This window comes from Pinus tabuliformis, chromosome 2_1, assembly GCF_031772625.1.
Source record: "Pinus tabuliformis cultivar Carrire ecotype Pingquan chromosome 2_1, CPIR1, whole genome shotgun sequence".
In the NCBI taxonomy this organism is placed as follows: Eukaryota; Viridiplantae; Streptophyta; class Pinopsida; order Pinales; family Pinaceae; genus Pinus; species Pinus tabuliformis.
In genome coordinates this window covers 398,897,203-398,969,291 of record NC_142299.1, presented here as the reverse complement: position 1 = coordinate 398,969,291, position 72,089 = coordinate 398,897,203, and the positions used below count along the sequence as shown (strand labels likewise).

Genomic DNA, 72,089 nt, shown 5'->3' with positions numbered 1-72,089 from the left:
AGAATAGTGTGTTTAAGATAGGAATGTAAACCCCCAATATATTTCAGCAATGTATCTTAAAAATTAAAATTCACTCCTAATAACAATGCTTTTTTTCTAAACTCCTATGTATAATCTTGGGCTATTTGGCCTTTAAGCCTCCTACAATTCTACCAACTCATAATGGATTTTTGCATATAGGCTAAAGGATAAAACTTCCTTTTAGTTGCAGAAACAAACTCAACCCAAGAAATGGATATCTTACGATGTATTCTCATTTCCTCTTGAGTATTTTCTTCCCACCAAACTAGTGCAACACCTTCTAGCCTCAGTGAAGCCAACTAGATCTTTATGTCGTCTTCTTGAAGGTTCTGAATTCTGTAGTATACCTCCAACTGTCAAATCCAATTGTCTAACTTTTCTGAATTCACTTCTCCATTGTACATGGGAAGTTCTAATTTTATGTCTAATTTCAGTAATGGAGTTTTTCATTTTGGGGTTTTGGAATGAGTATGGGTAGTGGTGGTAGTGGAAGATGATGTTGTGTGAGAGGGTGAAGATAATGAGGAAGATGATGAGGATGTTGGATATGGAGGTGGATTTCCACCATTCCCTTTGGAATCCTTCTTCTCATCTTTTTTGTCCTCTGAGCTTCCTTCTCCATGTGGAGGTTTAAAACTCTCCATTCTAGTGTTTCACTCTTCATAGAGGACTTTAACCATCTCAGTTAAACTGTAGAAATATTTCTTGAATTATTCCTCTTCTGAAGAGGGACCTTCATGCTCTCTTTTTCCAGACATAATGGCTATGGATTCAGGCTCAGAAATTTGTAATGATTGTACCTCTTCAATATCAATTGACAACAAAACTTGAGGAGTTTCAATTGCAGCTGGAACTGGAACTTTGGGTGGTGGAGATTGTGGCCTTGTGGCTCTCCTTCTTCTCAGGAGTTGCAACCAATAGCTTCCCTTTTCCTTCTACAACTTTAACCTTGTAAGCATCACAATTTTGCAACCAATAAAATCCTAATTGCATAAACTCAACCAAGCAAGAAATTCAACCTTGGCTCTGATACCAACGTGATATGTTTTTGTATGATTAGCTTTGTTGTGCTAATAACAATTATAGATTTATAAACATGTTCTTGCTTCTTGCTTTTGGTGTTGAGGTTTCCTTAGTTGTTGGTGCTTAAAAATAGGTAAATTTCCTTAAGTTAAACAAGACATTCATGAGAAAAATAGCTTAAAAAATGAATAATGAATAAAATACATCTACAGTATAGAAAACCATCAAAGAGACACATTAACACATTGTTTTGATGAAGGAGTTCACCCCTCCTAGGCTACATCTCCTTGGTCCAACTTCCATGGCTTAGGCCTCTATATTAGCTCAATGTGGAAAAAATGTTGTTTAAAAAGACCTATGACTCCTGATACGTACACGAATATTTTCAAAAGGTATAAATGATCTAATAACACTTCTTTCTAATCTCAATTTGGTTGAAAATTGAGTAAGCTATGGCTCAAACAATTTTTCCTAGAAAGCCTCCGCTAAAGTTGGAGAAACTTCAGTTAAGTCTGCCAAGTTTGGTGGTGGTTCCAGATTTAGTGGCTCCACCATAAAGGCTGCGAACTAAATTATGGATTAATTAAATTCTAATCATGATTAATTAATGGTTTAAGCAAGATTAGGGGCACGCTTAGCATTGGCCCCAGCCCTTGGTTCTGGTGTGTGGTTGCATGGGGTGACAGTTGGCTCCCACCACCCCCGCCGTCAATTCTACATGCAATTTAGATATAATTTTGTGGCATTCATTTCAAGTTCCGCACCAGTGGTTTAATGGCAAAGGCTTGGTAGTTAGGCGGGGGAGGTCCCCTCCCTCTGCTCCTCATATACTTTTTCCGCCAATTAATACATTGTCATTTAAATTAAATATATGCAACATATATAGTTTGACTTTGGTTAATTGGAATTTAATTTAATTTAACATATTATATATATATATATATATATATATATATATATAGTTAAAAACTATATAATATAAAATTAAAATTATAGATATAATATTTAAATAATTAAAAAAAATCAAATTCCACCTTGGAGCCAACTAGGAAATTTCCTTTTCACACAACCACACTGGTGAATTTGGAGGTGACACTTGTCACAACCCCATTGGGCGAAAACTGAAGAAGACTCCCCTTGCTGAATGGATTGTTGACTGGACTCCCATGTCATCATTTTGTCCCATTCTACAATTTTTTTAACTATTTAGGAAAAAGAACAACATGCCTTTTCTCCTTCATCAGGACTCCGTTTTCAATGAAATGAATTGTGTTGTGATAGCCTTGATGAGACAGACACAACCATATAGAGACAATCTGAGAAATTTGAATTTTGAGCTAAATACTAAGCACCTGATCAGATAGTGTCAACACCGCGATGATAAATATCATCACTGATGATGACATAGTAGGGGGCTTGATGTCGAATACGACGTTGATCATCATGAGTAAGATGGGGGGAATTTTTGGGTTCGCATATAGGTAAGGATGTTTCCACACTAAGGATCATCCGAGGTAATAGAAAACAAGTGTTCATCTATAAGGTCATCATTTACCAATGAATTAAGCACACTAGTAGGAAATTCATAAATGAATTCAAATAGGGATAACCCTTTATTACTCTTGGGTGTGACAAATTCGAGATTGAATTCTTGAAGTATAATGATCCAATGGGCGTACTTAGCGTTAATGATCTGTTGACTCGACAGGAAGTCCATGGGGTTGGAATTGGTCACAACTTTGGTAGTATGTGTAAGGATATCATGACGAAGCTTTTGAACATATAACACCACAACGAATGCCAACTTATGTTCATGTGAATAGGATATAGGGGGACCGTTAAGGTTCTTACTGACATAATAGATGAAATGATCATTCCTGGAAACATCTTATTGGATTAGGACCCTAGTGAATGAATAGGTGAACATAGAGATATACAATATGAAATCCCTCTCAAAGGTAGGTGGACTGGTCAAGGGAGCGGAATTGAGAGCACATTTGAGGGCACTAAAAGACTGTTCAACTTGGTCATCCAAAAAAAATGGAATGTTAGATTGAAGGAGTCCTAGAAACCCATGCATAGTGGCGGCATAGTTAGGGACAAACCTATGAAGAAAGTTACCTTTACCTTGGAGGCTTTGCAATGAAGCCAAAACTTTGGCTGGTAGGAACACGAAAGACACACTTAAAGGGGTTGAGGTGAATGTTATGGTTGCGACATCGAAGGAAGATAGTATGCAAATAATGAAGGTGTTGCGACTGAAGCTTGGAACGAGCGGTGATATTTTATATATATACAAGGATAATATGAGTGAAGTCATGGAAACAGTAAGACATGGAATGGTGAAAATTGGCCCCAACATTATTTAAACCGAAAGGCATGACCGTATAAGAAAAATTTCCACACGGACTAGTGAAGGCGGTTTTAAGCGGATTAGCATAACATATACGTATCTAGTTATACCTAGAGAATCCATCCATAAAGGAAATAACCGCATGCCCCACACACTAATCAATGATTTGGTCTACGAAAGGTGTGGGAAAGTTTCCTTTCGGAAAAGCTTTGTTTAGATCACGAAAGTCTGTGTATACATGGATGGTGCCTTGTTTCTTTAGAAAGGGAGTAGGATTGGACACCCATGTGGTGTGTTTGACAGGATAGATGAAACCAACCTACTTGAGCTTATCGATTTCAGGTTTGATATATTCATTTTTGGAAGGATGTATAGGCCTTTGATTTTGGCGAACAAGGATGGCATCGAGCCAAGTGTCGATGTGATGTTCAACAATGGTGGGATCAAGTCTGGGAATTTCGAAATAAGACCAGGAAAAAACATCATGTAATTCTTTGAATAACTTAGTGTAAGCATTAATTTCATCCAGGCTACATTGTGCCCCTAAGATGATATTTTATTCAAACCCTGGTTTATTCGAAATGTTGATTTTCATGGTAGGGGAGATGTTAGACATATTTCCTTCTTCGAAATCATCAAGTGCAAGAATGGGATTTTTAAACCAAATGAATTCACTGTGAATGGAGTATTTAGACTCCATAGCATATTGGTCATGGTTTTGTTGTAGAAGGAAGTATGCATGATGATGCATATCATCCCAAGGATAATAAGGGGTGGTCACGACATCCATGATTTCTTCATCAGAATGAAATATGGGAGGACTAGAGGAAGAGATACCACATGATGAAGAAGAGCTACTTGAGGCATCTTCATGAGAGACAAGGTTCACATGTGCATCATTAATGCTGGGAGATAGATAACAAGTAGAGGGATGACTAGTAGATGGGACATCTACCGATGTTGAGATCAAAGTGTTCATTAAATAAGGTTCAACAAAATCACAATAGGATATGTGAAGAGAGTCCCAATATATCGATCCCATGGATGATGATAGGTAGAGAATAGGAGTAGTACTATCTGTCATCTTGACATTAGGAGGAGGGATCATGATGGGTGGTTGAGAGACCTCTTACTTTGGCATAGGAGTGGGACCAAAACCCACAGGTAGAGGAGAGGTGGAATCACTATGAGCAACCTCTAATTCACGAAGCATTTGAAGTGTATGATGAAATTCTTCGAGATGGGTACAATGATTAGAATAATGGCCATAATTATCACATGAAGCACAAGGGTGATTCGTGCATAAGGATCTGTTCTTCTTATCTGACTCGGGTAAGGTGACATGGACCTCCGAAATGTTAGAATCAGGAAAAGTATCAGAGACCACATTCTTTATATGAGGGAGTTCAAGAAAATTATTTGTGGCATGTCCAAAAACATCACACAAAGCGTGTGGAGGAGTAGGCTTTTGTGGCTTAGGAGGAGCTGGAGTTGGTTTGGGTGCCTTGTCTTTGGTTCCATTTTTATGGGATTTCCCCCCCTCACCAGATGCTTTTATAATAAGAATAGGTTCATTTTGAGGTTGTTGAGGAACTAAAGTAAAGGAAGTGGTAGGAATAATAGGTTGAACCAGGGTCAAAGGAGTGTGAGGTTTTAGTTGATTATGGGGAGTGTTTGCAGGAGGACCAATGTACCAGAATGGGATCCCCAAGGTAATGTTAGGTAAAATCAACATGGCCATGAAAAGTGTACAATAAAATCTAGTTGGAGGGAATAAGGATGATATCTGACCATAAGGGTAATGACCTAGGGGAACTGCTCTAAGATGGCTAAGACCTGGGAGAATGGTTATGCGTTGGAAAGGACTAGGATAGATGCCAACATAAGGAAATGAAACTTGATGAGGAATACCTAAAGGGTGGGTTGAGTTGATAACAACAGGTTATGGAGGTGTTGGTTGTTATGAAGGCGTATTGATCCAGGTGGATATTGGTGGCCACCTGCCAAGTCCACCTGGACCCCCACCATTGTCTTTCTCAGCATTTTCAGTTTCCTTAATTGTAGCACAACTTACTATTTTTAGCAGTTTTTCGGGTCTTGAACTTCCGGAGCCGTTTTGATGCCCTAAACGACGTTTTTTGGGGAATCTGGGGGCAACATGGGTCCATGGAATGGACTGATGTTGCCCGTTCCAACAATGATAGTGCTCAGATAGATCTTTCTAATGAGCTATTGTACGCGTCAAACGGAGAGCATATGCCAAAGTTACGACCTCGGGAAGTTGATGTACCAATTTACCCCAAATGGGGCCCACAGTTTGGCGTTTCATCTCCTAGGGTTAGGTTTTGGAATGTTAAGGGTTTTCCATTATTTCTCAACAATAAATAGGCCTTCGAGCCTCATTGTAACACAGTTCAGAGGCATGTAGTCATCACATCTCTTCTCAGAGATAAGCTACCATCGCCCTAGCTGGTTTATTTCCATTTCTGATTGTAAGCATATTTCAGTATTTTCCATTAATGAAATGAAGTATTATTTCCGCTGCATCTTTGTGTATATGGTTATCTCTGTAATTTGTTGCGTTCCTGTTTAAATCCGGATCAGTGGTATCAGAGCGGTCTGCTTTTTCTCTGTTTTTCTTTGCATGTCCCCAGCAAGGTCGGGATATAAGGAGTTAGGGTTTGAACTGGTTGAACCTTTGCAAGACCAGCCTCGCAAATCCCGACAGCCTCCCATGGCGGACGAGAAGAAAGACGAGGGGGCAGGAGATCCCATCAAAATATTGCTCGAAGAAGCCCTCGAGCGACAACGGAACGCGATGATGGACAGCTTTGCCCAGATCCTTCAGCGGCTACCCAGAAGCGGCGCATCGGCTTCCAGCAGCTACTCTGGAAACGCCACACCCTTTAAGGTACAAGTTAATTTTGAAATCCCCATATTCGAGGGTCAGATAGACGCAAATGCCGTAGATAAATGGTTAAATCTGCTAGAGGGTTATTTTTCTGTTCATGAATTTTCGAGTCGGGAAAAGATTGTTTTTGCTCTTCTCAAAGTAGCCCCCCACATCAAGGACTAGTGGGAAACCTACTGCGAGCAGAAGGATGAAAGTACTGGCTCACTATTTTCAGCCGCACCCACCTAGGATTCATTTCGGGATGCCATCAAGGAGCAATACTACCCTGTCGGAAGCTATGAGGATGAATACATAAAGTGGACCACGCTGTGGCAGGGAAGGGACCAAGATGTGTCAGAGTTCACCAATCTTTTCCATACCCTTCGCACAAAGTTGGGTATCAAGGATTCGGAGCAACATTTGATACTCAAATACCGTGGCTGCCTGCACAAGTACATCCAGGAAGAAATACAATTCCTAAACATCCCCTCACTCGGTGCAGCATACCGATATGCCATCAAGGTCGAGCAGAAGTTTAAACAAAAGAAGCGAGACTTTGGATCTGCGAATCCAAAGCAGGGGAAAGGTGCCCCTAAACCACAGAACAAAGGACAAAGCCAAGGCGGGATAGCCCAAGACAACCCGCCGAAGCTACAAGTAAAGAACAGCGCCGCGAAGCCGAGAAAGGACACTGGAAAATGGTGCGAGTTCCATAAGAGCTCCACTCACAACACAAGTGAGTGTCGGGCCAAGCAGTCACTGGTGGCTGAGCTAAAGGTTTCAGAATCAGATGCATGTTCCGACTTTGAGTCAGAACCCGATAAGGGGTATGAAAAAGGGAAGTAGATCATTGATGCGGATCCTAGCGCCATTGTTGCTACCGCAAAGATCCAGAAAAATGAACCCGAAGATCCAGAGGAGGAGGAGCGTCTCTTCCACTCCCAGATGTGGGTAAAGGGCTCCTCGATACAGTTCATTGTTGATAGTGGGAGTCAAAAGAACCTCATTTCGGCAGCGGTCGTGAAGCGGTTGGGCTTACCGACCACAACACATCCACAACCATACACCATTGGGTGGCTTCACCAAGGACGAGATCTTCGCGTGAGCCAGCAGTGTCGCCTTCCATACAACATCAAGCCCTTCACGGATGAGGTATTGTGTGACATTGCTCCCCTTGAAGTTTGTGATGTATTACTAGGACAACCATACTTGTGGAAGCGACATGTTGTGTATGAATCAAGGTCCCGTGTTGTTATTATTACATTGGGAAATAAGTTGTTCAGGATATTAGAGGTAGCACCACCTGCCGCCATCTCTTTGATTACTGCAAAATAATGCAGTAAGATCATTTCCAAAACCAGGATATTTGTTTTCCTGATGATACGCCCTCAAGGAAAGAAGAAGACAGTGGTCGCGGCCTCCAAACGGGGTCCCTCTGCACGACAACTACAGATGGACAAGGTTGTGGAGGAGTACGAGGACATCTTCACCTCCCCGGAAGGGGTTCCTCTGCACTGTCAAGTCAAGCACTCCATTGATCTGACCCCAGGTGCGCCGCTACCCAATGGACCAATTTATCGGCACTCCGTTCTGGAGAACAATGAAATCAAGAGGCAGATTCAGGAGCTCCTGCAGAAAGGTCACATCCGTCTGAGTTCATCGCCCTGTGGGAGCCCGATCTTGTTGGTACAGAAGAAGGATGGGATGTGGAGACTCTGTATTGACTATCGGGCGCTGAACAAGATCACTGTCCATAATAGGTACCCGATCTCGTGGATTGATGACCTCCTAGACCAACTAAAGGGGGCGAAATATTTCAGCAAGATCGATCTGAAGTCAGGATATCACCAGGTACCAATCGAACCCTCCGATGTGTGGAAGACTGCCTTCAAATCCAAGGAGGGCCTCTTCGAATGGTTGGTCATGCCTTTCGGATTGACGAATGCCCCTGCAACCTTTATGAGGCTAATGGATGACATCTTGCGGCCATTCACCAATTCCTTTGTAGTAGTATACTTGGATGACATTCTGATCTTCAGCCAGATTTGGGAAGAGCACCTCCACCACATCCGACAGGTTCTCCAAACACTGCGGCAACACAAGCTATGTGCCAATTTGGAGAAATGCACTTTTGGCATGACCCAGGTTCAGTATCTGGGATACATCATTGATGAACAGGGGGTGCATGTCGATCCAGCCAAGATCCAAGTCATTCGGGATTGGCCCTCTCCAACCACTCTAACAGAGCTCCGCAGCTTTCTAGGTCTTGCCAACTTCTACCGCAGGTTTGTGTTGGGGTTTTCTCATATTTCTTGGCCCTTGAGTCAAGTCACCAAGGGCGGGGCGAAAGCAAAATTCTTTTGGTCTGAATCTCAACAGAAGGCATTCAGGGAGTTGAAGGATCGCCTCTGCACGGCACCAGTGCTCGCGTACCAGATTTACAACAACCATTTGAGGTCGAGACAAATGCCTCTGACTATGCTATTGGGGTAGTCCTTACTCGACATGGACATCCAGTGGCATATCACAGTGAAACACTTTCAGACACAGTCCGAAAGTACCCCACTTATGATAAAGAGATATATTCCATTGTACAGGCCTGCCGACAATGGAAGCATTACTTTTTGGGGAAGGAAACGGTCATCCACACAAACCATCGACCTCTGCAGTTCATACAGACCCAAGGGAAATTGCAAAATGATCGCCATCAGAAGAGGTCTACATACCTGCAACAGTTTCACTTGAATATCAAGTATAAAAAGGGCAGCACCAATAATGTTGCAGATTGCCTCAGTCGACCACCGATCATGGCGCTAACCATCGTGCTCAACTCTTGTGGGCACGAGACTTCTGATTGGCCACTTCTCTACAAAAGCGACCCAGAATTCGGCCACACATACCAGACACCCTTGAAGGGTCGGCAGGTTGCAGATTTTCACCTCCAGGATGCCTTATTATGCCACCTCGGTCACCTTTGTGTTCCTTCAAGTGAGCGTGCCAAGATGATTTGGGAAGCACACTACAGTTGGGCTGCTGGGCATTTCGGGGTCGAGAAAACAGTGGCAGTACTGCAAAATTATTTCTATTGGCCGAATCTTCGAGAGGATGTTGGGAAGTACATCCGATCATGTACTGCCTATGCCATTGCCAAACCAACCATTAAGAAGCACGGCCTCTATACCCCGTTTCCTACCCCTAGTCGACTGTCGGAATCCATCTCCATGGATTACATGTCAGGCCTTCCTTCCACTAAGCATGGAAATGACTGTGTCTTTGTGGTCGTCGACAGGTTCTCGAAGATGGCCATTATGGTGGCCTGCAAGAAGAATATCACAGCAGAAGCCACCGCTAAACTCTTCTTTGAACAAGTGTGGGTGCACTTTGGGATCCCACAGTCTATCATCTCAGATCGGGACAGTCGGTTTCTCAGCACATTTTGGTCCAGTCTCTGGTCAATGCTGGACACCAAACTCACGAAGTCCACAGCCTTCCATCCTCAAACTGATGGCCAGACAGAGGTTGTCAATAGGACGATTGTGCACATTCTGCGCATGTATAACTCAAAGCATCCACGCACATGGGACGAGAGCCTCCCCTATGTTCAGCACAGCTAGAACCGGGCTCTTCACAGCTCCACTGGCCATAGCCCTTTTCAGGTGGGTTTGGGATTCCAGCCACTATGCCCCATTGATGTGGCCATGCCACTTGCAGCTACTCACATGAATTCAGCTCATGTCCAGTCCGAAACAGATAAGGCCACCAGCTTCATTGAGCGCATCCAACATATTCGCCAGTAGGTCCATGACATTCTTGAGAAATCAAATGCCAAGTACAAGCAGCGACATGATCAACATCGGGTGCCACACAAGTTTCAGGTGGGCGACAAAGTCTGGTTGCATTTGCAAAAGGAACGCCTTACTGGAGCCTATCGGAAATTGAGACCACTCCGATATGGTCCTTACACCATTACTAAGGCTATGGGAGACAATGCATTTGAGCTCAACATTCCCCCATTCCTTAGCTTGCACCCAGTGTTCAATGTGGACCGCCTTCGGCCATACTTTCCACCATTGCTAGACACATCCGACATTGCAGAACAGCTCAAACCCACTGAATTAAATCCAGATTGCATGGAACAAGCTGCAACTGATCTGATCATGGACACAGAGATCAAGAACACTCGCCAACAGAATATCCAACTGTATCGAGTTGTCAAAGCAGGCCAACTCCTTCAGCAGGGCAAGTGGCTCACCAGGGAACAAGTTCAGCAGAAGTTTCCTCATCTCATGGAGGAGCTCAACACAATGGGGACCATTGCTTCCTAAGGGGGGAGGAATGATCCAGGTGGATATTGGTGGCCACCTGCCAAGTCCACCTGGACCCCCACCATTGTCTTTCTCAGCATTTTCAGTTTCCTTAATTGTAGCACAACTTACTATTTTTAGCAGATTTTCGGGTCCTGAACTTCCAGAGCCGTTTTGAGGCCCTAAACGACGTTTTTTGGGGAATCCGGGGGCAACAGTGATAGTGCTCAGATAGATCTTTCTAATGAGCTATTGTACGCGTCAAACGAAGATCATATGCCAAAGTTACGACCCTGGGAAGTTGATGTACCAATTTACCCCAAACGGGGCCCACAGTTTGGCGTTTCATCTCCTAGGGTTAGGTTTTGGAATGTTAAGGGTTTTCCATTGTTTCTCAACAATAAATAGGCCTTCAAGCCTCATTGTAACACAGTTTAGAGGCATGTAGCCATCACATCTCTTCTCAGAGATAAGATACCATCGCCCTAGCTGGTTTATTTCCATTTCTGATTGTAAGCATATTTCAGTATTTTCCATTAATGAAATGAAGTATTATTTCCGCTGCATCTTTGTGTATATGGTTATCTCTGTAATTTGTTGCATTCCTGTTTAAATCCGGATCACGTATCAAATCGCTTATGAGTAGCCCGTGATGCTTGAAGCATGCAAACATTAGACAATATAGGCTCAAAATAGGAAGGTGGTGGACCATAATAAGCATCAAGCAAGGTGGAATCTTTGTAGAGTCTACGTGATACACTGATGAAGGATTAGATAGTATTATTTCTAGTCATCAATGCGATTTTGGACTGAGGTTAAGTCTAAGACTTAGGATCATAGTGCATTAACTGATTGATAGTACTGATCTTTCCATTATGAGGGAAGCAAATCTTACGAAAAACCACAGATGTGACAACTGACATAGCATATGTGTAACTATGACCCAAGAGGATGTTATAATCTAATGGGGAATCAATGACCTCAATGTCAATAGAGACAGTCTTGTTGGCAATAGTGACTGGACAGTTGCAATATAACCCAAGGGGATGCAAGGGATGACAGCCCTAAGCACGGAGCGTGATGGTGGATTGGGACTGGTCAAGTGAACTGAGTTGCTTCCAAACAATATCATCCATCACATAGGTGGAGGTGCCTTCATCTATGATACACCACTAAACAATGGTGTTTCTTATGGAGACTAGTATTTGAAATGCAATGGATGAAGGAAGGGGGGGATGTTCTGATTTTTCAACGTCAAAGACAATCATATGATCATCAAAGGGATCCACAACACCCAAAGAAGAGAGTATATATTTCCATTTGGATGGGCACGTCTAGAGGACTTCCAATGTTGACATGGTGGCAGGATACTGTGCCAAGTCATCTACTATGCTATAAGTATGGGTGGCTTTAGCAGAAACAAATTTTCTACGTAATGGACCTTTGGGACCTTGGGAATCACCTATACCTTAGGTGGAGGGATATCTAGGCACCATTTGATGGCAACAAAGGCTCAATGGAAACTTGAGGTTAGGACTCAGTCATTGACTTAGGAGGTGGCTTGCCATATTGGCACGATCAACTCTAAAGGTTGACTTGTTCAATTTTGAGTTTGTTGGAATTCATCATAAGGGTCTGATAATCGTTGTAAATAGATGGTGGGGGTTTGAAAGTTGCATGACCTTGTGTAGGTTGAGCAGCTAGATATCCTTGGTGGGGAAAAGGATTGGTAAGAACAACGAGTTGAGATGAAGCAGGAGGAGGAGGAGGTGGAGCTATGGGTTATTGTCCTTTAGAAGCAGTTGCTTGAGCTTCCCATACTTGACGCATCGAAGGTTAAAGGGGACACTCATGATAATAATGGCCATATACACCACAATAGGAACAAGTTTTGTTCATACAAAGAACCTTTTTTTGTTTGGGTTGGGTGCCCTATTGTTTGGTTATTGGATTAGGCTAGTTTCCCTGGGGGGCATTAGGTGGTCGACCCTAGTTACCCAGATTAACATGAGATTTTTGGTTTTGATTACATTTCCCTTGTTTTATTTCTTAGGATTGGTTGTGCTTTGCTGAGTATAAAATTGACCATGTGGATGAGATTGTTATCATGGAAAAGGTGGAGGAGGCATGGGGGGTTGGGGCACTGGTGCTGTGCGGGGATGGAGCGTTAGGTGGTCCATACAGATAGTAAGGAGATGGGGAAAAGTTAGGATAGATAGGCGGAGGAATAATTGAACCTAGATTCTTCTAATGTAGATGGGGATATGCATATGATGTGTTGGGACTGGGATAAAATTTTCCATGTGAAAGATTGGGAGGGGTATAGGTATAAGAGGAATTGGTCCCCCCCTGGGGTTGACCATAACCCATCAGAGGTGGAGCATATGGTTGAGTTTGAGGGTGTGAAAGAAATCCAAAGGTACCATCAGCAACATGAGATTCCCTAGGTGCATTAGCAGCACCAGGCCGAGGCAGACCGGGAATGACAATATAAGCATATCCTGATTGGGCATAGATCAAGTCATATTTCAAAGCTACTTGGAGTGCATGTTCATAGTACTAGGGGAAGTGAGAAGCGGCATATTTAGCAATGGGGGCCAAAATCAATCTAAGGAACCAATCCACATAGACATAGTCTTTGAATTCAATATATTTACATATTCTCCTCCTTCTACGCTATTCTTGGAAATGGTTGGATAGGCTAGTGGAAAAAGTTTGATGGAAAGAAGTCAAGATTTTGGTATCAGTGTTGTAATGGAGAGGTAATTGGAAATAGGATAGAAATACTTTGGCAAGAGTCACGAAAGTGGAATGCGTGGCCCTAGGTTGATTGACATGCCACTTAGCACCAACTCCAATAAGAGTGTGTTGGAAAAGGCGAAGACTGATGGAGTCTTCAACGATAGAACTAGACGAACATCACATATGGAATGAGGCAACATGATTTGTGGGATCTTCTCGAGGATTATCTTCGAACTTGGGGATGTCAGAAGGAAGCTTGGTAGGCATACATGGCTAATTAGGTCATGGAGAAGAGGGTCATTGATGAACTGGATAAAACCAGGGAGGATCAAACCAGCCATAAAAGGAAGCAATGGAGTAGCGGTGACCATATGGGTGGAGGTTCCACTCATGGGGTTACCCTCGTTAGTACCTGGGTTACCACCTTGGTTTCCCACACCCACGTTGGTGCCTGATATGGTGATGGTACGGGGTTGAGAAGACACAAAATCAAAAGAAGAACTGGAAAAATCACTAGAACGAGAGTCAGAGAGCGGACTCGATGGAGGACTAGGAGGATGAACTCTAACTCAACGGGAAGGAGTAATATTTCCTAATGGAAACCAAGGATGAAGGCCTTAAATTCACTACAAAAAATGCCTAGGGGGTGCAATTATTTCAAGGCAATGATGAGTCTAAGGAATAAAGGGTGATAGGAGAAAAAGAGTACCAAGCGAAAAGAAAACACCTAGTGTAGTTGTGCCAAGTGTAAACTAACTATATTAAGATACTACTCTAATACAAGCAAGCACGTCCTATCAAACAAAAAGACCTCTAGCCTATAGGTGATCTAAATCCTAAAACAACCCTAAATCTACTATTTGAAATCATCTTCCAAAGAACTACTTACTTGGAAGAAACTAATCCCCACAATCAGAGTTGTCAAAAGAAAGGTGTGGTAGAGAACCAACTGCTGCCCATAGCCAATCCTACAGGTTGGTTTCCTAATATTGGTCACTACGGTTACCTTTGTCCCATGGGGATGGTCAAGTCTCGAGCTTCTTGGTGATCATCTACCGCATGGGATTCCCTGCCACGGGTTGGGTAGCCCCGAGGAAAACCACTTGCACGATGACCTAGCCTAACCCCATCTGAATCGGGTTTCTGATACATTCTAACTTTAGACCATGGGATGGTGAAGGAATTTAAGCTCCCTAATATGTAAAATTCTATGTCTCAATGTACTAAATCGATGGGTGTTATTGAAAGCCTATCCCAAAAATCCTACACCTAAACTACACAGATTGTTTGGCCTTGGTGCCAGAGTGGACATAATGTATGTGCGTTGAATTATTAAGTTGTAGTGTTTCAAGTCTAGGCTTGGTGGAACCAAGCTCACGTTCTCTTAGGGCGTGAGTTGGTGAAAATGATGTGTCGAGTGGATGATTTAATTGAGCATGTTTTATGAGGCCATGTGCTGCTGAAAATAAAGTGTTGAAATACTATAAATAATGCTGAAAATAACAGAAAAATAAACAACGAATCAAGTACATGAAACCCCACCCAAAAATGCTATCAAGTAGCTAAGTAAGAGAAGGACAACAAGCTACTAAAAGACACATAAAAGGCCTAAAATATCTAATGTCAAAGGGATTGAGATCAAGAGGCACTAAACTACTCTAAATGGTGTAGACACACAACAAAAATTAGAGGTGTAAAATGTTATAAAGGATAGGTATGAAGCTCCTAAAACTAGGATAATCAAGGGGATCCTAAGGGGGAAAGGAAAAACCAAAACTTTAGAGGGAGAAAACGTGAAATAAACCTATCCAAAAGTGTTCTAAAATAATGGATCAGACCCTGAAAAGTTGTGGCTCACAATGCTGAAACCTTAGACTCGTCACCCAACCAATCTCTTCCTAAAAAGGTGGAGGTTTACTCTAATCATTGGGGGATGTTTTCCTACCTCAAAGAGAAAAAATAAAAGAATCTAGGCCTAAGGGAGACAAAAATAGATATAAGAAACCCTTCCTAGTACACACACAACACTCTTGGCAAATGTAGAAAATTTCTCAGGAAAAATCTGAAACACAGGTACTAACCTAGAAACAGTGGAAAACACACATATCTGGCCAAAAAGTGCGCTCTAGAACACAAATTAAAGGTTGGAAAGTGCGTTTTTCTTCTAGGAATCTTGATCGGTAGATCTCACACAGATTTTATCGTCTCCTGCTCGATTGGTACCTGTGACATGTGGAAAGAACTAGAAAACAACTAGAATCTAAAAATTTGGCAGAAAAAGAAAAGAAAGCTATAAATATAAATTGAGAATCTATAAATAGTTGTAGAAAACCCTGAAATTCACTAAAACTATAGTCACCCAGGAATTGAATTACTACACTAGTGGAGTCTCCATTTGTTGACAACAAATGTACTTGAAACCCTAGTGGAGTCACCATTTGTTAACAAAAAATGTACCTAAAACCCTAGTGGAGTCACCATTTGTTAATATGAAATTTCTTGGAAGATGTACCAAAAACACTTCACTTAAATCACTGGTGACAAGTGACCCTAACATCAATTTGTGTCTATCTGCGCTTCAAATCTGTAATAATAGAATGAGAAAAACCTACAATAAAAACATAAATGCGATCCAAAATAGAAAAAAACAATAGAAATCCAATGTAATAACCCAATATGGAATGAATTTTAAATGAATAATAATCTTTATTAATAGAACCTAGTGAAGGAGATCTACAAAAGGGTCTACAAATCCCCCTCTGTGGGATGGGTCCTTTGATGTCCTTGATGCTTCAGTGATCAATTCTTTCTCTCAATATGTGAAAAACCCAAAATAGTATGTCGAACTCTAGTGGGAGCTCAAATGCAAGAAGACGATAGTGGTGATGACAATTATGATCATGGTGAGGAATGAATGAAAATCCTCTTGTTTATAACAAAGCATTGGGTTAATATCGAAAATTGAAAACAATAAAATAGTATTGACCAAATCAAGATCTAACCCTTAAGAATACTTTATTATATTTTTTGGAGAGGGAAAATATATTCAAAACGGTCAAATATCTTTATTTAGAAATAATTAATAAATAAAATGATTTATTAATTACTTTTTGAGGATTAAGAATTGTGTGAAATTGAAACAATTATTAAATAGTGATTAACAATTATTCTGATAATAGAATTAAGGAACAATAAATAAATAACTATTTATTTAAATATTCCTAGGTGATTTAGTAAAATGTGACAAGGAATAATTATTAAATAATGATTTAATAATATTTCCTAAAGAAAATTAAATAAATAATGATTTATTTAATGTAGGTCTCATATATACAATGCTCAGGAGGCGAAGAAAGTTAGGGATGTTGGACAGAGCATTCCTAAGATTTATGTAGTATGGATAACAGGTAGGTAGATCTATTATTGACATGGACAATAAGCTTTGTGATCAAGTTGTTTCTATTTTGATTGACCCTGGATATAATTATAGTTATGTTAACCCTGACCTGGTGGATAAGTGTGGTTTGAGAAAATAAGTGAATGCAGAGTCTTGGTTAGTGTAGTTGGATACAAATACTAATAAAAGAGTTCATCATTGGGTAAGATCTTGTGCATTTGAGCTGAATGATATGTATACATCAACAAATTTGAATGTACTTCCATAGGGATCATAAATAATGCTTCTGGGAATGGATTGGTTGTATCTTCACAAGACTAAGGAGGATTGTTATGAAAACACTATTGAGTTCTTGGATGAAAATGGAGAACAAATAATCTTACAGGGTAAGAAGAAGGCATCATCATTTAGAATGCTTATAGCTATGGAGGAAAAGCGTAGTTGTAGGAAAGGGTGTATGTTATTTGTAGTGCATATTTCCAGTGATAATGGTAATGATGTTGATGATGCAGAAGTCTTGAAAAAGTATTTAGTCTTACAATAATTTTAGGATGTATTTCCCGCATATATTTTAGAGTTTCCACCTCACAAGTAAGTGGACCTTTCTATTGAGTTAGTACTAGGAGGAACACCAACATCAAAGGAACCTTAAGGATGAGCACGTCAGAGTTAGTGGAATGGAAGTTGTAGTTGAAGGAAATGCTTGACAAGGGATACATCAGGCCAAGTATATCATTGTGGGGTGCATCAATATTTTTTTGTCAAGAATGAGTATGGTACTCTCAGGTTGTGTATTGATTCCAGGCAGCTGAACAAGGTAACAATCAAGAATAGTTATCCATTGCCAAGGATGGATGACTTGTTTGATTAGTTGAAGGGAGTAACAATGTTCTCGAAGATTGACTTGAGATCATGATATCATCATATGCACATCAAAGAAGAGGACATCTACAAGATTAATTTTCGGACCAGGTATGGGCATTATGAGTTTGTTGTGGTTCCTTTTGGTTTGACTAATGCTCTAGCTACTTTCATGTGTTTGATGAATAGTGTGTTGTGTCCTTATCTCGACAAGTTTGTGATTGATCCATTGATGATATATTAATATATTTTAAGAATGATGAAGAGAATGTCAAACACGTAGTAGAAGTATTGAGATTTCTAAGATAGCATCAATTGTTTCCAAGCTTAGTAATTGCAGTGTCTTTCAGACAAAGGTACATTACATGGGACATATTGTTTATGAGGAAGACATAGTAGTGGATCCAGAAAATATAAGAGCTATCATGGAATGGGAAGCTCCTAGGAATGCGGATGAGGCCATATCATTCATGGGGTTAGTATGTTATTACAAGTGGTTCATTAGGAACTTCTCGAGGATTTCCTATCCTATTACATCATTGTACAGGAAAGGAAAGGAATTTGAATGGATAGAAGAATGTGCAACTAGTTTTGAGCAGTTGAAGCAGTTGTTGACAAATGATCTAGTTCTCAAGATTTCATATCCATATAAAGAGTTTGTAGTGTGTACAAATTATTGTAAGAGAGGAGTTGGTGGATTCCTAATGCAATAGGGACAAGTGGTGTTCTATGAATCAAGTAAATTGAATGAGAAAGAGCAAAACTATGTGACACATGATATTTAGTTGGAAGCGATCATTCATGAATTGAAAATTTGGAGGCACTATATTCTTGGTAGGAGGTTTATTCTAATGAGTGATCATAGTGGGATGAGATATTTTTTTAACTAACCTAATCTGAAAATTCGGTAAGCTATATGGTTGGCCATGCTCAGTGAGTTCGACTTCGAGATCAAGTACATTAATGGTAAAGAGAATAAGGTTGCAGATGCTCTTAGCAGACGAGTGTAGGTAAATCATATATCAACTATGAGATCATATGGGATAGATTTATAAGATCATACCTTATAGGCAAGACAGTAGGACAAAAAGTATAGGGAGATTAGGAATGGGTTATAACAGTAGGGTACAGGTGAACAGGATGTGGATTATCATCTCATGAAAGATGGTTTGGTCAGGTTTAGGGACAGGATATATGTGTCGGAAAAAAATGAAATCAAGAAGCTTATCATGAGGGAATTTCATGTTAAGTCATATTCAAGTCATCTGAGATACCAAAGGACTCTAAAAATTGGGAATAAGTTCTACTATTGGTCGAATTTGACGAAATAGGTAGTTGAGTTCGTCATAAGGTGTTTGGATTGTCAATAAGTAAAAATGGAATGTAAGCGTCCAGGTGGTCTATTGCAGCCGATTCTTATTCCAGAGTGGAAATGGGAGGCCATTTCTATGGATTTCATTTCAGGTTTACAAAGAACATCTAGACAACATGATTCCATGATGGTTGTGGTTGACAGGTTGACTAAGGTAGCTCACTTCATAACAGTTAAGTCTACTTACTCAGCTAGTGAGGCAACATAGATCTTCATCAGGAATATAGTGAGGTTGCATGGTATTTTGAAGAAGATTGTATTTGACAAAGACACTAAGTTCATTTCCAGGTTTTGGTAGGAGTTATTTGAAGGTTTGGGTATAGAGTTGGCCTTCAATATAGCTTATCATCTGCCAAAAAATGGACATATAAAGAGGGTCAATATGATTTTGGAGGACATGTTGAGAATGTATGTTATGCACTAGTAGAGGATATGGGAGGAATGCCTTCCACTAGTATAGTTTTTGCTGGCTTGTTGGGGCCTGACCCAAGTTCGGAGTTAATTAGCCCAACAAATCCCTGTACTACTGGCCCTTTTAGCAACAGCCCGTAGAGCGCAGACTGAGGTCTCACCCGAAGTAGTATGGGGGGGTGTTGGAACCAGGTTTTTGCACCCTTGAGATGACTAAGGGTTTGATTTGGTCCAACTACTCATCGCACTTTCCTGGCTTCCGCGCCCTGATATACTTGCCTTCACGCAGCCCTAGGGGTTGTAAGGCTTCCGCGCTGCTTGGAGCAGCTCTCTGCACTATTTCCCTAAGTCACTCGAGATCTTACCTATCTTCCTACACCCATTAGTTATCTTTGTGTAAATGGAAACCTTGTGTTATACTTATTTATGCAGCACACATATATCAGTTAATGCGGTAAATAAACAATACACTTGCAATTTATACCCAATAATACACTAAACAGGAAAAGGTACATAGAAATATGGTAAAATTCTCTTTATTAATTCTTCTAATGGCTACAGACTTGACCTGCCCTGCGCACTCAGCTGTAGGGGTCTGCGCACTCAGCTGTAGACTATTAGGCCTCTATGCACTAAGATGCAGGGCCTTCCCCTACTCTACGACCCAAGGACACACTTTACACTTCGAATCAATTTCTTAGACTCATCATACTTCTATTCTTGACATCCCTATATGTTATCTTCTACACTTAGAGCCTCACTCTATTTATACAATCCCATGGTCCGCGGACCATGGGTAGGTCTAGCAAGCCGACATTACATTGCAAAAAACAAGGGTGGACAACCCTGTGACTCTATTATGACTTCATGCTCTATGCCCACAAATCGTAGAGCCTTTACAAAGGACTTGGTCAAAGCTTGGGCTTTAAGCCCCAAAACATGCCTTGGGGGGATTCCCTGCCTAACAGGCCCCCAACACAAACATCGTGACTCGCCCTCAAGTCACTTTATTGGTGTGGAGATCTTCGTGTGAAGTCCCTCAAACTCTGTCTGAACCACTGCAAGGTTGGCAACACACTAAGCGACAGCCTACTAGATTTCCTGTAAGCATTGTTCCAAGACCGCAGTGTCGGAACTGCTTCCCTGCATCTGTTCCTGTGTCCCCTGCATTTGGGCGAGCTTGCCTTCAATTTTTCTATGATGGTGAAGGCCTCATCGATCCAAAGTTGAATGCGCGCTTTCAGGAATGCTTCCTTGTGTCGTGCTACGTCCACCTATTCTTTCAGTGCTTTGGCTTGTTGCATCCCCGTGAGCGTTTGGGTGAGGGCCACCATCTATGCAGTTCCTTTGACGCTATCATACTGCTACTAGAGTTTATGCACCTATGTCTCTAAGCATTGGATGTTGGGGTCCTCCTGTAGATTTGTGAGGACCTTAAATGACTCCTTCAACATTTGGGTGCAGTCCCTTACTGCACTGCGGATCTCATCCAGTCCTATTGTAATAGCGTTGGTGCATTGTTCTCTTACTTCTAGAGGGGTGGATGGTTGTGCCTTCAATCGCAGCTCTATGATCTGAAGGTTCAACTCCCACTGAACCTTAGTCATTTATTCTCGTGCCTTGCGCACCCCTGCTGCTAGCTCGTGGATGCGCACCTCTGCCTGTGTGTCTACTGGGATGGCCAGCTCAGGGACGCTTTGATAAACTTCGTCTAGTACCTATACCAGCTGCTGATTTTGTGACACCACTTCGTCGCGCTGCAAGCTCAACTGTTCCATGTTGATCTTTTTCTCACTTAGGACTTGCAACACACGACTCTCCCTAGCTTGTAGTTTTGCAGTAATCCCATCCTGCAGAACGTATAATGTCTCCCACGTGAGTGCAACCATGTTGATCCTGATACCCTTTAATGTGCTAATCGTAGGCCTATCGGCCTCATTTGTTGTCACCAGTGCCCCTTCCAGCAGCACTATTGTATTTTTCGTCTGAGCGCACAGCATATGCTCTGCTATAGTTGTCCCTACTGTGAGGCTGGTCGAAAGGGTACCAGCCTGAGGAGTGCGCACCTGCAACTCCTGTAACTGCGCTCTGAGGGCCCCTAACACAATCTGGTGCTCTTGCGCAAAATTCTGAAGGGCCTTGTAGGTGACATCAGGCACCGTCTCGCTGATGTCGTGGAGATCACCTTCAGTAAGGGTGATCGGGTCAATAGACAACTTTGATGACTTGACCTTCTTACGCAGCCCTATTTGCTCGCTCAGGCACTGGCACTTCAGCTGTGTTGACGTGGTTTATGGGTCCACACCTCCCTCCTATTCCTTTGCTTCCTGCCCATGAGAAGGTGACTTTTGGCCCTCGTGCGCCTTCTCGGCTACCTCCTACACTGCTGCTACTGGTACAACCTTTTCATGTTCTGCTGCTATCTGTGCAACGTCCCATGCCTCTTGCGCTTCTTCTACCACTACTTCCTTCCTTCTCTTCTCTGTCATCTGCACCATGCGCAGTTTGGCCTCCTATTTATTCTTTTGTGCCACAAACTTCTCCATTGCTGCGATGTCTAGGGCGTGCCACTCCAGTGGCCATGTCTCCAGTACATAAAAAATTACATCATCCATGGCTACAAAGGGTAGCTCGCTCCATTTCTTAGCCAGGTCCTTGCACACTCTGTTGTATATGTTGTGGAGGTCTGCTTTAAACTCTGCAAAACTTTACAGGCTGTTGTAGACAGTGGATGATAACCGCGGCTTGCGGTTAATGCCCATCCTAAGGTTCATTTCCATGAACACCCAGAATATCTTACTATTGCGGACCTAGTTTGCATCCTTTGTGGCCCAGAGCAAAGCGTACTTCACGGCCTTCGGTAGATCCCTGTCAATTGTGGGGAACTGACTATCCTCCGACAATTCCCCTGCCATGAGCACTATGGAAAACAGAAGCCATGCATAGTGGAATGTTTTTCCTTTTTCCTAAGCCTTGCAACAATTCTCCAAGAATTCCTTGCAGAGGAACTTGGACCAGTTAAACTGGACCCCCTCCATGCACTGCTCAGTAAGTGTTACCATCGATGCGGGTACCTCGTCCGTGCGACACTTGCGCATAACCTTACTTGCAAGTATTTGGGTTGCCACTCTTACTGCTTTGTTTTTTATGTTGGATATGGTGTAGCCCCTTTTCTTCTTCTCAAGTTTATATTTTTTCTTCATGGCCTCTGCGATGGCCAAGTCATTGCTTTTTTCCTCTTAGATATCTGTGGGGTCCTCTCCTTTGCATGGAAGCCTGGTAATGCGGTGAATCAAGTGTTCCATGATGGGGATGGGTTCCTCCATCCACAAACACCCACCTTGCACCAGGCAGAGTAGCTGCCTGATGATGAAAATTGTTATTGGGATGTGGTGGAAATGTGGCATCCAAAGTAGGTTTAGTAACTTCGCCTTTTCCACTCCACGCAACCACTTTTTTGGCTATAATTCGGTGACCCCTGCCACGACATTTTGCTTAGGTTTCATGAGTTGCACGTTTGCTAGGTGAGGGAACTTATCGTGGTTAGCAAGGTCCCAATCTTCAAATTTTAAGCCAAGCACCCGCCCCAGGTGCGTGCCCTCAAAAAGGAGGTCATCTGGGAGGAGCGAGGTCTGGAGAGAGCTCTTCCTCTCATCAAGATCCTTGCGCATTTTAGCCTTCCCCTTCTGCAAGGGGATATAAGCGAAAACTTTGTTGGAAGGTGCGCAGACTCAGTTTCTTCCTCCATGTCTTCGTCCTTGTCTTCTTCGATGATAATTTCCTCCAGGTCTTCCTCCTCGTCATCGGTTCCTATGTTAACATCTTTCCCTTTCTCCTCCATTATTAGCCTGGTGCGCAGCGAGTTTCGTGGGGACACATGTACAAGAACCATCGCCTGTTTATCTTTCTTCGACCTCGGTGTGTGCGGTGATTTAGGGACTTCTGCCACAATCTCGATGCCTTCAAGGGCATCCCCCACAGTGAGGGCCTGCGCGGCCTCTTCGGCAGTCATCTCTATAATTTCCATAACTTCCTCAGATGTTGCCATCATGTCCGACCATAAATATATCACTCGTGTACTTAGGGGCTCAATCAACATTCTGCACAGGTCAAACAGGGTTCTTCTTAGGCTACATGGGGTATACAACAACTCAATTCAAAAATGACCAAGTGTTGTTTGCTGGGCAGCCCTTTGTAATTTATAATGTCTTTTCAATTTGAATTCGACTGCTCCCCCCAAATCTAGTTCATTATTGCTCTCTTGGCAGCAGATTTTCCCAAATCTTGCCATAAATCACATCTTAAATGCATGTTGCCCACTCCATTTGGTCTCAATTCGAGCATCACATCGTGAATACTAACTCCAAAGGTCACTTTCTGGCCAACCTGCATGGCAGTGCAACCCCCTTTGTGCAGTCGTAGACCTTGTGACTCTTTGCTTCTACGCATAGCTCCAACATCATGCAGCTCCTGGGTAGAGTATTTTATAGTCCCGCGCCTCCTTTCAACTGCCAGGAGTGCTAAGACTATACTTCCCATGGCTAGGCAGGTGGTTGTGCTGCCTGTATAGGGTTTCATCCAGTCATCCATCACTTTTCTTGGAAAATACCCACCTTTTATTGTTACTGGTAGCGTCGCACACTTTATCATCTACAGCGCACCATCATGGTTGATTCACTTAGTAATATGCGGTCCAAGCCAAGGCATCAGACTGATCAATTCATGGCGATAGTCCCCAAACTTGTTAGCATGATCATGCGCACCCTGTTTTATCACCTTGGTCTTCTTATCGAGAAAATCTTCCTTTATCTCGTCCTCTAGCTTCTTGACTTTCACTTCCACCAGAGCGACTTTTTTCCTTAATCACACCCTTTCTTTCTCAAGTTCTTGGAGCCTAGAATTACCCTGTTGGATTTCTTCCTCAGGTCCCAAGCATTCTGCTTCATTTGGTTGTGCGATCCCTGCTTCCAAGGTTTAGCGAGTCATTGTATAGACCTATGCTTCCATGCATGGACTAGGCATTTCATGATCTATGGGGATTATAGTGTTTGCTTCATACTCCAACCTTGGAGGTGCTTGCACCATCAATTTCTTGCACGTGGTCCTATAAACCCATAGAACTATTGGTATGTGTAGGTCCCAGTCAGTCTGCTACACATTGTGGACCTTGTTCAGTGCTTTACATACTTCGTTAAAGGACCCTGCATGGATAACCTTCTTTGAACTTGGTGTTTCCATGCTTTGTGGTTCTAATCAGAGGGGTTGTTCGTGCCATTGCCTTTCCTACACTTGCTTACTGACTGTGTCTCATAATGCAAAGACTGAGTGCATCTGCATAGGTGTCGTACCATATGCATGCATCCATCTGGATACGTGGGCACACAGACCGTATCATTTGGCAATCTTTTCTGTTAATCACATATGAGGCTTCCCAAAATGTACGCGCATCATCCTCCTACATTTGCGCTAGTTCTCAAAACTTCTTTGGTGTGTACCCCACCACCTCATAGGCATTGCGTGCAGTACCCATTTCAAAGCTTTGAAACGTTGTTGTTCCGACACCTCACTTTCAAATCTGTTCAGGAAGTCACCAACCTCACTTAATCCATCATACATAAGCAAATCCCTTACCTCCGTTGATAAATAGTGCAACGATCTCGTCATCATGTTTCAGTTCTGTGTGGTTACCTCATGTAACCGGTTCTGCGGTCGCTCTATCTCTTCGTTAGAATCCAATGTGCAGGAGTTTTCACGCTCCCATGAGATTCGTCTATCTGCAGTTGGATTCACCCAGTCTTGCTCTCGCGTGGTTATCTTGTAGATGCAATCCAAATCGTCATCACTGTCATAATCACACACTAGCTCTGTGTAGCGCCATCCTTCTATAGGGTCCAAAGGTACAATTACGCGCAGAGACTTCTTCTCAAAAATCATCTTGTGCTTCTTTAGATTGATCACCCCATTCATGTCAGTGGCCTAATCTATTCCTAATAGCGCGGGGTAGGGATTGTTGTCATCAACAATCTCTATCACTTCGAAATCTGCTAGCGCGCTTGCTCCTTGGATATCTACTGTGATTCCTTGCAATCTCCCCATAGGTAGGATTCTTTGTTGGTTCGCCATTCATAGTTGGATAGGAGACCATTGCAGCCTAGGCCTTCACATGCGCTCCTAGGTCTTCTTCGAAAATATGTTTGCGTCCAACCCTAGATCCAGAATCACTTTATCCATCTCATATTCTCCAATCTGTGCGGTCAATCTCATCTCCCTTCCTGTTTGCATTGTGTTCTTTCTGAGCTTCTGGACTACACGCGGTTCTCCTACCGTGGTCCCAAGGCATCTATTTATGAGTTCCTGCAGCCCCTTTACAGCCTTATTGTCGTGCAACAACTTCATACATGTTTCTAGGAATGTTGTGAGCATCAATGGGTCCATTTCTGGCTCCAGTCTGTCTTTAATTCCTGAAGTGGAGGCATCAATGAAGCTCTTCTTGGCTTCCATGAAGGTTTCCATAGCACACTCCAAATCAAACTCTCGTTCCTTCGTTGGAGCCTTGCGAATCCAAGTACTTTCTTCAGGCTACTTGCCTTTGTCATCCCCTGTTGTAACTCCACTTCGAAGCACACTATTTACATTAGGGTCTTCCTCGCGTGGCTCAGACCTCATCATTTGCAGGCTCTGGGTCGGGGGAGGTTGGAGTGCTCCTTTATCACGCAACCTGGCTATCAGTGTGGGACAATCCTTTGTCTCATGATCAAACAATGTACAATACAAGCATGATGGCTACATTCGATTTGTACAATCATGGTCATAATGTCCTGGCCCTCCGCAATCGTAACATATTAGCTATCCGCGACCTCTTCCTAGTCCTCCTCCACCTCGGCCTCGTCCACACCCCTGAAATCTGGTTCGTGCCATGCCTGTGTTCTGGTCAAGGGCTCGCATTTCACCCTGAACTTTGTAGGTAGGAGTCTGATCCATCATCAGCTCATAACTTCTACAGGTGTGCTCATCATGTCCCACTGATCTACATAAATTATAGAACAACTGCTGTGAATTTTGCATGTACTTCTACAATAAATTGAAATTATTTGTAGCATGCTTTCCTCCTATCTGACAAATCGCACACCATAATGCAGGCACCACACTGGGTCCTACTTATGCCTCCGATTTCAATGGCATTAGTCCTCCTCCCGCAAGGTAATTCGAGAACACCGGGTAGTGGTCCTTGTCATGTCGTTGACCCTTTAACTTTACGCACCATACCTCATCGCACACTTTTGGGCAAGCTGTCCTGTCTTGTTTCAAACTCTGCATCTCAATGCACAAGTTTTTCAACTACGTGTGAATTTGTTGAACTCCCATGTTGGAGTCCTATATAGGGGTCTTGTGAAATCTCATTGCGACCTCCAAGGCCTCAGCCTGAGTTGTTAGCCTCTGTTGTGACAACGTGTTCCTTAGATGTGGCATTAACGATGCTACAAACTATTCACGGTGTTGTCCATCTATCAACATCATGTTAGCTTCGCAAATTGTGCACTTCAGTCTTTGATCCAACTCCCAAGGGATTTTACCTAGTAGCATTGTGATTTTCTTAAACCCAATGATCGACTGCGCCTCTGACTTCAGCTTGCTAAATTATTTCTTTAGCGCAATCTAAATATCTACGATCCCTGCATTCAGATTGTCATTGGAATGCTTAATGTACTAGGTCAGTGCACGATCCTGCAGAGGACTAACCAATGTTGCTTTCTTTATATTGTCATCCATGACTCCCTATGATTCCCATACAACTTTTATCACGAACCAAAACTAGTCTTGATCTTCATTCCCTACTCCCTTAAACACTGGAAACTTTATCGCTCTTCCCATGTTGATTCGCGGTGGTGGTGGAGGTGGTATGGGCGAATATGGGGGTGAATACGGTGAAACTGGTGGTGGTGTGGGTGGGGGTGGTATGCACGGAATCCTTTGCCTTATCAAATTGGTCGCACTTCTCGGTGAGACCTTCGTGAGCTCTTCAACGCCCCCTCCCAAAGGTGAAATGAAGGGGCTAGTTTCTAGTTCTGTACTACCTTTGTTTCTGTAGATTCTCCCACCTCGCATAGCCCCAAACATCAATTTATTCACATAACCCATTTTTCACACAGTGGAAATTTAATCCAAGTGTTAAAATATTTAACGTACTTACCTCGCGGCCCTTTAAGGAAGCATCGTTCTGCCTCGCTATAGCTGACTGAAGTATCTACCATGAACTCGGTGATGAATCCTCCTGTAATTAGATCGAGCTAGTGATTAATAGTGTACGTGATCTTATCCTTCGATGCTTCCAATCTGCACACCAATTCTGGAGTCCACACAATAGGTCTGTCGAGCTTACACCTTCCTTGGCTATCTTTTAGCTTCGTGATCCACTCATATAGCTCAGTAGGGAATGATACGAAGAAAATTTTGTGGATCTCTGTGTATAAGTAGCAATCTAACCACTCTTCCTTTGATAGTCACGGGTTCCTATTTTCTTGCACCACAAACTCGTGAATCTTTATATCCAACCAATCTTCAATTCCTTTCTTTGTTGGATTCCAATGATATGACATCAGACATCTCTATGCAAATCCTGGTCCTGGCAACAGAACCATTTGTTGGCTTGTTGGCGCTTGTCCCAGGTTCGGAGTTAATTAGCCAAACAAATCCCTGTACTATTGGCCCTTTCGGTAAAATTCCACGGAGCGTGGACTAAGGTCTCACTCAAAGTAGTATGGGGGGTTCTAGAACTAGGTTTCTGCACCCTTGAGATGTTTTAGGGTTTGATTCGGTCCAGCTGCTCATCCCTACTCGTAGGTTGCTTCGTCCACTTTCTTGGCTTCCATGCCCTAATATACTTGCCTTCGCACAACCCTAGGGGTTGTGGGGCTTCCACGTTGCTTGGAGCTACGCTCTACACTATTTACCTAAGTCACCTAAGATCTTACCTATCTTCCTACACTCGTTAGTTATCTTCGCGTAAATGTAAGCCTTGTGTTATACTTATTTATACAACACACATATATAAGTTCGCAAATAAACAGTACACTTGCAATTTATACCCAATAATATATTAAACAAGAAAATATACACAGAAATATAGTAAACTTCTCTTTATTAATTCTTCCAACATTTACAGACTCGACCTGCCTTGTGCACTAAGCTACAGGGGTCCGCACACTCAAATGCGAACTACTAGGCCTGTGCACACTCAGCTACAGAGCCTTCCCCTACTCTACAACCCAAAGACGCACTTTACACTTCGACTTAGTTTCTTAGAATCATCATACTTCTATTCTTGACTTCCCTATATGCTATCTTCTACACTTAGAGCCTTGCTCTATTTATACAATCCCATGGTCCATGGACCATGGGTAGGTCTATCAAGCTGACATTACATTACAAAAAACAAGGGCAAACAACCCTCTAACTCTATTATGACTTTGCTCTCCACGCCCACAAATCGCAGAGCCTTTACAAATGACTTGGTCAAAACTTGGGTTTTAAGCCCCAAAACATGCATTGGGGAGATTCCATGCCCAAAAGTTTTCTTACAACAATGGGTATAATGAGGCCATTTGAGGAAAATTATGGGTGGAGTTGTAATACTCCCATCAACTAGAGTGATCCAGTGAACATGGTGTTGAGATTTGCATAACTCTTCTTTCTATCATGTGCTTCCTTTATATTCTTGTTGATAATATGCATTTCATGTTCCATCTCTACCATAGGGCATTTAAGGAGTTTCATGTTGGGGAACATGTGTACTTGTTGTAACACCCTCCTCACACATCTACCCAAGTAATCAGCCAACTGGGGTAAACATGTGATGAGAGGCTACTGTGATTGGATTCAACCTCCCACGTGACCTCAAGGAAGTGGAATCGATGGAAACACAACATACAAACCTTCCACATTAGCTATAGGACTCCTAGGAACCATTCAAATCACTCAAGTAACTAGCCCCTAGGTCCCACTGAGGTTTTTGACCACTTTACGTCTGGATGCTCCCATGTTATGGGCCTGACAGCATCCAGGAGGCTCTGGATGCTCTCATGACAAGGCCCGCCAGCATCCAGGGACTATTTTTCTTAGTGTTGTGCCATCATCCCAGGGATTTTAGCCACTTTTTCAGGCCCAAAGACTAAGCCACTGCCCAGAATTGAATGAAACCTTTAAAATAAAAAGTTAACAAAGGAAACAATGATGTAAATGCAAATAATTGAACAAACCCTTAACAGACCGCTACGAGCCATGACAGGAATTTCATCAAACATATCACGAATATGTAATCTACAGGTGTAAACAATAGTAAGCATAGGGTTCTCATACTTATTTGAGAATCTCTGTGAAGAATTATTCCCTTATATCATCTATCGCATTATCACTATTTGGGCATAGATACATTGTTCATACATTTACAAGTAAAAACATGATGAGATCCATAGATAGCCACTATCACAAAACATACACATAACCACCATAATAGCAATAGAAATACAAAGGAAATCATAGCCATATGATCCACATATAAACCAATATAATACTCATAGAAATACAGGGAGAAATAACCTCATATTGATTATGCAAAATCCAAACCTGGGATGGGACTACCACGTTCCACCCCACCATAGAATGGTTGAGATAAATATCTCTTCAACCATTCACCCTTGTGCCATATTCCAAGCATGAATGTTGGACTCAAACTAAAAGAACCAACCAGGGCATCCCGAGGCTAAACCACCTCACCCTCATCAATAGAAACTAGGCTTTACCGTAATCCATCATGGATCACTAGGCCAACATAATAAACATGTAATAACAGGCTTTACCATGATATCCACCTGATCACTAGGCCAAAAAAACATGGATGCCACCACATTTCTCTACCTACACTGTGAGGAATTTTCCTGTCTCCTATTCTTTGAGGATTTATTGCAATCCACACTCCGATCCAAGGATCACTTAGCCCTAAACCGAGACACCACCCTCTAGGCTTTACCATATATCCTGCCATTCACCGGAAATGATTCCTAGGCCTAATCAAGGGAAAAAACCTCTTGGCTTTACTGTATATCCCTTCATTCACTGGCAAGGATTCCTAGGCTCACCGAGGCACACAATCCTAGGTTTACTGCAACCCATAGTCTACCTCAGCGGTTACTAGGCTAGTGTATTTACCGTGATCCACACTTCAGTTCAGGGACCACTAGTCCATGTGTTCTATCATTCAGAGATCCACCTTAGTCAGCTTCAAATCCATCCATCAATATAACTCAATTGAAACATGATAACACCATCACACCATGGATATCTCGAAATGGAAAGGCTAGGATGAAAACACTGTCACACCTGGAAAAACCCATGCCATAACAACAAAATAACCACATGCAATACCATGCATGCCAAATCTAGCAAGGAAAATACACATACAAATCAATACTTTCAAAGAATATTGTTATAACTACTTGATCCTACTCTTCCTTCCTTTCTTCTTCCTTCCTCTTTCCTTCCTTTCCTTTCTTTATCCAATGCCAAAGTGCTCCAAGAAAAATCTAAGTGTCCAAAAGTGAGTGAGAGAGAGAGATAATAATGAGAGAGCTCCAAAACTAAACTGACCATGCTTACTCACTGATCCTTAGAAGCCTTTTATTAATGAGGCCTCTATTTTCTTCATTTTACATTATTTTCCTTCATTTTCCTCCCACATGAAGCCTATGACCTTTCAACTTCCTTTTCTCCTAATTTCCATTATTTTCATAAATAAATGTGCTAAAAATTCCATTTTTCCTTTCCAAATCCATTTTCATTGCCTTTGCCAATTTCCTTGAGCCATAATAACCAAAATGAACACCCACTAGGATGTTTTTCCCACCATTCATATTTGAATACATATCCCATCAAGCGTGGTCTTGTATATTTTTACATGGATTTTTAACTAGGGTTGTTACACTTGCACATCAAGCCCAAGAAGAACTCCTTGAGGATTGGGTCATGTGCAAAGTTGGCACCTCAATATTATGGGCCTTTCGAGATCCTTGAGAGGATTAGACTAGTGGCTTACAGACTTGCACTACCAATAAAAGTGAAATTCCATGACATTTTCCATGTTTCATTGGTTAAAAGATATGTGAAAGATGTTTATCATGTGATTGATTGGTATATATTGTAGGTGGAGCTAGAAGGATAATTCCAGTCAAAAACTTAGTGCATATTGCAGCAAAAACAACTCATGCTCTGGAACTGATCAATTGAGCAAGTTAAAGTGCAATGGAAGCACTTTGGGCCCGATGAAGCTACATAGGAGGTGGATGATCAGATGTAGGCTATGTATCCTTCATTGTTTATCGATTACGAGAAAGGAGTTTTGGTATGTGTATACATTTATGTATGGTTTTTATTATAAATATTGAAATGAGTTGTGTTATAAAGCTCTATTAAGTGGTATGGTTGTCATGTTTTCATGTTTGTCATGTGTTTTTTCTTTTCAACAGGTTGTTCATTGTAAATTCTAGACCAAGCCAAGTTATAAATCTCCAAGGGAAGTATGGTTTGGTTTACAGTGGTTTTGCTGGTTGTGGGTTTCATAGAACACCAAGGATGGTGTTCCCCTAAGGGGGAGGGGTCTGTAATAGCCCCAGGTTAAAAGTTCATGTAATAAAGTTAATAAAGGAAAAATAAAACGAAGGTCATGGAACATGTATTCCAAGTTGAATGTTGGGCAAAAACATCTTAGTGGGTGTTCATTTGGTTTATTATGGCTAAAGAAATTGGCAAATGCATTGGAAAATGCCTTGAAAAGGAAAGCAAGCATTAAACAACATTTTATTTATGAAAATAAAGGAAAATTGGAGAAAAGGAAGGTGAAAGGTCACAAAAATGCAAGAGAGAAAAATTGAAGGAAAATAGAGGAAAATGAAGAAAATAAAGGCCTCAATAATAAAAGGTTTTTGAGGATCAGTTCACATATTTTGTTGGTTAACCTTTTTCCAGTTTTGGCTTGGAGCTCTCTCTCTCTCTTCTCTCTCTCTCATACTTTGGCACACTTAGAGCATTCTTGGGGCACTCTAGCATTGGAGAAAGGAAGGAAAAGGAAGGACACAAAGGAAAAGGAAAGCAAATATTAAGCAAGGAAGAGTTGGATCAAGCAACTACAATGAGATTCTTCTAGGTAGAAAGTTGCATGTATGATTTCCTTGCTACTGTTGTCATGCATGTGTGTATTTGGTTCTCTTTCTATCATTGGCATGGTGTTTTCTAGTTGTGATAGTGGTTTCAACCTTGCCTTTCCATTTCCAGATAAGCATGGTCTGATGGGGTTTCTGCATGTGGTTGAGCTTCGGATTGTTGGATGGTTTTGGAACCAGGTGAGGTTGTCTCAAGAAAATTCTCAAGGTCTTAGGAATCTCTTGACTAGTTTTAGTATGATTATGATAAATCTTAAGGGTGGAGACGAGAAAATTACTCATCGTATTGGTGAAGAAATTCGTAGGCATCAAAGTTTGTTTAGGCCCTAGTGATCCCTTGACTAATTTTGGTAGGATTGTGGTAAATCCTGGTAGTGTATATTTTTGTTTGGGCCTAGGAATCCCTTAGCTGGTAATGACGGGATTCCAGTAAACCCTGGTTGTGCAGGTCCTTGTTTCGAGCCTAGGAGTCCCTTGATAATTTTTAGCGAGATTATGGTAAAGACTGAGGAAGTCTGGTTATTTTTTTTGTGATTCCCATATTCATGCTTGGAATATTAAACGAAGGTGATTGGCGCTGAAAGAAATATTTGGTTCAACCGAATATATGGTTGGGTGGTATGTAGAATTCCTTGACCTAGTTTGATTTTACATATAATAATAAGAGTTATTTTCCTCTTGTATTTAATGGGTATATATACTTGTTATTATGTGGCTTTGATGGTTGTTCTATCGTTGTTATTTTTTTGGTTATATGTTGGTTATAAGCATGGTTTTATGACAAATTCTAGTTATGGATTTTATCATGTTTTGATTGCTAAATGGTTTTGGATTGCTAAATGGTTGATTATTGAATGTATGACCTAATAAATTTTATTTTATATATTGTGAGATGGCATTAGACCTTCTTGACGATTCTCATATAAGTATTAGACCCTTATGTTTAAATATGCATTCATGACCTGTAGATTACATTTTCACAGTGTGTTTGATTTTTTTTTGTCATGGTTAGGCCTTGATAGGTCAACTTCTTGACTGAGTTTTTGATTAATGGATTTTTCCTTGTGTCATAAATAATTTTGGAAAGTTCTATCAAGTTTTGGGCAGAGGTCTGGATACTAGCCCTGAAAAAGTGGCTTAGATTTTGGGGTCACATGCTCAGAATTGAGAAATCTAGACTGTAGTCACTGGGGAGTAGGGTTATCCATGCAACTGGAGGTTACAATCACTAGCTTGCCTTGTTATGTAAGAGACTAAGAGTCCACATCATTAAAAATGTAAGTTAGCATAAGGTTTGGGCATCTGGAGTGGTTTTTTAGCTCATGTGGATCATGTAGCTCATGAGGAAGATCAATAAGGCTTCATTTTTTTACTCCAATTCTTTAATGTGATCTAGGAGGTCAATTCATGTCATAGTAGCCGTCAACTCATGTTTACCCTGGCAAGTCAGTGAAAGTGGGTAGATATGGGAGGGGTGGTTACAAGGGGAGAGGTAGAAAGGGATAGGGAAAGGGGTAAAGAGAGGGAGACTTATGGAGAGACAAGGGGGAAAGAGAGAGTCGGGAAAGGAATATAAAGAAAGAAACGGGAAATGGGAAGGGAAACGGAGATAGAGAAAGGGGGAGAGAGGGATATAGGAGAGGGAGAAAGGGATAAGGAAAGGGAGAGAGAGGAGGGAAACATACATGAATATGGAGAGAGAGGGGGATACAAGAGGGAAACATATGTGGGGAGTGAGAGAGATGGGAGAAGGGGGGGAGAGAGGGCCATGAAATAAATTTGATTGATATTCGAAATATGGATTTTAATGGTGTAGATTTGAGATTGATGAAATCAACCTCTCTACCTTCCACTACATAATGGGTTGAATACCCAAACCATACAATAGTAATAGCGCATGATGTAGTCCTACTAGGATTAGAAGCCCTCGATCATTGAAGGAAAAACCTATCATTAAAAATGATCTCCAAAAACTTATGCAGTAAAAAATTGAAAAATAGTTGGAAAAATAGGCATTGGGGGTTGAAAATGGCATTCATATGACCATCTTTCAACCATCTAAGAGTTGTTCTCCTACAACGAAGGTTTTTCAATACACTACCACTAGTACAACCATATAAATTAAATGGTCGCTAAGCATCACTAGGCATCAATCTACAATAAATACTAAACTCTTACTTCATGATACATCTCGTGTTGTTCCAAAAAAAAAAACACTAACTAAAAGACCCATCTTAATTATGGATCTACCAAGCCTTGAATGGGATAAAATATGTTTTCACTTTTAAAGAGGTTTTTATCTCAAGAAATTTGGTCCCTCTCATTGCTTTGTAGATCCAGAGTTAAGATGGATCTAGGTTTGTTTAATTATTAATTATAAATATAATTATTGATTTTATAAATTTTATTTTATTTTATGAATTTTAATTTTATTTTATTTTGACCATGTCAAAATGTTAAACCTTACACCATCTCTGTCATACTAGGATCAAATATTTATATAGGAGTTAATTTTACTTATGAACCTTAAATATAAATAAAATTTATAATAAGAAGTGGATCAAAATCTTGGATAAGATATGATATTATAATATTATATTTTACCCAATATTTATTACCACTCCCACCCAGTGAAAAGTGGCTAGAGGTGGGGGGGATTAATAATTAAAATGTAGTATTACTACATTTTCCTTAATATTCTCTGTCACCCTAGCATAAATATTACATTTTACTCAATGTTTTTCCTCAACCATGCTAATTTTATAGTTGAGTTTGTTTACTTTTAAACTTCAAATATAAAGAAAAATTAAAATTAAAAAGTGGACCAATTGAAGGGAAATATTGGGTAAAATATAATATGATAGTATTATATTTTACCTAATCTTTATAGAAACATAATAAAATGTAGATGAAGATAGGCATAAATATTATATAAAAATGTAATAATTACATTTTATCTAATATTTCCCCCACCTCCTCCCATCACCCCAACTCACTTGTATAGTTAGATTATTCATTTCTAAACTTACCATCCTAGATGCATTAGAGATCTATTTCTATAACTAATTATTACACATGAACTAAGAGAATATATTACGAGTCGTAGTTGCAAAGGTACTTGTTCTTACACAATAATCATCACTAAAATTCCTATTAGAGGCATGAAGGTCCTCTAATGATCCAAGTAGTCTTTGTTGATTGAAATGATAAGTGTCCCACTTACCATTGGACCATAGTCAAGATGACGCCATGCGAGACATTGTGTTCAACATGGATGATTTTTGCGTTGTGCTAGGAGCATGTTCAGTGTTGGATCATGGAATGTAAAATTTAATTGTGATTGATTTAAGATCGAACCTCTAGATGATGAGGTGAAAGGTAGTTCGAATTTGTTCAGACTATAAGGAATTCGAGATAAGATCTTTGAATTCTTTTGTTGATGAGCAACGTGGACAACAGGTGAGTAGCGTGGATAGTGGTCAGCAGTGAGAGCAACAAGCAGCGAGCAGTGTGCAGTGTGAGATCAAGGAGCTTTTATGCAGTAGAAGTACCAAGTAGCGAGTAGGGAGCAACAATAACCTGAATAGCGGGGAGCAGTATGAAGTAATATTGGCATTATATAGACCTACATCTTTCTCGGAATAGGTTGGAAGATAAATGCATTCAAACATTATAACAAGATAATAAATTTCAGAACCTATGGAGATAAATGACTTAGGACAAGTGAAAATTGCCTCATCCGCCAAAGCTGGTAAGTGGGTTTGGGTCAATGCCAAACAATATTGGGACATTTTAAAATGAAGACTATCTCAGCTAAAATGGGAGCATACAAGGAAAAAATGGTCTTAAAAGGAAAGTACTCAAGCCCTTCGCAATAATCACTCAAACAAGTCCCCTATACAAGCACGTGGCAACAAGAATTACAGAAGAAATGTCATTGATCATTCTGCCTTCTATAGTTCCACATCCACACCTACCTGGTCATCTAATCTTTATGTGAAAGAATTGTTAAATTCAAAACAAAGGTTGGAGGCTTTAGAAGCTATAGAGTAGGAAAGAGATCATAAAATTCATATAATAATAGCTGAGAACAAGGCTTTAGCAGAAAGCAATACATTTTTGAGAGAACAAGTGGCATTGTTACAGGAAGCTCTCCTGATAGGGAAGATATAATGGAAATGCATGAAGGCGGATGTGCAAAACATAAAGAAATCTGTAGTGGAAAGTACAAAGGTGGTGAATGCGAAATCATCCCAGGATAAAGGGAAAATGATTGCCCAAATATACAACCATGAAGAGAAAGAAAGAGAAGGAAGGAAAGGAGATTCCATCAAAGTTTCCAAAACTTGGGCTCAATTTATTAGCAATTCTTCTAATAAGGAAGGAGAAACAAACATTTGGGTTGACTATGGGAAAAATGAATGTACTCTTGACATTGCAAGAGACTTCTTAAAGGACAAATTTCTATGGAAAGGACAAATAGGCCAAGCTTGGAGGGTGGGTAAGTTTAATGGTGAGAGAGTCAAGCCCATAAAAGTCATCATGCCTAGCTTGCATGATAAATATATCATTTTAAGAAAGAAGCATCTCTTGAGGGGTTCTCACTTTTTCCTAGAAGAATATTTAATAAGACAACAGGATGAAAGGAGGAAGGAAATGTTAAAGGTTAGGGCAGCAAGAGATGAAGGCAAGAGATCATGGATTTATAAAGGTAAAGCTATGATAACGTGATTTGGACCTCCTACCAAAACAGAGCAGCAAGATGGTAATAAAGAAAAGGAAACCATCTCTTCAATAGGAAATTAGGAAGAAAGGTCAGTATGGGAAAGAAGGGACAAATACTCAAATGTGAGTCCTGCATGTCAAAATAAATAGCAATCAAGTCATACCCAAGTTTCCTTAAGATCAGTTTGTTGGAAATACAAATTTTACCCATGGAAACAAGGACCTGGGTTAGGACTATTGCGGAAGACAGAGACATAATTTTCCTCATAGAAACACATGAGCATAAAGGGTGCATGACACCTATCTTTGAAGAATACTCGAAGATGGCAGTGTGGAACAAAGGAAGCAGGGAATGCAAAGGGCACAAGGGTATCATGGTTTGAGTGAGGGAGAAATAAGGCCATCTCATTCTGTTAGAGAAAGAAGACTCAAATAAGAATTTTTTTTGGTTTAAAATATTAGAAAATGGAAACCACATCAGAATTGTAGCATGCTATTTTGCACCGCAAGTTTCAAAAATCTACAAAGGTAGAGGGCTTGACCACAAAGATCCATTTACAGCCTTAAAAGTAGATATTGCAACATATTCTCAGCTAGGTGAAGTCCTTATAGTGGGTGATTTCAATGGTAGGACTAGAAGTGAGAAAGCCGACATTCTTTGCTGTAAAGAAGATTGTGACCCTATTTGGCTTACATAAGAGAGTAATCATCAGTGGGAAAAAATTTGGGAGGACAAGGGCTACAATCTCTTTGATGAAAAATTGCTTACTCTATGTAGGGCCTTTGATTTAGTCATTTGCTTAATGTCTTGACTAGATGGGCAAAGTCCAGTAATTTCACTTGCAATAATTACAATGGAGCAAGTGTAGTTGATTATGTAATTTTCTTGCATGGCTTGTGTGAGAAAATGGAGGAAGTTTTGATTGGAGATCAGCTTTGGGACTTAAAATCAGATCACAAGCCAATTTATTTAAGTTTCTCTTGGACTAGAAAGAAACAATTAGAGTAAAAAATTCAGTAGTCCAACAAAATATCCCAAAGGGAAGAATTCTTTTGACTCCAGAAAATTGTAATACTTTCAAAATGATGCTAGAGAGGCTCTTCGAGAAGGAAAAAAACACAATTAACGGCCTTCATAGTCATGAATTAACACATTTAATTCAATGCGCACTTGCAGAGTGTAAAAGAACAAAAATTAAGAAGTTTGAAACAAACTTGTTTCCCATTAATGCTTGGTTTGATGAGGAATGCAAAAAGGCAAGGAGAATGTGGAAAGAGTCAAACAAGGATAACATAAGTCTCAAATATTACTAGCTGTTATTAAGAAAGAAAAAGGTCGATTTCATGGTTTCAAGGAGGGAAGAACTAATCTTCCTTGGGGAAAATAATCCAAAATTATTTTGGAAGGATCTCTAACCGAGAAATATACAAACTGGAAATAGAATTACAACTTCTAAATTGTTTGACTGTGTAATACAACTCTATGAGCAGGATCCAACGTTGACCCTCCCCCCTTGGTCAACATTGATATTGAACTCTTAACGATGCAAGAGGTAGAGATGGGTATCAAGAAGTTTGGCATTGGAAAAGAAAAAGAATTAGTTGAACTCCAAGAAGAATATCTAAAGTGGGGCTCAAAGATCCTTTCACCTCACATTACAAAAATTTTCAACAACATCATACAACAAGGGCTCCCCACAGATTGGACAACTAGTTAGGCAATACCTCTTTTCAAGAGCGGTGACATGAATAATCCCTCCAATTATAGGACCATCATGATAAACCATTTGTTTGCAATGTTATTTGGAAGCATGCTAGAAAATAAAATTAGCAAGTGGGCAGACGAAAGAGATAAGTGTGCTAAAGGGCAAGCAGGTTTTAGACCTAAACATTCCACAATTTATCATTGTATAACTTACATCATTGAAAACGTTTGGGAGAAAAAGGAAGAAGTCTTTTGTTTCTTTATTGATTTCAAAAAAGCATTTGACACAGTTCCTAGGGATAAGCTTTGGCATAGAATGGGGGAAATTGGGGTTCCTAAAAATTTGATAGCAGTTGTGCATAAGCTATATGAAGGGGTGAAAGTAAATATTAGATCTTCAACAAGCATTTCTGAAAGTTTTAGAAGCAATATCGGGGTCAAGCTAGGTTGCCCATTGTCTCCTACCCTTTTTGGTTTATATATCGACAAGCTTGAGAAGTGGTTAAATTCACAAGGGGGTGATGGTATCTATTTGGGCAAGTTTGTTATAAGGATTCTTTTGTATGCATATGACCTTATTCTGATTGCTAAATCGACTCTTGGTTTGCAATAGAACTTACTATCCCTTGAGATTTTTTGTAGAAGTGTAGGGATGCAAGTCAATATCAGCAAAATGAACATAGTGGTTTTCTCTAAAAAAAGAAAACATAACGAACATAAGTTCTACTTTGAAGGAAAAATTCTGGAAGAAGTTTCGGATTACAAATACCTCGAAATTGACTTCAACAAAAATCTAAGTTGGGATGGTTGTAGAAAGAAAATAACTTTGGGGGGTTGGAAAGCAATTTATGCTTTTCAAAATAAGTGTAGAGAGCCAGAGTTATGGGACTGGAAAACCACTCAAACTCTTTTTGGGCTTCTAGTGGTTCTGATGATTCTCTATGGTTGTGAACTATGGGCCAATAGTACATCCGACATGTAGTGGAAACAAATTGAAAAAATTATAAGTGTTTGATTACAAACAAATTCAAGATTAAAAGCGGAGTTCCTTATGCTATCTTGTTAAGTGAAACAAGGGTTGCTCCTATAGAAGCAATTGCTATGGTGCGAGTCATAAGGCATTAAAAAAAAATTGAGCAAATGGAAGAGGGTAGATGGCCTAAGGTTGTCTTTAATGACAAATTGTGCAACTTAAAAAAAACTTGGATGCAGCAAAATGACAAATGGTTTAGTAAATGGGGTATTTGCTTGAACACGTGTCCCATAAATAACAAAGAGATAAAAGCTTTTGTTATGGATAAGTTCCACAAACATACTTGGGATAAGGAGCTAGGAAGAAAGAAAAAGTACTATATTGAAGTGTTTAATCCCACTCATAGTCATCAACCAAAACTTAAAAGCATACATAGAGGCCAATATCTCTTAGAGAGCTAAAATTCTTATTAATCAGTTAAAGACTAATTCTCATCAACTCCATTGTGAAACAGGGTGCTAAAAAAGGCCAAAAGAAGTGTGGGAGGAAAGAGTGCATTTTTTGTTCTTCCAGAAAAGTGGAAATAGAAAAAAATTTCATTTTAGAATGTGAGGCCTTCAAAGACAACAGGTAAAGTTATGCAGATATGTTGGCAGCTAGCGCTTGGGATAATCTATTTAGCGAGGGGTTTGTCGAGATGTTGGGAGCATTAATTGTGAGGCTTTACAGAAAAAGGGTTGAATACATCAAGCAGATGAAGAAACAATACGTCCCATAAGCCATCTTTAGCCTCGTGGACGTTAAAATAATTTTGTTTCTTTTTTTCGATATTATATTAAAGCGATTATCAAAGAAGCCATTTTAATGCGTTATGTACACTACATAATCATGCTTAACCCTACTCTTCTTAAAAACACCTACTTGAATCATCAAATAGCATCCACATACACATATATACACTTTATATATTCATCCTTTCATTGGTAGAGACAAAACATCAAAAAACACTTAGGGCCACCCAATAGATCTATGCAAATTTGGAACGCAAACATATACATAAAATTATTTTTAGCTTTATAGGTTACATGGGTTCAATGCCATCATTTTCTATAGTTAAATATGTATCTAAATATAACATGAGACTAAGATGTATCTAGGATAGTTTAATTTCACCTTTAAATAAGTTATGTTTCGTATTAATACCATGGGTCACTTTTTTTTTATCATTTAATTTTTATAGGGTAATTTTTATTTTATTTTCACAGAGTTAAAATGTTTACATTATTATGTTACATTAAGTTACACATCTCTACCATTTTTTAATTTTATTTTTACCAAGTCAAAATGTTTACATTACATTTGGTGTTGCACATCTCTAACATACTAAGTTGGAGAGTACCTTTTAGCCCAACAGAAAATGAGTAATTTTATTAAAAGTAAAAAATATTATATTCAAAATCTAAAAACTACCAACATTGAATTAACTATTTTACTTTAATTATTAGTTTATTTAACTTAATTTAATTTATCCAATATCTCTCTAAACCTAGTAAAAAGTGGATGAAAGTAGGCATAAATAGCAGATAAAATGTAACCCCATCTCACTTTCATAGTTAAGCTTATTCATTTCTAAACGTAGAGGCACCAAAGCTCTATTTCTATAGCTAATTATTACACACAAATCGAGAGAGTATATTACATATATTATTGAGTCCAGGCTCATTCTACAAATGTGTAAGTTTGTTGTATGTCCGTGCCTCTTTAAAATAAAAATAAAAAATAAAAAATATGTTTTAAATAAAAAAATAACGTGGGCTATAATTAAAAAAAATGAATATGTTATAAAGTAATTAGAAGTAAAAAAAATGTGTGAATCACATGTTTAAATCTTATACTGTTCAAAAATATTTCAACAAGAGATTTAAATAAACTATTTGAATATTTATATTAACTAATTTATGCCAATATCAACTATATCTATATCTATATCTATATATATATATATATATATATATATATATATATATTAAGCTTCTATGGTTAAAATATTCATTTGGTCCTATCATTCAAAAATACAATTTAAACAATGAAAAATAACACATTGTATTTTGCACTCTAAAAAGTTTGTACTTGAAGAAATTTGATCCCTCTAGGCTCATGTTAGATCCATACTTAAGATGAATCTATGTTGCACATTGTATTTTGCACTCTAAAAAGTTTGCACTTGAAGAAATTTGATCCCTCTCTTCTCATGTTAGATCCGTACTTAAGACTATGTTGGTATTAAAGTGATTACCAAAGAAGCCATGAGAAAGGGTTATATACCCTGCACAACCCTGCTTAGCCCCACTCTTCTTAAAAGCACTTTATGCAATAATAGAGACAAAACATACAAAAAGACATAGGGCCACCCACCCAACAAATCCATACAAATTTCTATCATGAACATATCCATAAAACACTTTTAGCTTCAGAGGCTACATGGATTCAATGCCATCATTTTCTATAGCTAATTATGTATCTAAATATAACATCAAACTAAGATGGATTTAGGCTATATTAATTTCCCCCTTAAATATGTTATATTTCACACGAATACCATGGGCCAATGCTATGGGTCATTTTTTTAATCATTTAATTTTTATAGGGTTATTTTTATTTCATTTTCAACTATTTAAAATGTTTACATTATATTAGGTTACATTAAGTTACACATCTCTACCATATCTTAATTTTATTTTCACATCTCTACCATATCTTAATTTTTAGTTTTACTTATTCAAAATGTTTACAATACATTTGGTTATATCACGTTACATCTCTAACATATGGGGCTGGAGAACACCTTTTATCCCAATAAAAAACGAGTAATTGTATTAAAAGAATAAAAAATATTATATTATATTTTAAAATAAAAATATTATATTCAAAATCTAGAGTCCAAAAACTACCAATGTTGAATTAACTATTTTATTTTATTTTATTTTTATTTTTTATTTTATGTAATTTGACCAAGTCAAAATGTTAAACAATACGAGACATGACATTACAACATCTCTGCCATACTAGGTTGGAGAGCTCAAATATTATTATTATTTATAAAAAGAATTAGTATAAATTGAAATATGTACATTTAAAAAAAATTGGAACAAAATCCTTAGCCATGGAGATTTACCCCCACTTTAACATGGGGATTCTTAGTTTGTAAATAGGCTATGTTATAATACCATGAGCCAATACCATAGCTTATCAATACCATATAACCAAAAAGACATATGACACTTGTTCATATCACATTTTTTTAATTAATCAATTTAATTAAAAAGGCCACAAAGACATAACTACTTTGAAGATAAATTCCAACCTTTAATTTGTCTATATTACTATAAATATGCTAAAATATTCAGTGAAATTTAAATCCCTACTATCCACTTAACACATAATTATTTTAAAATTTTGAAAACCTATTACAAAATAAACATACCTATAACATAACTATTACTAATATTAAAATAATTAATAATGTTAAAATATTATATTTATGTTTAAAAAAATTAAACAAACCTCTTATTAAAAATTAACCAAATATTTAATAAAATTGACAACCAAGCTAACTCTTAAACTTCAATTAAATATCATACTTCATTTAAATATTAATTTTTTAAAACATATTAAGTTGAGTGAACTACCTCCACCATTAAACAAATATATGTAGTCATCGGATGTCCTACTCACATGTTGCTGAGAAAAATCAATAAACGAAAATAAATCACCTGTCACCTCGTGATATCGCGTGATGTTGGGCTTGTAGATTATTCTTATAAAATTGAAGATAGAATATTTGTGCCACAACCTTTCTCATATTTTGCGCCCACAAGTTGAATATTACGTGTAGTTGTTTGTAAATTCAATAAGCGTAGGCTACTATATTAAATGCAAACGCATCAGAACATCTGTCGCATTCCTATCAGAAAAATATTATTGTTTGGCATTTGTGAACGTAATGTCTATGTTGATTCAAATACAAGTGTATCAGCAAAACCACACACAGAAAGACACAAACTATGAGCGTAGGCTACTATATTAAATGCAAACGCATCAGAACATCTGTCGCATTCCTATCAGAAAAATATTATTGTTTGGCATTTGTGAACGTAATGTCTATGTTGATTCAAATACAAGTGTATCAGCAAAACCACGCACAGAAAGACACAAACTATGAGCTCATCTGTGAAAAATATTATATTATTTAAATGTTTGGCATTTGTGAACATAATGCCTGTGTTGATTCGAATATAAATCTCTCAGCGAAACCACACACAGAAAGGCAAAACCTATGAGCTCATCTGATGATGGTTAGGTCATCAACTACACTTCGCATCAAATGGATTCATCTCGAGATCTCTCTTTTGTTTTTTTCAAGTATTTTCCACCATTCAGCCATACATGAAACCTCGTGTTTACTGTTACACCGAACCAACAAAGAGGAGCACATGGTTTTCTGCAATCTGTGGGGAACAAACCCTTTGATTTTTGACCTTCCACGGTTTCTTTGCCACCTGCCCTCGTAGCATCAGAATGGCGCTTTCTATTAATACATGGTGAACCTTCCTTCGGGTTTCAGGTTTTGTGACAGAGCGAAGGGTTGGTTGATCATAACTAATTACGCCATCCAGAGGTAAGTGGTTATGATAAATTCAATTTTCAGAGCTACTAGAAATTTATGTTCTGGTCTGCTTTCCTATGTTTTGTTCTATGAAATAATTTCATTTAGTAGTTCACCTTGTTGTAGAGTACTGGAAGGATTTCACTGTTTAGAATCGATGGAGAAAGCTACGTTCCAGTCCAGTGGAAACGCCACCAATTCTCCTAAATCTTCGTCGAATTCTGGTGGGCACTGCTGCTTATGTTCGCCTACAACCCATGTGGGATCTTTTCGCTGTAGACTTCATCGACAGAGCTGCAACAGTCAGGTGCGGACATGGACTAATGCCAAAACTGTTGATAACAAAGTTTCTCAAGACAAAGCTGAGGCAAAGAGAGAAATTCCTTGAAGGACTAGTGAGTTCAGAATAGGGAAGAAAATCCAGTATGTATATTACAGGCAGAGGCAGAGGCAGATGATCTATAATATTAAATCTTTACAAGGCGATATTCCCAGGTTGCTTTTCTGTTCATCGAAAATAGCGCAGAGATTAAAGAAAAAATAAATGGAGTGCATACCTTGAAAATTTCATTGGACTGTTGTTAGTGCAGTTGAAGGATGTAGCTCTTGAAAATTTCATTGGACTGTTGTTAGTACAGTTGAAGCATGTAGCTCTTCTTATTTGAGGGGACGTTCTCTAACTGTTATATAATTTATAAGTTACAGAGTTTTTATTGGAATTTGGTGGTTTTAAATAAGTTTTTGATTCTATATATATAGATTTAGCAACCTATAAATTATAAAATAATTACAATTCTTAATTCCAACAAACTTTTCCTTGATTCTAAATAATTAAATCTAAAAATAAAGTAGAAAGCTATCCAAAATATATAATAAATAAATAAATCTAAAAATAAACTAGAAAACTATCCAAAATATATAATAAATAAGTTAAAGGTATTTAAAATCTATACATGTTGTTTTTCCAATTTTTTTTTGAGAAATATGAGGGATTTTCATACTTACTAATTTGTTATTACTGATATAGTAATAGATCATACATCAATAAACGAAGAAGAATGTTAACATCACAAGGCATCACAAATCGCATAATATGGAATATGCAAAGCTCATAACTTAACGATGAAGAAGGGCATAGAAAACTTGTTGTCCTTCACCATTCTCATTACTCCAAATATCTCCTTCCTTTCACTGATCTGACGTACAAATTAGTTTTAAGCATTTGAAACTTGTGGTGCCGCACAATTACTCCAAATATCTCCTTCCGTTCACTGATCTGACGTACAAATTAGTTTTAAGCATTTGAAACTTGTGGTGCCGCACAATTGCTTTGATTGTAGACGAAGACTCCATGACAGACTAACCAAACAATATGTCAAAATGAGGATTGGTGAGCTGCAACACAGCGGTTATACAACATATCGAATAATTATGTGTCGATGTAGACCATATCATAATGAATAAATGTTTCAATTAAATATCTTGATGAGTGTACATACTTGTCACGATGAGCCTGTGTCATAGCACGCATGGATGTGGATCGAGGGAGAGGGAAGGCCATTTTGAGACTCAACCCTATGCTTTTAATTTATAAATGAAATGGTTTTTAGCATTGAAATTGGCTGATATAATTATAAGTTGATTTTTTAATCTTTAAAATATATTTTTGAATATAAGTAGGCTGAAATGCTTTAGAAGATTGGTGGACAAGGTTTTGTTGATTTTATTTTTTTAAATATAATTAGATCATCGAGATTAAATGTTGATTTTATTTTTTTAAATATAATTAGATCATCGAGATTAAATCTGGGACGAATATGACGAGAATTTTTGAATATAAGTAGGTTGAAATGATTTAGAAGATTGGTGGACAAGGTTTTGTTGATTTTATTTTTTTAAATATAATTAGATCATCGAGATTAAATCTGGGACGAATATGACGAGAATATTCTTTGTCCACTGCTGAGGTGTGAGAGGACATAAAGTGATGGAAAAAACGTTATAAAAAAATTATTTTTTAAACATGGATCCATTTTTCACAAGAGAGCTGCGAGGGTACTCTCAGGAGGGAGAAGTTCTTTTAGTGGGAGATTTCAAAGTTAGAACAACAAATCAACAAGCTAGTTTTCTTTTGTTGCAAAGAGGATCACAATCATCTTTGGCTCATTGAAGAGGAGAATCCCCAATGGCTGATGTATTTGGAAGATGAAAAGTTAGCAATCATTTTGGAGAGGATTTCCTTACACTGTGTGGTGCTTTCAACTTGATTATTTACAACGGTCTAGATAGATGGAAAATGTTTGGGAACTTCACTTCTAACACATACAATGGGGCAAGTGTCGTTGACTATGTGATTTGTTCACAAAGCTTGATAGAAAAGATAGATGAAGTTAAGATTGGAGAGCATATTTAGGACTTAAAATCAGACCATAACCCAATATATATAAAGTTATCACTGTTAGAAGAAAGGCAACATAGGAGGAAAACATAATTCTCTCAGCAATCACTATCAAGGGGGGCGGGGGAATTCTTCTAACACAATAAAATTGTACTATCTTCAAGACAATGTTAAAGAGATTAATTCAGAAGGAGAAAATCGGTTTCCAAAGATTTAACGGTCATGAGTTAAGAGATATAATTCAAAGGGCGCTTGAGAAGTGCAAAAGAGCGAAAAATAGGAAATCATAATTAAATTGCTTTCCTTTAAATGCTTGGTTTGATGAGGAATGCAAATTGGCAAGGAGAACCATGTAAAAGGCAGGCAATGAGAAGATGAATGTAGATTTATATAAATAGATACTAAAAAGAAAAAAAGACAAGTTCATGCAAACAAGGCGAGAAGAGTTCATATATCTAGGCAAGAATAACCCAAAGATTTTCTGGCAGGAACTTCCACCAAGGAAGAAGCAAATCAAAAATAATATTACAACCAATCAATTGTTTGAATATGCAAGACAACTTTATGAGAAAGGACCAGAGGCAAAGCCTCCCCCCGGGATCAACACAACTACAAACCTCTTCACATTACAAGAGGTGGAGATTGGAATTAAGAAGCTGAAAACATGAAAGGAAAGGACTTGGTTGAACTTCAAGCAGACTATCTAAAATGGGGAATGGACACTCTTACACCACACATCATGGAAATGTTCAACACCATCATTCAATAAGGATTCCCAAGAGAATGGACAACTAGCCTAGCAATATCTCTTTTTAAAAGTGGAGACATTAATAATCCTTCCAATTATAGAACCATTGTGATCAATCCTTTGTTTGCAATGTCTTTCAACAACATGGTAGAAAATAGAATCAGTAAGTGACCAGAAGTAAAAGATAAGAGGGAAAAAGGACAAATGGGTTTTAGGCTAAAGCATTCTATAATGGATTATGGTATTGCGTTGAGACACATTATTGAAAAGGTTTGGGAGGACAAAGAAGAAGTATTTTGTTGCTTTGTTGACTTCAAAAAGGCATTTGAAACAGTCCCTATAGATAATTTGTGGCGTAGAATGGAAGAACTTGAAATTCCTTTGCATTATAGAGCCGTTGTCCATAGATTTTATGAAGAGGTGAAAGTCAAAATTAGAACCTCAACAAGTATTTCAGAAAGCTTTAGAAGTGACGTTGGAGTGAATCAAGGTGGCCCTCTATCCCCTACTCTTTTTGGTTTATGTATTGATAAACTGAAAGAGAGGCTAAATCAACAAAGTGGAGATGGTGTTTGGTTGGGGGAGTTTGTGATAAATCTTCTTTTATAGACTGATGATACTGTATTGATTTCTAAGTCGGCCCATGGATTGCAGATGCACCTATATGCCCTTGAGCATTTTTGTAGAGCAATGGGGATGCAAGTCAATACTAGCAAGACCAAAATAATGATTTTCTCTAATAAAAGGAATGACAACCAGCATACGTTCTTCTTTGAAGGAAACATTCTTGAAGAACTAAATGAGAACAAGTACCTTAGGATTTATTTCAACAACAAAATTAATTGGGAGGACTACAGAAAGAAGATAATTTTAAGAGGGTGGAAAGGATTATATGATCTTCAAAATAGATGAAGGGAGGTAGAGTTATGGGTTTGGAAAACCATTAAAGTACTTTTTGGACTCCTAGTTTGTTGAGTGATGTTATATGGGTGTGAATTGTGGGCTAGCAACATCCCCATATCAAAATGGAAACAAATAGAGAAAATTGAAAAACGTTTGGTCATGAACAAGTTCAAAATAAACAGTTTGGTACCTTATGAGATAATGTTAAGTGAAACAGGAGCAACTCTCATCGAAGAAATTGTTATGGTGCGGCTCATAAGATATCTAAAAATAATTGAGAAAATGGGAGTAGGTAAATGGCCTAATGTTATCTTCAGTGAAGGCATGAGTGAAAGAAAGAAAACATGGATAAGACAAAAACAGACATGGAACCTCGATGCATGTCCCACAAATAACAAGGAGCTATTGTTTTTTTTTTTTAATGGAAAAGTTTTATAAACGGGTATGGGGAAAAGAGTTGGATAGAAAGAAGAAGTACTACATTGAGGAATTCAACTCTACATGTGATCTACAACAAAAAGAGTTCATTAGAGCTAGCATTCTATGGAAGGCAAAGATTCTTATTTCTCAATTAATAACTTTCTCGCATCAACTTCGGTGTCAAACAGGACGGTGGAAAAGGCGTAAAGAAGCTTGGGAAGAACGAGTGTGTGCATTTTGCACGTCTGGGGCATTGGAATCGGAAAAACATCTCATTTTGGAATGTGATGTGTTCAAAGACATCAGAGAAAGTTATGGGAATATGTTAGCATTGGTTTCTTGGCATTATCTTTTCACTAAGGGGATTGTTGGAAGGTTGGGCAAACTCATTATCAATTTGAGTAAGAAAATGATTGAATTACAAAAGGCAAAAAGCAGGGAACCGATGGTCCCATAGAGTATTTTTAGTGTCGTGGATGTTAAATATCATTTTATCTCATTTCATTTCATTAGTAACCAGAGTTGAAGCGTTTAGTGTTTCTTGTAAGCTGTGAGGGTAGGTAGTTGAACTAAAACACCATCGTGAGGATAGGTGGACGAACCAGCTTTCGTCTGTCGATTTCTACCGTCCATTGCTTTGAAATTTCACTTTGGTGTAAGGGACATAATTTGATTGCCCAGAGAGGGCACTTATTTGAAAAGATTGACCCCTAAAGATTCTCTATAGGGAAGCAATCTGATCAAGGAGCTGTAAGAAATCGAGAAAAGCCTCCAAGAAATCAAGAAAAACCAATGGGACGATGTCCACGAGTGTTGGAGGGTCACAATTGTGGATCAGACATCATGTTTGTCACATCTTGCTTGCTTTCGTATAGTTTTCACTTGAAATTAGACTAGCATAGATCCATCTTAATATGGATCTAACATGAACCAGGAAGGATCAAATTTCTTCACGTGCAAACTTTTTTAGAGTGCAAAATAGAATGTGTTATTTTTCATTGTTTAAATTGTATTTTTGAATGCTAAATAGTGTATATATAAGACCAAATAAACATTTTAGCCATAATTTTTTTTTCTTCTATGTATATATGTGTGTGTGCATATATATATATCTATATATATATATATATATATATATATATATATATATGAAGTTGATATAGACATAAATTAGTTAACACATCTTCAAATAGTTTATTTAAATCACTTGTTGAAATATTTTGAAAACTATAAGATTTAGACATCTCATTCACACATTTTTTTTACTTCTAATTACTTTACAACATATTCACCTTTTTTTTAATTATAGTCTACATTATTTTTCTATTTAGAACATAATTTTTATTTTTTATTTTTATTTTAAAAGGTATAGAATGAGCCCCTCGGCTCAATTATAGTGTCATTTCCTGTCTTAGTCCCTTATTCTAATTGAATGGAATGGAGAAGAATGAGCCTCTCAGCTCAATTATAGCATCATTTCCTATCTCAGTCCCTTATTCTAATTGAATCGAATGGAGAACCATATTCGTTTTATCATAGATTCTCAGTGGCAGATATTATTGTTGTGGAAGCAAAAATCACTAAATGGGAAGCATTCCACAAGATTTTTTTTGAAATTCAGCAATGCATCTCAGCTTAACATTAATAAAAAAAAAAAACAGAACTTATTTTTGATGATGGTTCCTTGATGGAGATAATCGAAATTGTTACCATGATTGAGATAAATATTTCCCCAATGTCAAATGGCTTCAAATACCTAGGATGCCATTTGAAACCTAGCAATTAAAAGCTTTCAGATTGGGATTGGCTAGTCAACAAATTAGAGCGAATGTTATGTCGTTGGGATCATAGGTGGTTAACTCTTGGAGGTAGGGTTGTCATGATTCGAGCTGTATTCCAAAGCATCCCTGTATATTGGATGCATATATTTTAGATCCCTCAATCTTCTATGAAGAAGATTGAATCCATTGTGCGACATTTTCTATGGTCGGGATCTGGCACCAAAAGAAAAACCCCCCTTTCTATGCTCAATCTAATCTCTAGACCAATTAAGATTGGAGGTTGGGGCATCCTTAATTTCAAAAATTTCAATTTGGCTCTTTTGTCTACCAACCTATGGCACATCTTCGGAGAACAGGGTCTATGGCAAAAAATCATGGCTACAAAATATCTACATAACAGTGGATTGGAGGAATGGATTAGCAATGGTGTTCCATCCACTAAATGCATGTCTGCAACTTGGAGAAGCCTACGGAGTGTAGTCCCTTGGCTTTGCAGTAACCTTGTTTGGGTTGTTGGTAATAGTTTACAGGTCAATGTGGGGATGGATGCCATCAAAGGCATGCCCAGAAGCCCCCATTTATCCACCCCCATCATCATCTCCCTTAATCAGTTGGGATACTCCTCTCTGGCCAGCATTGCGAGGGGCTCTCAGACACTCTTGTCTCCCCCAATATGGCCACATGCTTGGGAAATTGGCATCCCTGAATATATGGTTGTTGAATGGGAAGTTTATCGCAGCAACCTTTGCCAGGCCGGAATCATGTTATCCTCCCATCCAAATTATTTGGTTTGGGGCAATCATTTAATGGATGGAAGAATTTCAGCCACAAAAGTATATGAACACATCATCTCATGTTCTCCAATTCTTCCATTTGCCAAGCTCACTGCACAATTGTGGTCCTGGGATGTTCCTCTCAAGATTATATGTTTCACTTGGCTTATCTTGCACAATCGGATTTTGACCTGGGACACACTCATGAAGAGAGGATTTGTGGGTCCTGGTAGATTCCCTCACTGCAAATCTGCATTGGAAGACTGTATTCACCTCTTCATTCATTGCCCTTTCACGTAGGACATCTGGAAGAAAGTATCCTCTCACTTGGGGACCCAGGTCATTGGTGATAGCTCCTCCATAGCAGACTCACTTTGCTCTTGGGGCTTCCAATCAGAATAGCATCAGGTTGTTCCCCTATACGTCTTTTGGGCATTTGGCACTCTTGCAATGAGTAAATCTTTGAAGAGACTTCTCCCAATCCAAATTCGCCGCTCACTTTCAAGAGATTGGCCTCTGGTGTCCCAAAGAATCTACCATATACATCGATCATGCTGACTTGTCCAATATTTTCCCAATTTGTTTTTTTTACGGAGCTTCCACCGGTGGGAGATGCGGATGTGGTGTCTCCCTTCATATCAATTCAGTTCTGACCTATCAATTCAGGTGGTTTGCTGGCTTGGGAGACAACAACAAAGCAGAAATGCTCGCCTTATGGGGAGCCTTGCAGGTGGCCCAATGGCTAAATCTTGATTGGATTCTGGTTGTTGGAGACTCCCTTTCTCTGAAAATATGGATTCAGGATCGCAACGCCTTACAGATCCCCTCACTTCTCAAATGGATGTTGCGGATTTCAGGCCTAAAGCACCTCTTCTCAGATATCTCCTTCCAACATGTCTTTCGGGAGCAAAATTCACTTTCCAAGCGTGCTTTGTCCCTTCTTCAAGGGCAGATTCATTATCAACTGCTTTCTGAGGGGATCTCTCTTTGCCTCAGTCAATTGGATTTTTGTTACTCTATGCACGTCCTACACGCGTCACTAGATGCATGTCTTGGTAATTTTCCTTTTTCGATCTTCTGCAATATGTCTTATTAATTAGACTCAGCTCTAACAGAATCATGTATGTGCTCTGTTTCCATGTGAAGCTACAAGGCGGAATTTCTTGGCAATTCTATGCTGGACTGCTCCTTTCTTTTTGTTTTTTGATATTCTCATCAAGGATATATACTCTGTAATGTGAACAAGATCTTCTACAACGTACAACATTTCCTAGTAATAAAAATGTTACATTTTTTTCTCCGGGAAAAAAACCTATTATTGCACAGGCGCTTGCATTCTCTCTTACAAAATGACATGGATTTCTGTGTGGATCGAGCTGCCATAGGTGGACAAGGTTAAGGTTGGGTCACTACCGTACCAGACTTGGTCCCTTTGCTGTAAAATTTACCGAGAGGATAGTTATGAGTCGATCGCTCTGATTCGCAGGTACGCTCTTTGCAGCAGTAGATGCTTTCCATGGATATAGCTGTGTTTCAAGGGTTTTCCGTGGTATCATCGTCTGCATTGCTACGCGAAAGTTACAAGTTTAAAGAATAGTATCATGGGCGTTCTTGATTTCATAACATTATGAGCGTTCTTTTCATTTCCAAAATCATTACATATCGTGAAATTTTCAAATGTCATTTTCTTCATGTTATGAGAGAGGCCAATTACAATGTGAAGTTCAATGTCATTTTCTTCATGTTATGAGAGAGGCCAATTACAATGTGAAGTTCAATTTATTACTAAGCTCTATATAGTATTATTTTTTCGTCCACTCCTGGTACTGGTTAGTGCATGAGACTGCCATCATCTTCACTTAATGATACTTGAATTAATAATGATGTCTCTTGTACATATCAACGTACTCTCTCTCATTATACAATCAGAGACTGTAATTCAGAGAAATTTCTATTTCCAACTTTATAGAAAAGTAAATGCATTTTGATATGTGAGGCAAATAGCTCGCTCTCTCTCTAGCTTGCTATCACGTGCTGTCTGGATTCACATGCTGTCGGTAAGCGTTATTTATCTGGCAAGTCACAACCCATTTACTTTTCTATAGAGTTGGAAATAGGAATTATCACGTGCTGTCTAGATTCACATGCCAAGCGTTATTTATCTGACACGTCACAACCCATTTACTTTTCTATAGAGTTGGAAATAAGAATTATTCAGAGCAAGAGCGTGGAGTTCGTGCTAAACATCTATTTCTATTTCTCATTGTTCGCTTTCCTAGGAAGTTTGTTATGGATGGTATATGGGGCTGTCAGCCGAGACATTGTGTATGACCCACCACGATCGACTAATATAGTTACATCAATCTCAGGATGAATTTCATTTTTTATTGTCATGCTCTTCGTTTTGCGCAGCACCAAACTTTGTTGGAGTGTCACTGGGGTTAGGTCAGATGGTTCTATACTGTATTTATGGCCAGAAAAACAGCCTGTCCGTTGAAGCTGTAAAGGTGGCTGCAGGCAAGCCGCTGTAATCAATCAAAGAGACCATAGAAGAGGACATAAACACGGACTCAGTATATATTGAATTGTAGTTGCAAGTTTGACTTCTGGGAAGAAAACCCTAATACTTTCCAATATTTATAAATTATATTTCAGTTTTCTACTCTGTACACAGTTCAGGGCTAAATGTTCCAAATATGTTATTAAATGTTATAACTTGATTTATTATTCATGAGCAGAGATAAAGACTTCATGGATAGATGTTTCAAATATTTTGCAAATATATTATTAAATGTTATAACTTGATTTTAGAGATAAAAACTTCATGGATAGATGTTTCAAATATTTTGCAAATGAAGACAGAGGCCAAGGAACCAGCGGAAGGTCTTGGATTTTAAGATGAAACTAGAATCTATGATAGTGTTAGTAGATGCATAAATTCCAATATTATAACCGGGACAATGACAATTTGAAGTGTAGATTTCAAAAATATTTTATAATTTAAATAATATCATGTCATTTAAGTTATAAAATTTAAAAATATTTTAAAATTTAATAAACAAAATTCATCTAATTTATTTTCAGTTATTAAATTTCAAAATATTCTTAGAATGTAGAATATAATTATATTCTTAAAATCTAAAATATAATTAAATTAAATAACCAATATTTATTTTCTTGTAGAATTTCAATGTATATGATTCTACAATGTATATGCCCATAATGGAAACGTCAGGCATTGGATGTCGTCTCGTTAGGTGTATTTTTAGAGGGCTTGGGATAAGTTTCACTCATGTTCCCTGGCAAAAGTTCCATTCATATCCCCTCCCTCTCTTTCATTCGATAGGGTTCACTCATATGGCCCTCCTTATCGAAAAATCTCTATGTATCTGTGTATTGTTGCCACCTGACACCAATAACTAGCAGGAGGAGAGGTTGTTAAGAGTCGAAACTATTTTGACTGCACTTAACTCAGAAGAGAAAGAAAACATGTATCGCTGGCCGGGTGGTTAGTGGGTATCATAATCCTTCCCAACCTACTTCAATTTTGGTGGTTATATTAGATGCAGAAATGTTTTTTTGGTGGTTATATTAGATGCAGAAATGTTTTAAGGTAGATTTGTTTTTATAAATAATATAATAATATCTATTTTAAAAGTCATAACCAAGCTAGACACCAAATTGGTGTATGGGACCGCCTTGTTTGTAGGACAAAGGACTCACCTCTGCACAGTGATTTCACTACTAAATCTACGAAGGTATACATACTCTACCCCTTCTGGTTTTGAACCTCTAACCTCTTAAGAGGAAACACATGCTCTTAACCATTAGGCCCACTCAAACTATATATAGTAAGCATAATGGTTAAGAATAATTGATTTTTAATAGATAATTAAGTTTAAAATTAAAATATAAGTCTATTAAAATTATCTAAAATTTATTTATGAAGTTTTATAATTATTTATTATGGAATTTCATTTAATTGTGTATATATATTATATATTGGCAATTAAAATATAAGTCTATTAAAATTATCTAAAATTTATTTATGGTGTTTTATAATTATTTATTAGTAAAATATGGAATTTCATTTAATTGTGTATATATATTATATATTGGCAATTTTTTTTACGGAGACGTCTTTGAATGACTCTTTCCAAGTGACTCTATTTTTAATGCATACAAGAGAAAGGTTTTTTTTGTTGAACAAATATCTAGAGTAAAAATAGTGTAATTATTAATTTATATTAGGAAAAAATATTATTCATGAGTATCAATAAATGTAAATTGATAGCTATTCTTATTAAATGAAAATTATATTGATTTATTTATTTATATTTTAGGTTGTTAACCATTATTATTATTATTATCCAATTTTAAGGTCATAGCCAAGCTAAACACCAATTTGGTGTTGACTGCTGACTCCTAAGTCTTCGAAGACATACATACTCTACCCTTCTCTCGGTTTGAACTTGTGACCTCTTAAGAGAAAACACATGCTCTTAACCATTAAGATAAACTGATTATTACTTAATTAAAATAATTTTAGTTTTAACTAAAAATCATGAATATCCTTTAATGTAAATAATGAGAAAAAATTTGATTGTTAAAGTTTACAAAAACATATACATATACTCTATTTCCAATATAAATTTATATACTACTTCTAATATAAATTTTAACTTTTAATCTTTTATGGAGAAATATAATCAACCTCAGCGAATTATAGGTGAGAAAAACTTTGATCATAAGTAAAATTTTGTTTATATATTTTTTATCCCCACACATATACTAAATAAAATATTAAACGTAGTTGATATTGAAATCCATTTTTATTATATTGAAACCCGAATTAATTTTTATAATCATAATAATAATAATGATCATTAAATTTTAAGGGCACCACCAAGCTAGATATTAAATTGGTATAGGGTTTATATTCATATTAGGGTTTATATACCTCGGGTCTATAATATTAATCCCATTAATTAAATGTTATTCTCATGGTTTTATAATACTTTGGGTTCTTAGTATTAATCTCTTAGATTTATTATTCGTTTGGGTTTATATTATCAATCCCTTGATTTTATTAATCTAAGGGCTAATATTCGTAGGGTATAATATTCTTCGTAGGGTTTATAATATTAATCCCAGGGTTTAATATAAATCCCTTGAGTTTATAATCATGGTCAACCATGGTCTAATGTCAAATTGCGACAAAGATTGTCTCAATATAAAAAGCAATTATGTTTAACCATGTTCAACCATTGTCAACCACGATCAGTCATGTTCAACCATGCTCCAACATCCCATTTAGACAAAGATTTTCTCAATAGAAAATCAACCATGGTTAGTCATGGTCAATCATTGTCAACCATGGTCAACCATGGTCAAGTGCCACATTGTAACAAAGATTGTCTCAGTATGAAAATCAACCATGGTCAAACATAGTCCAACATCACATTGTGATAAAGATCGTCTATATGAAAATCAACCATGGCCAACCATGTTTATTTTATGATTTATAGTATTTATCTTAAGTTTTATAATATTAATCCTAGGGTTTAATATAAATCCCTTAGCCTTATAATTATGGTCAACCATGATCCAATGTCACATTGTGACAAAGATTGTCTCAATATGAAAATCAACCATGGTCCAACATCGCATTGTGACAAAGATTGTCTCAATATGACAATCAACCATAGTAAACCATGTTCAACCCCATTTGTTTTATAGTTTTTAGTATTAATCCCTTCTGTTTTTATTCCCTTGGGTTTATGATATCAATCCCTTTGGTTTATTAATCTAATTGTTCATATTCCTAGGGTATAATATTATTCATAAGGTTGAACATATAAATCCTTAGGTATAATATAGAACCCTTCAGTTTATAATCAATGTTAACCATGGTCCAACGTCACATTGTGACAAAGATTTTCTCAATATGAAAATCAACCATGTTCGAATGTTGCATTGTGACAAATATTGTGTCCATATGAAGATAAATCATGGCCAACTATGGTCCAATGTCGCATTGTGAAAAAGGTTGTCTACATATGCAAATCAATCATGGTCAACCATGGTCCATTGTCGCATTGTGACAAAGACTGTCTCCATATGAAAATCAATCATGGTCAACGATGGTCAACCATGACCCAATGTTGCATTGTGACAAAGATTGTATCAATATGAGAACCAACCTTGGTCAAACGTGTTCATTTTAGGGTTTATAGTATTTCTCTTAAGGTTTATATACCGTGGATTTATAATATTAATCCCTTGGGTTTAATATTTAATTCCCTTGGGTTTATAATTCCTTGGGTTTTTAGTATTAATCCCTTGGGTTTATTCTTCACTTGGGTTTATAATATCAATTCCTTGTGTTTCTTCATCTAAGGGTTCATATTCCGAGGGTATAACATTACTCATAGGATTTATTATACTAATCTTATGGTTTAATTTAAATCCCTTGGATTTACAATCATGGTCAACCATGGTCCAATGTCGTGTTTTAACAAAGATTGTCTCAATATTAAAATCAACCATGGTCAACCATGGGCCAATGTCACATTGTGACAAATATTGTCTAAATTTGAAAAACAGCCTGTCCGTTGAAACTCTAAAGGTGGCTGCAGGCAAGCCGCTGTAATCAATCAAAGAGACCATAGAAGAGGACATAAACACCGACTCAGTATATATTGAATTGTAGTTGCAAGTTTGACTTCTTGAAAGAAAACCCTAATACTTTCCAATATTTATGAATTATATTTCAGTTTTCTACTCTGTACACAGTTCAGGGCTAAATATTCCAAATATGTTATTAAATGTTATAACTTGATCTATTATTCATGAGCAGAGATAAAGACTTCATGGATAGATGTTTCAAATATTTTGCAAATATATTATTAAATGTTATAACTTGATTTTAGAGATAAAAACTTCATGGATAGATGTTTCAAATATTTTGCAAATATCCTATTAAATGTTATAAATTGAAACTAGAACCCGCGGAAGGTCTTGGATTTTAAGATGAAACTAGAATCTATGATAGTGTTAGTAGATGCATAAATTCCAATATTATAAGCGGGACAATACCAATTTAAAGTGTAGATTTTAAAAATATTTTATAATTTAAATAATATCATGTTATTTAAATTATAAAATTTAAAAATATTTTAAAATTTAATAAACAAAATTCATTTAATCTATTTTTAGTTATTAAATTTCAAAATATTCTTAGAATCTAGAATATAATTATATTCGCAGTTGTTTATAATGCGATTTTTTGGAAGCCTTTCGGGTGGGTCTTTCTGGTCAAAATCCGGCAGCAATTTATTGGAATCGCAAGTTTGATAGCTAGTTTCTGCACAATCAAAGCGTCCCAGAGGTTTTCCAGGGTGCTGAATCCAAATATGCAGTTAAAAAACCATTTTAACTGCAACAAATCAAGATTTATTCCGCCGGATTCCGTCACCGGAATCTCCAATTATAGACAACTCCATAATATTCTTAAAATCTAAAATATAATTAAATTAAATAACAAATATTTATTTTCTTGTAGAATTTCAATGTATATGATTCTACAATGTATATGCCCATAATGGAAACGTCAGGCATTGGATGTCGTCTCTAGGTGTATTTTTAGAGGGCTTGGGATAAGTTTCACTCATGCTCCCTGGCATAAGTTTCATTCATATCCCCTCCCTCTCTTTCATTCGATAGGGTTCACTCATATGGCCCTCCGTATCGAAAAATCTTTATGTATGTGTGTATTGTCTAAGCCTGCCACCTGACACCAACAACCAGCAGAAGGAGAGGTTGTCAAGAGTCGAAACTATTTTGACTGCACTTAATTCAGAAGAGAAAGAAAACATGTATCGCTCACCGGGTAACCAGCCTATGCATGGGTATCATAATCCTTCCCAACCTGCTGTTAATCTTGGTGGTTATATTAGATGCAGAAATGTTTTAAGGCAGATTTGTTTTTATACAGTAGGCATAATGGTTAAGAATAATTGGTTTTTTAATAAGCAATTAAGTTTAAAATTAAAAGGTAAATCAAATTTAAAAGTAAGATATATATATATATATATATATATTTTGAGACTTTGAAATTAGAATATAAGTTTATTAAAATTATCTAAAATTTATTTATGGAATTTTATAATTATTTATTGGTAAAATATGGAATTTCATCTAATTGTATATATTATATATTGGCAATTTATTTGGTTCATGGAGATGTAATTGAACATTGTAAACAATTTATTTGGTTCATGGAGATGTACTTGAATGACTCTTTCCAAGTGAGTTTATTTTTAATGCATACAAGAGAAAGATTTTTTTTGGACAAATATCTAGAGTAAAAATAGTGTAATTATTAATTTATATTAAGAAAAAATATTATTCATGAGTATCAATACATGTAAATTGATAATTATTTCTATTAAATGAAAATCAAATTGATTCATTTATTTATATTTTAGGTTGTTAACCATTATTATTATTATTATTATTATTATTATCCAATTTTAAGGCCATAGCCAAGTTACACACCAATTTGGTGTATGAGACCCCCTTGCTTGTGGGACAATGGGACCCACCTTCGTGCAGTGATTTGACTGCTGACTCCTAGGCCTACGAAGACATGCATGCTCTACCCCCCTCTCGTTTTGAACCTGTGACCTCTTAGGATAAAACACATGCTCTTAACCATTAAGATAAACTGATTATTACTTAATTAAAGTAATTTTAGTTTTAACTAAAAATCATGAATATCCTTTAATCTAAATAATGAGAAACAATTTGATTGTTAAAGTTTACAAAAACATATACATATACTCTACTTCTAATATAAATTTATATATTACTTCTAATATAAATTTTAACTTCTAATCTTCTATGGAGAAATATAATCAACATCAGCGAATTATAAGTGAGAAAAATTTTGATCATAAGTAAAATTTTGTTTATATTTTTTTTATCCCCACAAATATACTAAATAAAATATTCAACGTAGTTGACATTGAAATCCATTTTTATTAGATTGAAACTCTAATTAATTTTTATAATCATAATAACAATAATGATCATTTAATTTTAAGGTCACCAGCAAGCTAGATACTAAATTGGTATAGGGTTTATATTTATATTAGGGTTTATATACCTCGGGTCTATAATATTAATCCTATTGGTTAAATATTATTCTCATGGTTTTATAATACTTTGGGTTCTTAGTATTAATCCCTTAGATTTATTATTCGTTTGGGTTTATATTATCAATCCCTTGAGTTTATTAATCTAAGGGCTAATATTCCTAGGGTATAATATTCTTCATATGGTTTATAATATTAATCCTAGGGTTTAATATAAATCCCTTGAGTTTATAATCATGGTCAACCATAGTCTAATGTCAAATTGCGACAAAGATTGTCTCAATATAAAAAGAAATTGTGTTTAACCATGTTCAACCATTGTTGACCACGATCAGTCATGTTCAACCATGATCGAACATCACATTTAGACAAAGATTTTCTCAATAGAAAATCAACCATGGTTTGTCATGGTCAACCATGGTCAATCATGGTCAACCATGGTTTGTCATGGTCAACCATGGTCAATCATGGTCAACCATGGTCAAGTGTCACATTGTAACAAAGATTGTCTCAGTATGAAAATCAACCATGGTCAAACATAGTCCAACATCACATTGTGACAAAAATTGTCTCAATATGAAAAGCAACCATGGCTAACCATGTTTATTTTATGATTTATAGTATTTATCTTAGGGTTTATAATATTAATCCTAGGGTTTAATATAAATCCCTTAGGCTTATAATTATGGTCAACCATGATCCAATGTCACATTGTGACAAAGATTGTCTCAATATGAAAATCAACCATGGTCAACCATGGTCCAACGTCACATTGTGACAAAGATTGTCTCAATATGGCAATCAACCATAGTAAACCATGTTCAACCCCATTTGTTTTATGGTTTTTAGTATTAATCCCTTCTGTTTTTATTCTCTTGGGTTTATGATATCAATCCCTTTGGTTTATTAATCTAATGGCTCATATTGTTAGGGTATAATATTATTCATAGGGTTGATAATATTAATCCTTAGGTATAATATAAAACCCTTCAGTTTATAATCAATGTTAACCATGGTCCAACGTCACATTGTGACAAAGGTTTTCTCAATATGAAAATCAACCATGTTTGAATGTTGCATTGTGACAAAGATTGTGTCCATATGAAAATAAATCATGGTCAACCATGGTCCAACATCACATTGTGAAAAATATTGTCTACATATGAAAATCAATCATGGTCAACCATGGTCCAACGTCGCATTGTGACAAAGACTGTTTCCATATGAAAATCAATCATGGTCAACGATGGTCAACCATGACCCAAGGTCGCATTGTGACAAAGATTGTATCAATATGAAAACCAACCATGGTCAAACATGTTCATTTTAGGGTTTATAGTATTTCTCTTAAGGTTTATATACCTTGGATTTATAATATTAATCCCTTTGGTTTAATATTTAATTCCCTTTGGTTTATAATCCCTTGGGTTTTTATTATTAATCCCTTGGGTTTATTACTCACTTGGGTTTATAATATCAATTCCTTGTGTTTCTTCATCTAAGGGTTCATATTCCTAGGGTATAATATTACTCATAGGGTTTATTATACTAATCCTACAGTTTAATGGAAATCCCTTGGGTTCATAATCATGGTCAACCATGGTCCAATGTCGCGTTTTAACAAAGATTGTCTCAATATTAAAATAAACCATGGTCAACCATGGGCCAATGTCACATTGTGACAAATATTGTCTAAATATGAAAATCAAGCATGGTCAACCATGGTCTAGTGTCACATTGTGACAAATATTGTCTCAATATGAAAATCAACGATGGTCAACCATGGTCCAATGTCACATTGTGACAAATATTGTCTCAATATGAAAATCAACCATGGTAAACCATGTTTATTTTAGGGTTTATAGTATTTATCTTAAGGTTTATATACATAGGGTTTATAATATTAATCTCTTGGGTTTAATATTATTCCCTTGGGTTTTTAATCTAAGGGTTTATATTCCTAGGGTGTAATATTATTCATAGGGTTTATAATATTAATCCTTGTGTTAAACATAAATTCCTTGGGTTTATAATCATGGTCAACCATGGTCCAACATCACATTGTGACAAAAATTTTCTAAATATGAAAAACAACCATGGTCCAATGTCACATTGTGGCAAGGATTGTCTCAATATGAAAATAAATCATGCTCAATCATGGTCTACCATTGTCTCACTATGAAGATCAACAATGGTCAATGATGGTCAACCATGGTCGAACATCATAGTATGAGAAAGATTGTCTCTATATGAAAATAAAATATGGTCAACGACGATCAATAACCATGGTCACATAGTGATAAAGATTGTCTCATCAACCAACGTTACATTGTGACAACCATGGGAAACCATGGTCTAACACCACATTGTGACAAAAATTGTCTCAATATGAAAATAAACCATGGTCAATCATGGTCAACCATGGTCCAACACCACATTGGGATAAAAATTGTCTCAATATGAATATCAACCATGGTCAATCATGGTCCAACATCTCTTTGACACAAAGATTGTCTTCATATGAAAATCAATCATGGTCAACCATGGTCTAATGTGAGATTGTGACAAAGATTGTCTCAATATGAAAATCAACCATGGTAAACCTTGGTCAACCATATTTATTTTAGGGTTTATAAAATTTATCTTAGGGTTTATATACCTTGTGTTTATAATATTAATTCGTTGGTTTTAATATTATTCCCTTCGGTTAAATATTATTCTTTTGGATTTATAATCCCTTGGGTTTTTAGTATTAATGCCTTGGGTTTATATTATCAATCTCTTAGGTTTATTAATCTAAAGGTTCATATTCATGGGGTTTATAATATAAATTCCTTGGGTTTATTGATGCCTTGGGTTTATAATATTAATAATCACTTACATTTATAACATTAACCCCATGGGTTTATAATATTAATCTCTTGGGTTCTCAATATTAATCCCTTAGGTTTTTAATATTTATCCCTTGAGTTTTTAATAATAACCCCCTAGGCTTATTAATCTTAGGATTTATTTTCCTATGGTTTAATATTAGTGCTAGGGTTCAATGTTATTCCCTTGAGTTTTTAATATTAATCCCTTAGGTTTACAATTAATTGATTGATCACTAATAATAATAAATAATTTAATAAATAATAATTAATAATAAAAATTTGTTATAAACATGATTGTTTTCGATATTTTCTAATAAATAATATTAAAAAATAATTATTTCTCGTAAATTAATAAATTAAATATTTAATTAATTATGATAAAAAATGAATTAAATAATTATTATTATGTTTATTTTTTAATATAAATAAATTATTATTTATTAACTATTAATTAAATATTTAATAACATTAATCAATAATAATAATATTTTTAATTGATAACCATAATCTTAATAATAGTAATTATTTAGTAATAGTAATGATTATTTTAAAATGATAATAACAATTATTATTATTAATTATAGTATTAATTATTATTTTGTTGTAATTTTTTTATTATTATTATATGCCTAATATATTTGATTAAATAATTATTATTATTATTAAATAATCAATTTATTTTACATAATTTAAAATTAACTAATAATAAATAACATTTAATATAAAATAATTATTATTATTAATTATAATGATAATAATAATATATTTATTGCAATAGTTATTTTAGTATTATTATTCCTATTGTTATATATTTATCAATGTTAGATACAAATAAAGTGTAAGGCTATATCAAACACATTAAAATTTTAATGTGGTTGTGCTAGTATTAAATTATTTAAACCCAAATTTAATCAGTTAAACTATGAGGAAAAAATAAGTTCATTTATTGGTTAGACTAGGACAAATAAATTTGGATGCGGAAAAGATTTTAAAAGGAAATGACTGAATCCTAGGCAGCAACAAGAAAGGAATCTAGGTTTTCCTTTTACGGTGAGTGAGGTAGGGAAACAAATGATAATTTTCCCCTGGTTTCGAGATCAAAAGTGGACCAAGGCCTCAGTTGGGGCCATCTATTAAGCGATGCTCCCTACAAACTTCAATGAGCTATTTTCTAAACTTCTTGAGATTTAAGTTTATGTTTAGTTAAGAGTTCAACTTCATAGAAGTAATGTTGTAACATCCCTAGTGAAAAGTTCATGTAATAAAAGTTAATAAAGGAAAAATATGACCATGGGTAAGGGGCACTTATTCCAAGCAGGATGTTGGGAAAATATATCCTATTGGGCATCACTGGATGTATGTTTTGGCTAAGGAAAATTGGCAAAGGCATTAAAAGGAAAAAAGACATTTTTGGCACATTTATTTATGAAAGTAAAGGAAAATAGGAGAAAAGTAAGGTGAAAGGTCAGTGGTTGCATGTGAGGAGGAAATTGAAGGAAAATAATGGAAAATGAATAAATTAGAGGCAGCATGCATAAAAAGTCTTATGAGGAACAATTCATGGCTTTTGTTAGTTCAACTTCTTATCAGTTCAAGTTTGGAGCTTTCTCATTATTCTCTTTCTCTCCCTCACTCCCTTGGTCACCTAGAGTTTTCTTTGAGCACATTTGGAGCAAGAAAAAGAAAAGAAAGCAAAGGAAAGGAAGGCAAGCAAGGATCAAGGAAAGGAAAGCAAAATCAAGTAGCTTCAACAGGAATACTTGCATGTAACCTTTTGCATGTACGATTTCTTAGCTGGCTTGGACATGCATGGATTTGCATGTTGATGTATGGTTCTCTTGTTGTCGATGGCATGGTCTTGCTAGGTTATGCCAATGGTTTTCAGTCTAGCCTAGCCTTTTTTCGGATGCCATGGTATGTTGGGATGTTTATTTTGGTTTTGGAACTGTTAGCGCTCGAATTTGCCTCAGGCTGAGGAAGGCGAAACTCAAGGCAACATCAAACCAAGCTCAGCCTCGTAGCTAGTTATACGAGGACAGGAGAGGGCTCTCTCCGGGTCTATCTCGGCAAGAGGTCTTCAAAGGGGCTAAGATAACCGATATGAATACTGATTCTAGGCTAGTAAATTGATAATATAGTTTGATTTAAGATTTTTAGGGTTTTGTTGGAAAACAGGGAAAGACAATTTTGGGTGCGGGGATGTGACACAGTTTTTGCAGAGGTCTTTTTGGGGCAAGGTAGGTAATCGTTCTGATGTCTTTAAAGGAATTGAATGGATAGAAATGATTGGTGAGGAGCTAAGGAGAGCGAGAAAATTTCAGGAGTTCTCCTTAAACAGATGAAAACATAGATATTAAACAAACTTAAAGGTAGAGCATACAAGATTATGAATTCTACCTTAACACTTCATTTGTTTAATTTGCAGAAGAGAATAGTAGGAAAATGATACACATAACAAACTTACAAGTACATGAGAGAAACACACCATCAACACAAATAACCACAGGAATCCCAAATAGTGCTGCAAAACCCTAGTCTTTCCTTTGCCAAAATTGTTGAGATACAATGTGTAATACAGTCTAAGCTTATCCCCCAAGAGTACAACCACGAAAATGACTAAGAAAGTACATAATATAGGCAAGCTAACACATTTCCTTGCCTCTAGGGGTCGAGCTCATCATCCTAGGAGCTGTTTCAACCAATTCTAAATTGAGCACTACAATCTAGGCAGTCAAAACAACTTGCCTCTATAAGTTAGGAAACCAATTCATTCATTAATTTTTTGCTATTTTATGAATGAATATTCTAGAATAGGTAAAAAAAGTGTCATGTCATCATGAAAATACATTAGTTACATCAAAGAGGGTGAAAAATCCCATGAAAAGTCAAAACTAGTCAAAAGATGCGTTGTCCTGAGCTGTAGATGAAAAACTGGCAAATTTCCCTGATGCATAGCGCGCCATTTCTCTACGCATAGCGCGCCTTTGAGCCCACTTTTGGGGCACTTCCCGACATCCAAATGAGGCTCAAGTGGGCTTGTTGGAAAGGTCGAGATTTCTACTCTCCAGCCCAAGTGGAATTTCTCAACTTGGTGCCCATTTGCCCCTCCAAAAATGCAATCTCCCAAGACGTCTTCTTGTGTGTCCAAATAGTGGCAGAAGGTCGTTTTTTGTTTGTTTTTTGACCTTTTGGGCGCCCAAACCTCTATGAAATGTCTTGGCAGTGACTGAGAAAGTGTAATTTTCCATGACAAATCTAAAAATGCAGAGTTTTTGTGAAATGGACCTCCCCATCTTCAGGGTAGCGCGCGACGTGCTACGCGTTGAGGGCAAAAACCTGTTTTTAGCAAAAAAAATTCAAAATTGACCAAAATTGCTCCAAATTTTCTGAATTTTGAGTTGGGGGTGTATCATTGAGCACCATGCTCCTTCAAGGATGCTTCGGCCAAAATCTGAAGTGGATCGGGCCTTTTCCTCCATTTTAGTGCCTTGGCCAATCGTCCTTTGAGTACCTTCATTTTCGCTTTGCACACATGCATGCGGGCCCAATAATGATCCTTCATGTGGCGGAGCATATCTTTGTCCCCGTTTGCCTTGGCTAGCAACTTCTTTAAATGAGTGTTCACCCGGATGAGCATAGACCCTTGCTCAATAGGTTTCAAATCACCGGGTCTCTTGCGGGCCAAGTTTCGCTCTTCTCGGATTCGCCGCAACTCATCAAAAGTGTGTTCATCTTCTAGCTGCTTGTTACGCTGCTCCAAGTAGTTGATTTTCCAATTGGCCGTTTCCAATTTCTGTTGCAACAAGCGATTTTCAGCCTTCTGTTGCTGAATGATCTCCTTTAGCTCTGAGCTATGAGAACTGATGTCAAGGTCAATAATGTCTATGTCCGGATCACCTGATGGTCCCTCATCAATCATGGGCTGCTTGCCTCTCTCCTGTACCTGTGTTGCTGTCGAAAGCGAGGCCCCTTCCACTTGATGTGGAGATAACACTCGCTGTGCTGATGAAGAAGGCGAGACCCCTTCCACCTGGTGTGGAGATAATACTCGCCGTGCAGATGCAAATAAGGCCCTGTGGCCTCTCTGATATGTAACACATGCTGGAGTGCTGGCATGCTCGGGCTCTGGAATGTGAAACTGATGTGAAGACCCTCCCTCATCATGGACAATCTCTGGGGGTGGCTGTGGCACCGTGAAGAAGTCGCGAGAGATGAAATCCTCCCAAGCAATACCCTTCTGTGCCAACTGATGCATCACTATGATCTCGATCAGTGCATAATGATATATACTCTTGTGTTGCTGTGCGGGGTTCTTCCTTTGCACTAAGGGAACCATCCTCTCTATATTTCGGCACATGAAAAATGGAATGTTCATCATTCGTACCCGGGTGAAATGCATCAACAAACGGATATGGTACGAATATAAACGTGAAAATCTGCCCTCACAAGTGAAATAGCGCATAATGAGCCTCATCAAGGGTGCATACTCATCCCTTAGGAATTTGAAGGGAGAAACAACAGTTAGGTGTCTCATACACCCTGGTTTGATATATGGCTCATAGTGAAATTTGTCTAACATCTGGCACTTATTCCACTCCTCCCCCACATTTGGTATCCCAGTGGCCTGAGCAATAATCTTGGGTGATAAGATGAAATCCACTCCAGCAAGGTTTACATGAACATTCTGCAAATGTAGGACAAATAAGCGAACTAGCTCTCGGTGATGTTGAATTTGTGAGATCCGCTCACAATATTCAAAACATGATTGGTACTGAAAATAGTTCATTGCAAGTGGACAAGCTTGCAACTGAGCCAAAGAAGTGGGCTCCTCCCTGACATGCCGACCACCTTTACCACCCTTATGATGCCTCCTTGGCACTTCTATCTTCGGTGTCGAATCACTGTCATAACTCTGCTCATAATCTGATTCGGTTTCTGACATGGTTTTGAAGGCAAGATGGCTGAAATGTATTGCTGACTTTGCACCCAATTAATTGTTGTTTGACTTTTTCAAATGCTGTCACCAAGGGGACATAAATACAAGGGGATTGTTAGGGAAAGGGGAACATGAGGGAATTAGGGACAATAAACATAAATAAGGAATTTAGGGAAGGCAACATGGGAAATCATAATATTGTTGGATTTTAAGGTGAAGTAGGGTTTGGGAATTTAGTAGGTTTTAGGTATTTTAGAGAGGAAGATTATAAAATTTTATGCGAAAATTTGAAGGAGAATGTTGGTGAAGATGAGGGAAAAGAGGGATCAAAAATGGGCAACCATGGACAACAAAATACTTTGAAACCCTAGCACAACTAAGTCTTTAAATTTTCCACAGCAATGTAGGGTTTTAATTTCTCATTTTCATGGCATTTTTAACATATTAATTTCTCATTCATCTTGCAAAACCAAAACTAGCCATGGAGGAGAGGCCTACCTGAAATTTGCTTGAGAGAAAATAGAATTTGGTAGCTTGCTGGTAGTTTATTGGGAAAAAAACCCAACGCATAGCGCACCTTGCCCAACGCGTAGCGCCCCTCAGGGGCATAGCACCTGAGTAAAAATGCACTGGAAAAGTCGCGCTGATGCGTAGCGCGCCCTGGGTGCGTAGCGTGCCCCTGAAACTGCCCAATTTTCTTAATGACTCTTGAAATCACCTTTGCAAGGATTCACTTGGCTTGTGAGAGGCAAATGAGTTGCTAATGAAGAGTGATGTGATTTTATAGGCTCCTTTTTTATTTTTATTTGCCCAAAACCCACTTTATAATGTTTGAGTGTTGACACTTTTTGAATTAATTGGCTCTGACTTCTGGTTTCCTTTTTTTGAAAAAAATTGGTTGAAATGATGATTTCTTCTGAAAAATTTTACAGGGATGGCTTCTGAGATGCTTTGGCAAAGGAGACCAAGGCTGCGCTTCAACATTTGGAGAATTTGAAATTTTGACAATTTTTTACAAAAACGAGATAATGACCTTTGTTTTTCAAAAACAGAGTTTTGAAAACAAGGTGAAAATTTAGCTGTACAATAATGAGAATTATTGAAATGATGTTTTTTGAAGGACATCCCTCTGGCCTGCTGGTCCTTTATTACCTCTCAAGACAAAAATTGACTCAACCCTAGACCTAAGACCTCGAAATTTAAAACAACATGAATGACCCTTTGAAGATTTTATTTACTTAAACAAAAATGAACCAGCAGTGCCAAACAGGAGGGGAATAAAAGACACAAACTCCTCCACCAAAGTTATGGCATGCCTAACGGAATGCAACATGATCACACTGATGGGACACCTAATCATGAAATGCAAAGAGCTTTGATCTCTGGTGGAGGGCTACTAGACCGACTCTAACATTGGCTCCAATGGGGATGGTAGCTCCTTGGAGATGCCAAGAACCTCAGACCTCTGGGAGAGCAGACCAGTGCGTTCAACCATTGGGCGATGGAGTCATTATTCCAACAATTGACACAAAACTTTGAGACATTTATTAATTGCAGATTTGACTGAAAACTGAATACAACTTTGACAAAACTGACTCAATTTAAAACTGAAAGGACTAATCAACTGACTCAACAAACTGTACTCATAAATACTAAGACCTGAAACTTAAAACAAAAGCTTGGTGGCAGTACATGGCCACCTGTGTTTCTTACAAGACAATATATCCTCAAAATATATCAAAATGCCAATGCAACCAATCAAGCAGATGCCTTCTTGATTGATTCTTCTTATCAGATCTTCTGGTCAACAGTACAAACCTATCACTGGGCATCCAAAAACATATTTGACCATGGCTGCAACAAAACACTGTAATAAACACTTTCACTGCTGGCTGCAACAAACTTGCTAGATGATCGTAAAAAACATGAAGATTTGCCATTTCCACCTCCTACTGAAAGATCAAGGTGTCCTTTGTTTCAAATTCTGATCTGCCTTCATCATGTGCTTCGGTAAAAGTATGCTCATGAGCTTCAAAAAACTCTGAACAAATGGATGGGCATATCTCTTCTTGGAAAAGCATTTCAGCACATGAAACATATGAAGAGGAATCTGAATGGAAATCCTGAATGTTTTGTTCTTCTGTGGTGTGAATGTGTTGTAGGTCATTTGTATATGATATGACGGCTAGGTTTTCATGTTCCTTATTACATTCTTCAATCATAAGGAAAGAAACTTCAGATGATCCTTGAAGCACAATATTATCATTTATGTTGTCTACCACAAATTCATTCAGAGAAACTTTTTCACTTGCTTGAGCAAAGATCTCACCTTTCTCTTCATGAGTTGACTGAATGACCTCCTCATGAAGACTCAGTTCTAATGACAGACCGACAACACGATAGAGAACATTTGAATCCATACCGCTATCTATGATCTCAACAACAAAATTCTCCTTTTCAGGATTCAGCATAAGGTATTCTTGGTCATCATGATCTAAATGTTGATCTGAAATAGCTGGCTTGACTGCATCACATTCTGAAATTGAATCTTGACTACCCTACACGCTGTCTTCTTCTGTGGGCAGATCTGAAACGACACTTTCTCTTTCATTATTTTCAGCCATATGACCATCTTCAGCTTGCTGATCTTGATTCTGCTGCAAAATGTCCTGATCATTTTGACAAGTATCCTCTAAGTTTTCTTTATGCTGCTGAAACGGATTTTCGTACAGGGCCTCCATGATTTCATCATCCATAAAATTATCATCTTCATAATATTTCTCAAGGCTTTCAATAAAATTAGAAGCATGTTTGCAACAGTCATGAACCAAATTTAATGATGGATAAGATGCTTGATATCTTTCAATAAACAAGGCATGAAAATCCTTTAAACAGTAAATACAGGCCTGCGGCAAATTTTCATACCAGGATTGGGCTTCACCTTCCAGAGTGGCCAGGAATATCTTCATCAATCAATCTTCAGGAAAATCCACCTTCAACTTGCGAATATGCATATGAAATCTAACTAGATGTCAAGCAACATCCTTCTTACCATCTTCTTTAAATGTAGGCAGATTCCTTGACCAATCTACCTTCGGAATTTTATTCGGAAAACCTGGAATGTGATCTCGGCTCATGGGAGCATATCTTGTGATTCGGTCCATCTTGAAAATCTCACAGCTACTAATCTTCCTGCAGTGAAGTCACCATGAAACATTGATCTCTGTATTTTTCAGTGAATGAAGTCGCCAGGTGAATGATTTCAGCCTTGCCAGTGTCTGATCGTTGTCCACCATCAACAATCAGATCTGAACTTGATACATGTACTGGGGTAATTAACAAGTTAAATGTCACGTTTACAAGCTAGACCGGAGATTGACTGAAGCCGCGTTTATCTACTTCCGCTAATGCATAGAAAAAGCGTTTCGAAGGCTACCTAGCA

At 37.7% G+C, this 72,089-nt stretch overlaps 1 protein-coding gene across 1 annotated transcript; it reads left to right on the top strand.

Annotated features, from left to right (window-relative positions):
* The first annotated feature begins 44,550 nt into the window (after window positions 1–44,550).
* On the top strand, window positions 44,551–45,376 carry LOC149200536 (uncharacterized). Its single transcript, XM_089399592.1, has 2 exons — window positions 44,551–44,669; window positions 44,784–45,376. Exons 1-2 carry the CDS (start codon window positions 44,590–44,592, stop codon window positions 45,043–45,045), a joined length of 342 nt encoding a protein of 113 aa, XP_089255718.1. The 5' UTR covers window positions 44,551–44,589; the 3' UTR covers window positions 45,046–45,376.
* Window positions 45,377–72,089: the final 26,713 nt, after the last annotated feature.

What these genes read in the sequence shown, in the direction of transcription:
- LOC149200536 (XM_089399592.1), top strand. Translation starts at nt 44,590, where the DNA reads ATGGTGAACCTTCCTTCGGGTTTCAGGTTTTGTGACAGAGCGAAGGGT. An exon ending in ACTAATTACGCCATCCAGAG is followed by an intron (nt 44,670 to 44,783) that starts GTAAGTGGTTAT and finishes ACCTTGTTGTAG; the next exon opens with AGTACTGGAAGGATTTCACT.